Raw genomic sequence first — 72,089 nt, forward strand, 5'->3', positions numbered from 1 at the left:
GGATAGGAATCACAGAAAACAACAAATTCAGTTGTATATCAATTCCTGCTTTTATTTTTTTTTTTTTGTCTGTCCTTGTTATTACTCCTGTCGACAATCAATCATTCATAACAAACTAACAATTTCAGTGTTAACGAATTCCTTCGACTTTCTACCATCAGCTACAACATATACGTTCATCTATTTGTTTGAAATTGATCAAATTAAAAAGAAAGTATTGAAGGAAGCCGTCGGTTCCCCTGTACCATAACTTTTTTGTCAAATACTCGAATTCAAATCCAGTTGCAAAATGTTTAAATGCTGTTGTGATTGTAATCTCATATTCAAACTTTCTGCAAAAATTGATCTTTCAATTCCTCATAACGAATCCTAATTTTCGAGTCAAACTTTCAAACTCAAAAGTCAACCCTTTTGTTCATCACGAAATTCGAATTCCAGTTGATGTTTTAGATTTAATTAAGGATACAGATAGTTTCTAAAATTGTTTTACAACCTATTTCATGTTGAAATCTGAGTCTGAAAAGGTCTAGATTTTAAAAATGTGAATTGAATTCATGAAGTACAACAAAACGGGCCTGATGTAGCTTTTAAATTGTTTTCTGTTAACATGAATCGATTGCTCCACATTCAAATTCGTTTCTGTTAGTTTATGAATCTAAAACCTAACTCTTTTGGTTATGGTTATGGCTGTTATGATCTCTGGTCGATTATTTTAGAGGAAGAAGGAGAAACAGGAATACAGATAGATTAGAATAATAGATATAGAATACGATATATATCAGAAATGTAATGGACAGAGCACTGGTTAAGCTGTTAGTTGGGGAGCAGGAGGTTACGGGTTCGAGCCCGGTTCGCTGCGAATTCTTTTTGAAATAGCCTCTAATGGTATATACATTTATTATTATTTATCAATTATTATTATTATTATGTCTATTATTATTGTTGTTGTTATTATTGTAAATATTAATGTTATTGCTATTATTAGTATTATCCTATAATATTACGATTATTATTATTGTTAGTAAGAGAAGTATTAGTTATCAGTTATTATTATTAAGATTATTATTATAATTATTATTATCATGTTTATTAAAACGAATACATGTACCATATTATGATTATTAGTATTATCAATACTACAAATATTATTGTTATTATTATTATTATTATTATTATTATTATATTTATTATTATTATAACTAATATTGTTACCTATATTATTATTATTAAAAGTATTATAATTAGCATTGACAACAATAGATATACGTATTATAATGATAATTATCATTAGTATTAATATTATTATTATTATTAAATTTATTAGTAAATGTTGTTATTGTTAATATTATGTTAATATTAATAAAATGACTACTATCATTAACATTTTTAGTTATTACTAAGTAGTAACATTAAGTAATATTAATTTTATTATTACAATCATAATACAACTTGTTATATTTAACATTAAAATTAGTATCATTATCATATTCATAACTATTATTATCATCATTATTATTAATATTAGTACTATCATTAATGTTATCATTTCAAATAATATTTTGTAATATTAAAATACTGTTTTAACAAAGCAAATGATATATATATATATATATATATATATATATATATATATATATATATATATATATATATATATATATAAATATAATTATTACATATAACCTAACAAAATTTATATTTTTACATTACAAATTAATATAAGTTATTGATATAAAAACTATATCACCAATGATAATAATTAAATTTGTTAGATTATGAATATACGTTTTAATATATATACAAATGATATAGGTTCGTGAATCCGAGGTCAACCCTGCATTGTTCAATATCGTTATATGTATTTTTACTACAAAATACATTAGGTGAGTTTCATTTGATCCCTTTTACTCTTTACATTTTTGGGCTGAGAATACATGCAAATGCTTTACTAACTGGTTTACAATATTTATATGCGTGAGTTATAGTCCCACTTTTAAAATCTAATATTTTTGGGATGAGAATACATGCAGGTTTTATAAATGATTTACAAAATAGACACAAGTACGTGAAACTACATTCTATGGCTGAATTATCGAAATCGAATATGCCCCTTTTTATTAAGTCTGGTAATCTAAGAATTAGGGAACAAACATCCTAATTGACGCGAACTCTAAAGATAGATCTATCGGGCCCAACAAGCCCCATCCAAAGTACCGGATGCTTTAGTACTTCGAAATTTATATCATGTCCGAAGGAGGATCCCGGAATGATGGGGATATTCTTATATGCATATTGTTAATGTCGGTTACCAGGTGTTCAATCCATATGAATGATATTTTCGTCTCTATGCATGGGACGTATGTTTATGAGAAATGGAAATATGAAATTTTGTGGTCCATTAAAATTATGAAATGATTATTTATGATAAATTAATGAACTCACCAACCTTTTAGTTGACACTTGAAAGTATGTTTATTCTCAGGTACGAAAGAAATCTTCCGCTGTGAAATTGCTCATTTTAGAGATATTACTTGGAGTCATTCATGACATATTTCAAAAGACGTTGCATTCGAGTCGTTGAGTTCATCAAGATTATTATTAAGTCAAATTTAGTTGGATGTATTATGAAATGGTATGCATAATGTCAACTTTCGATGAAAAGAAAGTTTGTCTTTTAAAAACGAATGCAATGTTTGTAAAATGTATCATATAGAGGTCAAATACCTCGCGATGTAATCAACTATTGTGAATCATTTATAATCGATATGGACTTCGTCCGGATGGATTAGGACGGGTCGCTTCAGTTAATTTAAAAAGGTTGAACATAACTTACAATGATTAATAATAGCGTAGCTTTACACGGACAGAATTTCGACTTACACACTTACAATATTCGCTAACATAACCTTATTATTATTAATCTTAAATTAAAATTAAAATTATAAAATATATATATATATATATATATATATATATATATATATATATATATATATATATATATATATATATATATATATATATATATATATATATATATATATATATATATATATATATATATATATCGTGAGAGAGAGATTGAAAAAGGAGTAATAAATTCGGCCATGCGATCGCATGGGTTTAAAGCTTCCAGGCCATGCGATCGCATGGCCCTCTGATCCAGCTCACATAACTTTGTTTTCTTGTTGCCGACGGTTTTATTAAATATATATAATATATATATAATTTTAAGAATTATTTATATATTATATTATATTTATGTGCATAGTTGACTTGTAATTTTCGCTCCGTTGCGTCGCGCTTTGAAAGTTGGTTCATGTCCCGATTCCAGATTTTCGAACGTCCTTTCGTACTATTTAATATCTTGTACTTTGCATTTTGCGGCTCGTACTCTTGTAATTTTTAGACGTTTCTCATCAATAATTTGAACCACTTTGATTGTACTTTGTACTTTTTAGCTTTTTGGTCGTTTGCGTCTTCAAATCGTCGAATCTGTCTTTTGTCTTCACCTTTTATTATTTAAACGAATATCACATGTAAATAGAACAATTGCAACCAAAAGCTTGTCTTTCTTGAAGGATAATGCTATGAAATATATATTCGTTTTTAGCATTATCAAATATTCCCACACTTGAGCGTTGCTTGTCCTCAAGCAATATAGAACTTGAATATAAACATACTTGAATCACTTCTTTATTCTTCACACTTTGTACATCAGTGATTTCGATTTGGCGGTATGAACAATGATAGTAACGTTGTGGTTTACAGTCCCACATGACTATGAAAATTTAGATCCTTTAGGAAATTGGATCTTTATGAAAACATTTGATCTTTTGAAAATTCAATCTATCTTGTACCCTAGATAAGTTTTCCAGAATAACCCTTCACCGGTGTTTGCAAATTGTTTTTGTGGGTTTTGTGGGTTTCAGATTTGAAAATTTTAGCTCAAAACTTGCGGTTTTGTGTCACCCACTTGCTAACCTTGTATTGGGAAAGCAACACGTCCAGTTTACTTACTCCGTATATTACCTTTTGGTAAACTACCGTCTGGTTGTAAAGGAAAGCGTTGAACAAGCGACTGTTAAGGCAATGTCCCGTGACATGCTTTTGATTATGGTCTATATCGTGTCGGATGCAATTACTATCCTTTGTAGGAGCAATAGTAAAGATCACCCTATAGTTTTTTGGTCTGGCACAAGGTCCTGTCTTCGACCATGCTATGCAACCACCGTTCTTACGGTTGACACCTGATTTGGTTCAGGTGACCTAATGAATTCCAGGTGAATTCCTAGGATTTTACGTTCAATGGTAATGAACGCATTGAAAATAGGTTTTCAGAAAATAAATCGGTTTTAATTTGATCAAAATATTTTCTCGTTCAAGCTCGAGTTTAGATATCATCGAATTCCATGAGTTCGTAATTCTCAATCTTTGAAGTCAATCTCAAGGATTGAGTAATATCAGGCTTAAATGCTGATTTTTAATCTTTAAGGAGATTATCCTTTCTGGGGGTCTGATTCATTAGCCTTATCAAGCTAATTTTCACGGCACCCTCCCCATGTTACGAGACAGATCCTCTCATGATTAGGATAAGTCTGACCACTTGGCGATCCTGTTTGATGCTGAGGTCCGTGGATTTCCAGCTGATTTTCGAGAAAACTTTTCAAGGATTTTCGTAGACTCTACAACTGGTCTGGACGACAACTTCCTAACCTAAATCAAGAAGCGCGTGTCTTTTTCGGAAGACTTTACTTCCTTTTAATGATGGAATTGATTCATTGTGTAGATCCATCTTTCTTTCAAATATATTACAATTTACCGGGTAAAACAGTTAATTTTGTCCAAAACAAAAGCATCTTCAATTATTTGTACAAGAATATGTGATTTATGTTCTAAATAACTTGGTAAATTTTTCCCACACTTGGCTTTTATTTTCCTTTCTTTGCCTTTTTATTTTCCTCTATTCCATTTTAAATGAATTCTAACATTTTAGGTTGTTTCTCAATTTATGTCCTTTACGAGGTAACAATAATTTCGGTGTTAACACCTAGTTTTATCGTTCATAAATATGTATAAACATGATTTTGAGTTCATTTAGTTGAAAATTTTGAAAATTTTTACTAGAATTGGGTAGTCAGTATATAAGACTAGGGTTGTTCTTTATTATCAGAGAGCACTAGATTCTAATACAACTACTGCGTTACTAGTATTTTTAATGGTAACCAAGTGTTTAAATTAAAATTTTAAAAATCTGAAAGAATTTAACCCCTTCCCATACTTAAGATCTTGCAATACCCTCATTTGCAAGAAATCAGTAATAATTTAAATTATTGAGGGTGATTAGCGTAGAAAAAATGATTAAATTTTACCAAAGTTTCCAAACATATTGGCGTTTGTTTGTTGAATGATAAATGGTGCACATCATTTATTCATTCCGTCTTGTTGTACATCACATTTGTTTTTCGTTTTGTCGTCAAAATTAGTAGCTTTTGCTGAACTTAATGCCAGTCTTTGAAAATGCGTTGTTTTACCCTGTTGTGTACAATTGACAATATACATAAATATAAATAATAACATGCATGGTAATTTGAAATGGAACTTAACATCCGACTTTCAAATCAAATATGAAATATTAGTACAACATAATAAAAATATTAAAATTTACATAAAAGTATCACAATGTTATATGTTTTAAACATAAGTAAATAAAAATAAAAGATAAAAATCATAGAAATCATCAACGAAACTATATCAATCTGGATAGGGGTTCCAGTTCATGTCGTCGGTCGGGTTCCACGGTTGGTTATGGGTGTACTGATAGGCCTGGTTAGGGTCGATAGAGAGTAAATGGTGGTCGCATATTGGGCTGGTGTGGCGGATATTAAGCAGGTCAGGTCGGTACGTAGTTATTTGGTACCCGAGGTGATAGCTGGCTCATGATTTGATGCTGATGATAGTGCCATCTATCATGCTGTCGTTGCCTGGAATGCTCGTATATATTCTCGGCGTGCCACTGCTCGTACTGACTATGTCTAGCCTCGTTTGTCATTTCTACTTCATTTATACGCTGGTAAACGTCAGTAACAGCCTCCCTAATGACATCCTTAATGTCATCCAGTTCCTCCATTTCCTCATCTGAACCTCTCTCTACCTGTGGATGAGGGCCCTGATATGGTACTGCATGATTGCGTCTGCTCTTTAATACCTTTGCACCCTGATAGACCCGCAATCCTAAAGTCTCAACCTGTTCCCTACACACCATCAGTGGACCCCCTTGATCCCTATCTACGCCTAAATACTCTCCAATGAGAGTAACAAAAATACCTCCTCCTATTATTCCCCCGTCCTGTATTCCTTCCACCATTTTAGACAGATAAAAACCAACACAGTAGGGGATATTAACAAAGCTTCTAGTGTTTCGAATACACTTAAGGTAAAATAAATCGTGTTGAGTCATTTTCTCCTTGTTGTTACCTCTTTGTGTAATCGAATTAGCTAAAAATCTATGTATAATACGAAGCTCTGCTTTGTTAATATCTAAATAGGAGTGTGTTCCTCCCCGCGTAAAAACATTATAATTTGACATACCCCTCCAGACGGCGTCCGCGTCAAAATTCCTATCTACCCTTTCACCATGATAAATCAAATTTGTACAATCAGGTAGTAGTAATTAAGAAGGAGTGTAAATCTGTAAAGCCCTGGCCATCTCCAGCATGGACATCCTATACATCCTACGACCAAGTAAAAATCTAAGAAAATTCTTATCGTCTAACCTAACTACATCCGTATCAAGTGATATAGTACGCATAAGCTCAACACACCACTCTTTATATACAGGCCTACGAATGGTGAATAAACGTTCCCAATCGAGAAAAGAAGAGTTCACATACCTTTGGATCAGATGCTGCCTAACTGAGTTAGCTAGTTGGACCCTTTCCAAAGGCTCCTAATCAATTACCCTCGGTACTTCAACATTTTTCGTTACCAGTTTAATTTTGTTACTTTGGTACGTCGGGTAATCTCTCCAGCTTCGATCAAATCTCAAATTGGGATGCAACAGCTCTTCATGAATCGTTGGGTGTTCTATTATTGGATGAATCAGAAATTGTACGTAGGCATTAACATATTCTTGTTGCGGATCATAATATGGTATGTGTTGATCATTATGATATTGTTGTTCTTGTTGTTGTTCCTGTTCATGTTCTGGTTCATATTGTGGCTCATATTGCATTTCTGGCTATGGTTCGTTTTCAGGTTGTCTGGATGATGATGATGCACCGCCAGATTCGGTATATTTCTGCAAAACACATTAAACACAAAATTTGTGCATCCAAATATGCATTATTGTTAGCAAAATAACAACTTGAAACAATTACAATGACATGTTTAATTCATATTAAACTCATGCTCATTTTCATATTTTTATCAATTCTACACTTTTTCAAACAAGCATATATGAAAATGTTTACAAAGTTCATAAGCATTCAACTCAAATAATATGTCAAAATAATCATTACTAACAATTGAACAAGTTTCAAATGGCATTTATATCAAATTAATCAAGTTCATGAATTTTAGATTTGAAAAGTCCACTTTAATTCTCAAAAATCATGTTTAGGATCAATGTTTGGATCATTTAGCTACCTAAACATGTTACACTACTTAATTTAGCAATAATTTATGACAAAAATCGGCCATAACCTGTTTATATCAAAAAGCCCCAAATTGCTCAAAACACAAACCCTAGATTTCTAAAAATTTTGAAGTTTTTGGCTTCAAATCATGTTAAATAGCATCAATCTAGGTTATACATGCATAATATACTAACAATTTAACTCTAATTACACTAGAAATTAACAAAATCAAATTAGGAAAAAATTAGCTCAAGAACACTAAAACTGAAAAATTTAAGAGTTTAGGGGTGAAATTTTTACCTTCTTGCTTCCCCATCTGAAGAAAGACATGATTGTAGCAAAAAATTTGGTTGATTTTGATGAAAAATTGGGGATTTTAGGGGTGATTTGGGAGAGTTTTCGTGTTTAAGTGTGTGTGATAGTGAGGATACAGAGCAGCTCGCTGGGATTATGTAATTTGTCCAGTTTTTTTACCTTCATGCGATCGCATGAGTTTAATGAGGAAACCCCATGCGATCGCATGGGGTCAGGTATTTTTTTTTTATTTTTTATAAACCCTTATACTTTTAAAACAAATAATTAATTAAAAATTAAAAATTTTGTTTCTTTTTAGGATGAGGGCGTTTCGGATCGTTGTCCTAGTTCGTCTCTCGACAAAATTTTAAAATATGTCATTTTTAAGCGTTGTTTTAAAAGCAAAGATTTTTGGGTTTTTTTAATGTTTTTGGCATACTTTAATTCAATAAGATTAAAAAAATAATGATAATAAAATTTTTCGTCCCGCCCTCGGGCAAAGCAATTTCGATTCAACGACCTAGTCTTCAACTCATGACTAATTTTAAATATGAAATTTTTAACTTAATGAAATAAAGTAAATTTTTGTTTTTAAATTTACACCAAACTTAAATTTAAAATGCATAAAATTAAAAATTCATATTAATATTATTAATATTTTTATACATTAATTTTACAAACTTATATTAAAAATATTAATTTTTTAAATTATTTAAAAACTTAAAAATATTGGTTTTAGAAATTTACAATAATAATTTAATATTAATTTAAAAACAAGGTAAAAATTAAAAATCTTTTTCGTCTTTTATCCCACTTTAATCAATCAAATATTATCAAAAATATACGCCCCTCTTTTGGGTAAAGTAATTTCGGCTATATTACCTAGTTTTACTCCTGACGAATTTCTGAAATATTTTAGATTGATTGATTAAAGATATTTATACCTTAAGAATAAACGGTAAATTTCGCAGTGATGTAATACATTTTTGTATGATATCAATAATTTTGGTTTCGCATACCTAATTTTATTGAATACCAATTTAATACTTTATAGTGAACGATTCAGCGTTTATTATCAAAAGGTTAAAATCAATAAAATAAAAACTGTACATACTTACCTATGAGATAGAATTCTCAGAGACCTGCTTTAGCCGACTCATAGGAGAGTCGTATGATTTGGTTTTCCATAGCTACATAAGCGTAACCTCGATTCTTCAATAACTTTTCTTCTAAACATATGAATGGTCCTTCTCTGCATAGAGTAACAAATTCGGTATTTGAATATGTTTGATTGTTCGAACATTTACCTTCATGTGACCATTTTCCGCATTTATGAAATCTTTCAAGGTGTCGTGCTCTTCTTTTTGTTGCGGATTTTGATTTTTCTTTACCAAAATGTGTCTTATGATGATCTTTCCTGAGTTCTTTCCTCACTTCGTCCATTTTGCTTCTTATGAATGATACCAGTTCACTCAAAAAAATATTATTATTACGTTTAGTAATCATAGCGTGTAGTAGTAGACCATGGTTCAGATCAAAGGAATTCTTCATCTCGTAAAACCTAAAAAAATAAAAATTCAGAATGGAGGGAGAAGACTAGTTCTTTAGGGTCTGCTAGGGAAAGACCATTCGGATTCCATTTTCGAGAACTACACGAAAACAGAATATCTAACTATAACAGAAATACATATTACCCTTGAAAGATTCGAACCTTCCCACACTTAGTTAGCTGTGGTGTCGAAATTGTGATTAACTTCGTTTTCAACTTCCATTGGACCATGTATGTAATGTTTAACTCTGTGACCATTAACTTTAAATTCAATCCCATTTGAATTTATTAATTCTACTGTTCCGTACAGAAAAACTCTTTTGATTATGAATGGCCCAGACCATCTTGATTTCAATTTTCCAGGAAATAGCTTGAATCGTGAATTAAAAAGAAGAACTCGGTCTCCTTCTTTAAATTCTTTTGAACTTCTGATTCTTTTATCATGCCATTTCTTCGTTCTTTCTTTATAGATTAACGAATTTTCGTATGCTTCATGTCTTAATTCTTCTAATTCGTTTAGTTGACTTAATCGTAGACTTCCAGCTTTATACAAATCAAGATTACATGTCTTCAAAGCCCAAAATGCTTTGTGCTCAATTTCTACTGGAAGGTGACATGCGTTTCGGTAAACAAGTTTAAAAGATGTGGTTCCAATTGGAGTTTTGTAGGCTGTTCTAAAAGCCCAGAGTGAATCCTCCAATTTCATGGACCATTCCTTCAGATTTGATCCTACGGTTTTCTCTAGAATACTTTTTAATGCTCGGTTGGTATTTTCAACTTGTCCACTTGTTTGTGGATGGTAAGCGGTTGAGATTTTATGAGTTACTCCATATCTTTTGAGAACTTTCTCAAGTTGATTATTACAAAAATGAGTACCCCGATCACTTACTAAAGCTTTCGGTGTTCCGAACCTAGCAAAAAGACGTTTTAAGAAGTTGACTACAACTCGTGCATCATTAGTTGGGAGAGCTTGTGCTTCCGCCCATTTAGATACATAATCAATAGCAACGAGAATGTAGAGATTATTATTAGATTTTGGAAATGGACCCATAAAGTCAATACCCCAAACGTCAAATACTTCACATACTTGAATTACATTTTGTGGCATTTCATCACGTTGACTTATTTTTCCGTCCCTTTGACAAGCATCACAGGATTTATAAAGAAGGTGTGCGTCTTTGAAAATTGTAGGCAAATAGAATCCAGCGTCATAGACTTTTCTTGCTATGAGTTGAGGCCCATAATGCCCTCCTGTTGGTCCTGTGTGACAATGGTTTAAGATTTGACTGGCTTCATCCCCGAATACACATCGGCGTATTATTCCATCGGGACAACTTTTAAACAAATGTGGATCTTCCCAGAAATAGTGTTTTATATCACTAAAGAATTTCTTTCGTTTTTGGTACGACAACCCTTTTTCAAGGAATCCACATACTAAGTAGTTTACATAGTCTGCAAACCATGGAATTTCATTATAATCTATCTTCAATAGATATTCATCAGGAAAGTTATCTTGTATGGCCGATTCATTTAGAACTTATAATTCAGGATTTTCAAGAAGAGAAAGATGATCAGCGGCGAGATTTTCTGCTCCCTTTTTGTCTCGGATTTCAATATCGAACTCTTGCAAGAGTAAGATCCAACGGATTAATCTTGGTTTAGCATCTTGTTTTGAAAATAGATATCTAAGAGCGGAATGGTCAGTATAGACCACCGTTTCAGCTAAAACGAGATATGAACGAAATTTGTCAAAAGCAAAGACAATAGCAAGGAGTTCTTTTTCAGTAGTTGTGTAATTCGTTTGTACTCCTTGTAACGTCTTACTAGCGTAATAAATAGGTTAAAATCGTTTTTCAATCCTTTTTCCTAAAACGGCTCCCATTGCAAAATCACTTGCATCGCACATGAGTTCAAATGGTAGATTCCAATTTGGAGTTATCATGATCGGCACATTAGTGAGTTTTTCTTTAAGAATATTAAAAGATTTGATGCATTCATCCAAATGGTTTGGAAGTGGCTTTAATTCTAATGTCGGTGGTTCTTCTATCGATGATTTGTATCGATATCTGTCTTCCTCTTTTAGCATTTGAAGTTCTTCTGTTGTTGGTTCATATTCATTAGCCATAAGTGCGGCTAATATTTCAGCTTCATCAATTGGTTCAGTTCCTTCTCCTAAAGAACATTCTCATGTTCCTTGTAATTCTGGAAATTCTTCTAACAATTCTGCATGTGAATCTATAGTTTGAATATAATAACATGTATCATCTGCAGATTACGGTTATTGCATGGCTCTATCAACAGAAAAGGTAACATTCTCGTCCTCTATACTTAGGGTTAGTTTCTTACCGAACACGTCTATTATTGCTTTAGCCGTGTTTAAGAATGGTCTTCCTAATATGAGAGGAACTCGAGAATCTTCTTCCATGTCCAGAATAACAAAATCTACTGGAAATACTAAAGTACCAACTTTAACTAGCATGTTCTCCATTATCCCTCTAGGATATTTTACTGATCGATCGGCTAGTTGTATGCTTATTCGTGTTGGTTTTAATTCTCCAAGGTCTAGTTTAGCGTATAGTGAATACGACATTAAATTTATACTAGCACCTAAGTTTGCCAATGCTTCTATTGAACTAAGACTACCCAGAAAACATGGAATTGTGAAAGTTCCTGGATCTGATAATTTTTCTGGTATCTTATTCAACAGCACTGCAGAACAATTTGCATTCATAGTAACAGCCGAGAGTTCTTCCATTTTCTTTCTATTTGTGATTAGATCTTTCAGGAATTTAGCATACCTTGGCATTCCTGATATCACATCAATGAAAGGAAGATTTACATTTATTTGTTTAAACATATCTAAGAATTTGGATTGCTCGGCTTCAAGTCTTTCTTTTCTCATTTTACTCGGGTAAGGAAGCGGTGGTTGGTATGGTTTAACATAAGGTTTTGCCTTAACTGTATTATCTTCATTAACCTTTTCAACTACCGGTTCTTTTTCCTTAACTTGTTCAGGTTGTGGTGCCTGTGTAGTAGGAATAGAGTCATAAAAAATTACAGGTATTTCAGGTGGTTTAAGTGTAATACCACTTCTTGTGGTAATGGCTTTAGCTGTTTCATTCCGGGGGTTAGCATTTGTGTCGCTAGGTAGATTTCCCGGTTTTCTTTCACCTATCAACCTTGCTAGGTTGCTTACTTCTTGTTCCAGATTTTGAATAGAAGCTTGTTGATTTCTAAATGCTTGAGCATTTTGTTCATTGGTTTGTTTCTGAGATGTGAAAAATTGAGTTTGAGATTCAACTAGCTTTGACATCATGTCTTCTAAATTTGGCTTTTTATCATCGGTTTGTGGTGGTTTATTTGGAAAATAGGTCTTTGCTGATTGTAAGTATTATTAGATACTTATTGATTGCTAGGACCTTGTTGGTTGTTGTATGGAACATTTCGGTTATAATTCTGATTTTGATTGTAGATTGGTCTTGGTGGTTGATAATTATTCTGATAATTATTTCCAGGCCTTTGGTTCATGTATGAAACATTCTCTCTTTGTTCCATTGTTTGTTCAATACTGAGACAATCTTTTGTCAAATGTGGTCCTCCACACTGCTCACAACTAATTCGTATAGCATGAATATCTTTAGTCATCTTTTCCATTCGTCTCTCGACAACATCTATCTTTGCGGAAATGGAATCAAAGTCATAGCTAGAATCGACTCTAGTTGCTTTAGATGATCTAACGATATCTTTTTCTTGATGCCACTCATGTGAGTGGGAAGCAGTGTTATCAATAATTTTGTAAGCTTCAGTTGCAGTTTTCTTCATAATGGAACCACCAGCTGCTATGTCGATGTCTTTTCGTGTAGTGATGTCGCATCCTTGGTAGAATATTTGTACCATTTGATAAGTGTCTAAACCATGTTGCGGACATCCTCTCAACAACTTTCCAAATCTTGTCCACACCTCATATAGAGTTTCATTTGGCTTCTGCGTGAACGTAACAATTTCTCCTTGAAGTCTCACGGCTTTAGATACCAGAAAATAAGCGTCGAAAAATAAGAAAATAAGCGTCGAAACTTAAAAGTCTAAAAACTAAAAATTAAAACTTACGTCTAAAGATATTAAAGCTTAAAAGGAATTCTATATCCAAAACGGCAATAACTTAAAAAGTACTAAAATCTTAAAACGGCGTCGCAAAATTCTAAAGCATTTAAGTCTTAGTCTAAAGAAAAAGCACTTAAGGGATTTTACGGCAACGCCTAAAAATCTAGAAATATAAAGTTACTACGGCAAAATACTAAGTTACAAACTAGTTACGAACGATAAAAATACAAATATTACGAATAAAAAGATATAAAATATAAAAATAAAACTTAAAGTTATAAAAATACAATTTTTATAAAAATATTATTTTTATATTATTATTTTATAAAAATATTAATTTATTATATTAATAAAACTAATTATAACTTAAAAATACAAAATAAATAAAACTAAAACTAATTAATATAATAATTAACCCTAATTAGGGTTTAATAATAATAATAATTAAATTATACTAACCCTAATCCGTACCAGCAAGGTTTCAGGAGTGTCAGACAGAGCCATGCGGTCACATGGATTTGAAGCTTCCGTTTCATGCGATCGCATGGGCCAGAATTTCGGATCACAAATTGGGCTGCTACAGTACCAGGCCCGATTCTTTTTACTTATTTATTTTTTTTATTTTTCTATTTTTAATTTATTTATATAAAATAAATAAAAACTTAATTTTTAAAAACTAAAATAGAAATAGAAAAACTTTATATTTTAAACAAACTCTTAAAAATATATATATATTTCGTTTTTCTTTTTATATTTTTGTATTTTTAATATTTAAAACGTATTTTTACAAAAAGAAATTAAAACTTAATAAAAATCTTTTTTTTATAGCGTTTCGCTTTCGGCGTTGTTGAATTCCCCGGCAGCGGTACAAAAAATACGTGATGTTAAAGCAGAAGGGTACGAAATAGTTATATTTTTGTTATGAAATACTATTAAATACGATACAATTTTACACAATTTATTTATTTATTTATAGAGTGGATATACCTAAACCTTGCTACAACACTTATAGGCAGTGTACCTAATCGTACAGTAGTGTAGTTTTTAGTAAGTCCGGTTCGTCCACAGGGAACTAGCCAAGTTTAACGCTATATTTTTAAAACTATATTTGTATATATATATATATATATATATATATATATATATATATATATATATATATATATATATATATATATAAAAGTAGTATTATTATTATAAAAGGGGGTTTTTACCGTTTAATGACCTTTTAAAACTTTAGTCGCAGTTAAAACCTAATGTAAAATATTAAAAATAAAAATAACTTAATTTAAAGCGTAAAGTAAATGATGATAATAAAATTGCGATAAAAGTGCGATAAATAAAATGACGATAAATAAAATTGCGATAATTAAAAAGTACGATAATTAAAAGTGCGATAAATAAAAATGCAATAAATAAAATGACAGTAAATAAAAGTGCGATGAAATATGAAATAAAGGAATTATGCTTATTTAAACTTCCGTAATCATGATGTTTGACGTGTTGATTTTAATTTATTACCATGGGTTAATTGTTCTTTGTCCTGGATTATTCGATATGTCCATACGGTTTTGTCCATAATAGTCCATCAGTCATAAATATAAAGTGCGAGTGTCCTCATCAAATTATCCTTATATCCGAAGTCAAATATTCTAACTAATTGGGGACTTAAACTGTAATAAGGTTTAATACATTGTTAATGATCACACCAGGTTATCGACTGTGTGCAATCCAAGGTTTTAATACTTTATTATCAATTACACCAAGTGTCCTTGTATGTAATCCACCCCTGTTTTAATGAGTCCATAACCATTAATCCATTCCCGTATCCGGTCAAATGAACAATAATTTGTATTTATAGATATTGAAATGTCCCGTTCATATTGATTATAAACGTTCCATATTAATTGATTTCGTTGCGAGGTTTTGACCTCTATATGAGACGTTTTTCAAAGACTGCATTCATTTTTAAAACAACCATAACCTTTATTTTATCAATAAAGGTTTTAAAAACATTACGTAGATTATCAAATAATGATAATCTAAAATATACTGTTTACACACGACCATTACATAATGGTTTACAATAGAAATATATTACATCGACATATGTTTCTTGAATGCAGTTTTTACACAATATCATACAAACATGGACTCCAAATCTTGTCCTTATTTTAGTATGCAACAGTGGAAGCTCTTAGTATTCACCTGAGAATAAACATGCTTTAAACGTCAACAAAAATGTTGGAGAGTTATAGGTTTAACCTATATATATCAAATCGTAACAATAGACCACAATATTTCATATTTCAATACACATCCCATACATAGAGATAAAAATCATTCATATGGTGAACACCTGGTAACCGACATTAACAAGATGCATATATAAGAATATCCCCATCATTCCAGGACACCCTTCGGATATGATATAAATTTCGAAGTACTAAAGCATTCGGTACTTTGGATGGGGTTTGTTAGGCCCAATAGATCTATCTTTAGGATTCGCGTCAATTAGGGTGTCTGTTCCCTAATTCTTAGATTACCAGACTTAATAAAAAGGGGCATATTCGATTTCGATAATTCAACCATAGAATGTAGTTTCACATACTTGTGTCTATTTTGTAAATCATTTATAAAACCTGCATGTATTCTCATCCCAAAAATATTAGATTTTAAAAGTGGGAATATAACTCACTTTCACAGATATTTCCTTCCTCGGAAATAAGACTTGGCCACGGATCGATTCACGAACCTATACAAATATGTACATATATATCAAAGCATGATCAAAATATATTTACAATATTTTTAATACGTTTTTATGTTTTAAATTTATTAAGTCAGCTGTCCTCGTTAGTAACCTACAACTAGTTGTCCACAATTAGATGTACAGAAATAAATCAATATATATTATCTTGAATCAATCCACGACCCAGTGTATACACGTCTCAGCCTAAATCACAACTCAAAGTATATATATTTTTGGAATCAACCTCAACCCTGTATAGCTAACTCCAACATTACTGCATATAGAGTGTCTATGGTTGTTCCAAATAATATATATACATGGGTCGATATGATATGTCAAAACATTTGCATACGTGTCTATGGTATCCCAAGATTACATAATATATTAGAATACATGTATAATATAATATAAGTTAGCTAGGATATGATTTGTATAGATTTGTTAAACATTTCCCGTAGCTAAAAAGATCAAAAATATCCAATCTTGTTTTACCCATAACTTCTTCATTTTAAATCCGTTTTGAGTGAATCAAATTGCTATGGTTTCATATTGAACTCTAATTTAAGAATCCAAACAGAAAAAGTATAGGTTTATTGTTGGAAATTTAAGTTACATGTCAATTACTAACGAGGTAGTCATTTCCGTCGAAAGAACTACATTTTGATGACCATTTTGAAAAATATACTTTCACTTTGAGTTTAACCAGATTTTTGGATATAGTTTCATGTTCATATGAAAAATCATTTTCCCAGAAGAAAAACTTTTAAATCAAAGTTTATCATAGTTTTTAATTATCCAAACCAAAACAGCCCTCGGTTTCACTACGATGGCGTATATCCGATTTTATGGTGTTCATCGTGTTTCCAGGTTTTAAATCATTAAGTTAGTATATCATATAGATATAGAACATGTGTTTAGTTGATTTTAAAAGTCAAGTTAGAAGGATTAACTTTTGTTTGCGAACAAGTTTAGAATTAACTAAACTATGTTCTAGTGATTACAAGTTTAAACCTTCGAATAAGATAGCTTTATATGTATGAATCAAATGATGTTATGAAAATCATTACTACCTCAAGTTCTCTGGATAAAACTACTGGAAATGAGAAAAATGGATCTAGCTTCAAAGGATCCTTGGATGGCTTGAAAGTTCTTAAAGCAGAATCATGACACGAAAACAGTTCAAGTAAGATTTTCACTCGAAATAAGATTGTTATAGTTGTAGAAATTGAATCAAAGTTTGAATATGAATATTACCTTGAATTAGAAAGATAACCTACTGTAAATAACAAAGGTTCCTTGATCTTATATGATTACTTGGAATGGATTAGAAAGCTTGGAAGTAGACTTGCAAACTTGGAAGTATTCTTGATTTTTATGAAACTATACTTATGGAATTTATGAAGAACACTTAGAACTTGAAGATAGAACTTGAGAGAGATCAATTAGATGAAGAAAATTGAAGAATGAAAGTATTTGTAGGTGTTTTTGGTCGTTGGTATATGGATTAGATATAAAGGATGTGTAATTTTGTTTACATGTAAATAAGTCATGAATGATTACTAATATTTTTGTAATTTTATGAGATATTTCATGCTAGTTGCCAAATGATGGTTCCCACAAGTGTTAGGTGACTCACATGGGCTACTAAGAGCTGATAATTGGAGTGTATATACCAATAGTACATACATCTAAAAGCTGTATATTGTACGAGTACGAATATAGGTGCATACGAGTAGAATTGTTGATGAAACTGAACGAGGATGTAATTGTAAGAATTTTTGTTAAGTAGAAGTACTTTGATATGTGTTTTGAAGTCTTTCAAAAGTGTAAGAATACATATCAAAACACAACATGTATATACATTCTAATGGAGTCGTTAAGTCTTCGTTAGTCGTTACATGTAAGTGTTGTTTTGAAACCTTTAAGTTAACGATCTCAATTAATGTTGTTAACCCAATGTTTATTATATCAAATGAGATGTTAAATTATTATATTATCATGATATTATTATGTATGAATATCTCTTAATATGATATATACATTAAAATATCGTTACAACGATAATCGTTACATATAAGTCTCATTTCGTAATTCTTGAGTTAGTAGTCTTGTTTTTACATATGTAGTTCATTGTTAACACACTTAATGATATATTTAAATATCATTTTATCATGTTAAATATATTGTATCAATATCTTAATATGATACATATATATTTAGTAGACGTTGTCATAACGATAATCGTTATATATATCATTTCGAGTTTCTTAACTTAGTAATCTCATTTCTTATGTATATCACACATTGTTAATATACTTAGTGAGATACTTACTCATCATAATCTCATGTCAACCATATATATATATGTCTATATATATACCACAACATGTAGTTTTTACAATTTTGTAACGTTCGTGAATCGCTGGTCAACTTGGGTGATCAATTGTCTATATGAAACTTATTTCATTTAATCAAGTCTTAATAAGTTTGATTGCTTAACATTTTGGAAACACTTAATCATGTAAATAATCAAATCATTTAATATATATAAACATGGAAAAGTTCGGGTCACTACAGTACCTACCCGTTAAATAAATTTCGTCCCGAAATTTTAAGCAGTTGGATGTGTTGACGTATCTTCTGGAAATAGGTGCGGGTATTTCTTCTTCATCTGATCTTCACACTCCCACGTGAACTTAGGTCCTCTATGAGCATTCCATCGAACCTTAACAATCGATATCTTGTTTTGCTTAAGTCTCTTAACCTCACGATCCATTATTTCGACGGGTTCTTCAATGAATTGAAGTTTTTCGTTGATTTGGATTTCGTATAACGGAATAGTGAGATCTTATTTAGCAAAACATTTCTTCAAATTCAAGACGTGGAAAGTATTATGTACAGCCGCGAGTTATTGAGGTAGCTCCAGTTGGTAAGCTACTGGTCCGACACGATCTATAATCTTGAATGGTCCAATGTACCTTGGATTTAGTTTCCCCCGTTTACCAAATCGAACAACGCCTTTCCAAGGTGAAACCTTAAGCATGACCATTTCTCCAATTTCAAACTCTATATCTTTTCTTTTACTGTCCGAGCAGCTCTTTTGTCGACTCTGGGCGGTTTTCAATCGTTGTTGAATTTGGATGATTTTCTCGGTAGTTTCTTGTATTATCTCCGGACCCGTAATTTGTCTATCCCCCACTTCATTCCAACAAATCGGAGACCTGCACTTTCTACCATAAAGTGCCTCAAATGGCGCCATCTCAATACTAGAATGATAACTGTTGTTGTAGGAAAATTCTGCTAACGGTAGGTGTCGATCCCAACTGTTTCTGAAATTAATAACACATACTCGTAGCATGTCTTCAAGAGTTTGTATCATCCTTTCGCTCTGCCCATCAGTTTGTGGATGATAGGCAGTACTCATGTCTAGACGAGTCCCCAATGCTTGTTGCAACATCTTCCAGAACCTTGAAACAAATCTACCATCCCTATCAGAGATAATAGAGACGGGTATTCCATGTCTGGAGACAACCTCCTTCAAATACAATCGCGCCAACTTCTCTATTTTGTCATATTCTCTCATTGGCAGGAAGTGTGCTGACTTGGTGAGATGATCAACTATTACCCAAATAGTATCATAACCACTTGCAGTCCTTGGCAATTTAGTAATGAAATCCATGGTAATGTTTTCCCATTTCCATTCAGGGATTTCAGGTTGTTGTAGTAGACTTGATGGTTTCTGATGTTCAGCTTTGACCTTAAAACACGTCAAACATTCTCCTATATATTTAGCAATATCGGCTTTCTTACATGGCCACCAAAAGTGTTTCTTGAGATCTTTATACATCTTCCCCGCTCCGGGATGTATTGAATATCTGGTTTTATGTGCTTCTTTAAGTACCATTTCTCTCACATCTCCAAACCTTGGTACCCAAATTCTATCAGCCCTATATCGGGTTCCGTCTTCCCAAATATTAAGATGTTTCTCTGATCCTTTGGGTATCTCATTCTTCAACTTTCCTTCTTTTACAACCCCCTGTTGCGCCTCCTTTATTTGAGTAGTAAGGTTAGTACGAATAATTATATTTATAGCTTTTACCCGTATAGGTTCTCTATCCTTTCTACTCAAAGCGTCGGCTACCACATTCGCCTTCCCCGGGTGGTATCGAATCTCAAAATCATAATCATTCAACAGTTCAATCCACCTGTTTTGTCTCATATTCAGTTGCTTCTGATTAAATATATGTTGGAGACTTTTGTGGTCGGTATATATAATACTTTTGACACCATATAAATAATGCCTCCAAGTCTTTAATGCAAAAACAACAGCACCCAATTCCAAATCGTGAGTTGAATAATTTTGCCCGTGAATCTTCAATTGTCTAGACGCATAAGCAATCACCTTCGTTCGTTGCATTAATACACAACCGATACCTTGCTTTGATGCGTCACAATAAATCACAAAATCATCATTCCCTTCAGGCAATAACAATATTGGTGTCGTAGTTAGCTTTTTCTTCAATAACTGAAACGCCTTCTCTTGTTCATTCTTCCATTCAAATTTCTTCCTTTTATGCGTTAATGCAGTCAAGGGTTTTGCTATTTTGGAGAAATCTTGGATGAATCTTCTGTAGTAACCATCCAATCCTAAAAATTGACGTATATGCTTCGGAGTTTTTGGGGTTTCTCACTTTTATGTTCCAGAAAACTTGGTTAAACTCACGATTCACAGAAATAACACTGATAAGAAAAACCTTACCAGTATTATTATTCGGGCAGTGCACTTTTAAACAAATGAAACAAGTTAATCATACAGAATATTAAGAGTAGTCAATAGTATCTCGTAGCATAATATTAACTCATTTATAAAAGCTTTTTCTTCATATTAGTGTTTTATAAGTTTAAATTCGGGTACTACCTACCCGTTAAGTTCATACTTAGTAGCTAATATACAATTCAACTACTACAATTCCATATGAAAAACTGATTATAATAATATATCACATACGAATATTCTTCAAACTTACAACTTCACTATATTACATATAACATGAAATATATTACACTATGATATAGGACAGTTTTGAAGATAAATCTAGTTAATACGCAAGTTGTTCAGCAAAGGAAATAAAGACACGTAATTCATAAGTCCAGAAACAAGTCATGCATTATGGTTTTACTAAGACGACTTCCCATCCTTGGTCTTGTGAAAAATAACCGTTATGACCATTGGCTAGGCAGTATGTTGTAATGTCGTCAAAAGGACGAGGGTTTCGTAATGTCCAACAGCCCCGTAATAATCTAAAAACCTTGTTTCTCACCCCAACTACTGAATCCGTCACTTGTGGGAAGGTTTTATTTAAAAGTTGCAATCCGATATTCTTTTTTTCACTTTGGTAAGAAGCGAACATCACTAACCCGTAAGCATAACATGCTTCTTTATGTTGCATGTTAGAAGCGCTTTCTAATTCACGAAATCCTATGTTGGGATATGTTGAGTCAAAATAGGTTCTTAACTCGTAGCGTAAAATTGCATTTCGGTTCCCCGCATTTAATGCTTTAAAGAAAACACTGCGTAACTTACGGTCTCCCCAATGTGATATACCCCACCTATCAAAGGAAAGCCTTTTATAAACTAAGGCATTTCTGAAAAGTCTTTCAAATATTTGACAAGTTAATTTCGCCATAACTAAATGTGCTGATGAATTCTGACCGACTCTAGACAAGATTTCCTCAATCATATCCTCTGGTAGGTCTTCTAAAATATTCGGTTGTCTACCCTTAACGTCCATTTTGTTTTTATGCTGTAAAATAGACATGGATTAGATTCGTAATAACAAAAAATACAAGCAATTTTTACATAGAACATAAAAGTACAAGCACACTACAATACATTTATTACACAACATGCTCACACCCCTCTAATCTGAATCACTGGTTTCTTCTTCTTCAGACTTGGTTCTTTTTTCCTAATCTACTAGGGATATATGATGTTCCTCTAATACGAGTCGTCATTTTCCACATTGGTTTAGAAAAACCTGGTGGTTTAGAGGTTCCCGGGTTATTGTCACGATATTGAAAATACGGGTGTTGACGGTACATATAAAGTTCATCGGGGTCGGAATCAGATTTATCTATTTTGATGCCTTTTCCCTTATTATTTTCTTTTACCTCATTAAATTAGGTCGGGGTAATTTCTATAACATCATCGGAATCCGCATCAGGATCCGATTTATCGGAAAATTGGTAATTTTCTCAATATTTTGCTTCCTTAGCGGAAACACCATTGACCATTATTAACTTTGGTGCATTGGTTGAGGATTTTATTTTATTTGATCGGTTTTCTGTGGTTCTTACTATTCCCCCCTCCGAAACCTCTTCTTCTTCTTCCAGTTCCTCTTCTTCTGGTTCCTCTTCTTTCGGTTCCGTTTCCTCTTCTTTCGGTTCTTCGGGAACTTGTGAATCTTGCCAATATATATTCGACTCTTCGTTATTATTAGGTGAGTCAATGGGATTTGTGCTAGAGGTAGACATCTATCACACAATATCAAACATGTTAAGAGATTAATATATCACATAATATTTACATGTTAATAATATATAGTTTCCAACAAAAATGTTTAGCAATCATTTTTAAGGAAAACACGGTCAAAGTCCAGACTCACTAATGCATCCTAACAAACTCAATAAGACACACTAATGCAAATTTTCTGGTTCTCTAAGACCACCGCTCGGATACCAACTGAAATACATATAAAAATAAATATATATCAAAATGATATATACATTTGGGTATGTATATTTCATATCTAGTATGTTTATTCTGATATGAATGATAAGCAGGTAATATATGTATGACTGTTTCAGAAATGATTGTGGTATCAGAGCTGTGGTCTTAGGGAACCAGGTCTACATTAGTGTGTCTAACTGATAAGTTGTTAGGATGTATTAGTAAGTCTGGACTTCGACCGTGTCTGCATGTCAAAAGTTTTGCTTATCATTTTGTGTCAAAAATTACCTGCTTATCATTCTTAGGGAATCACTTGCTTATCATTCTTAGTCTAGACACATCTTACTGCATTCATTGCATGAATAGTGTGTAGACAAAATTCATATCTTAGCGTATCTGCTAATTAATATCTTAGCGTATCTGCTAATTCATATCTTAGCGTATCTGCTACTGTAGACTTTACCTGACAGCTCCCGTAGATTCCTCCGAAACTTATGGGATTTTTGTATTATATATGCATATGTAAATTATGTATTGCAGGGTACTAATCTACATCCTATAATCTATTTCTTATCGAAAATCCTTCATCTGCTCGTACGAGATGAATCCCTCAACCAGTTCAAGTTCCTCGAATTCCGACAGCTATTCTGATATAGAAACACACTTGAGCTTCGAAAGCAGTATAACCGGAATGGATCAACAAATCAATCCTCACCAATTCTGGATGAATTGGCGATGGGTTCGTAGTCAACCTAATCAATGTAGACGAGAAGAAGGTGATCTCTTCCATCCACCACATTCCCCTCTTGGTAAAGAACCTGGAGCACTTACCGGCGAACCTATCTGAAACACCATTTTCAACCTCATTTCCAGGGTAGCTCGTCACAATTGTATTATATCCACAATTCTAAACCTTATTCATCTGCTCGTTCCGACCAACAATCATCCCGGAATAATAGAAGAAGTCAACGAACTTCGCGCTCGAGTAATCAATTTGGAGAATATGGTGCAAAATTCACCAGCTTCAATAACATCACGTGCACCAACAGTACCATCAATAACAGCACCAGTACCACCAACAACCCAAGTTTTAACATCACACACCTCAACATCGCAATCTATACCCCGAGCATAATCTTCGTTCTACATGGCGATTATGTAATCACTAATGAGTTTAATATTATATTAACTCATTAAATCCATGATTACATCTGAAAAAAATATATATGTATATATGTTTTCATAAAGATAGTAATTAAAAATTCTTTTGTACAAACTGTTAATGGTGAAAATATTTTAACGGGTAGGTAATACCCGAGGAGTATTTAGATTTCACATTAATAAGTTACACTGTACATTCTTCGAATCTGATTCAACGGTCATTTACTATCCTACTTACATCCACAGATATACGTACCCGTTCACCGCAGAATAACCATTTTCATTCAATTTCATATTTGGATTTTGACCTATCAGAATCCAACAAGTGGCATAATGAAGAAAACATTGGACAAAATAAAATTTGTTAGAAACAAACAAATTAACTATGAGAAATTTTGTTAAGAATCCACGCTAACTGTTCCTAGCTAACTGTTCCTAGCTAACTGATTACATTTTATTTATCACAATTTAATTATCGCAATTTTAATTATCGCAATTTTATTTATCGTCATTTAATTTCTGTTATTTATTTTACGCAATTTATTTATCGTCATTTAAATTCAGTTATTTACGCATTTAAATATCGGGACACGTATACAAGGTTTTGACATATCATATCGAAGCATCTATATATATTATTTGGAATAACCATAGACACTCTTGTGATGACCCGTCCTAATCCACTTGGATGAAGTCATCAACATTTGGTCCCATTGCGAGGCGTTGACTTAAATATGCCATGAATGACTCCAAGTAATATCTCTAAAATGAGTAAATGCACAGCGGAAGGTTTCTTTCATACCTGAGAATAAACATGCTTAAAAGTGTCAACCAAAAGGTTGGTGAGTTCATAGGTTTATCATAACAATCATTTCAATATCTTAATAGGCCACAAGATTTCATATACACAAACGTTTTAATAAAAATATTCTAAGTGATTGAGCACTTGGTAACCATACTTAACATTTAATCAACGTCGCATATTCCCTTTATTATGAAATCTCACTACACTGTACCAAGAGTAGTCACCGAAACGAAGTACTGTGCAACCGTTGAATACTGGTCGTCCAGTCCGGTTGGGGTTGTCAGGCCCGATAGATCTATCAACAGGATTCGCGTTTACCATACCACATGTAAATAGTAGTTACCAAGCTATTAGGGAAGATATGCAGGGTGGTACAACTCAACGTAGAATATATTTTAAGTACTTGTGTCTATCTAGTAAACATTTATAAAAGCAGCGCATGTATTCTCAGCCCAAAAATATATATTGCAAAAGTAATTAAAAAGGGAGCAAATGAAACTCACCATACTGTATTTTGTAGTAAAAATACATATGACGCCATTGAACAAGTATAGGGTTGGCCTCAGATTCACGAACCTATATTATATATATATATATATATATATATATATATATATATATATATATATATATATATATATATATATATATATATATATATTAATACACATAATTGTAATCGAACAAATATATATATAAATTTTATTAGTTATATCATTATTATATTGATAACATATTTATTTAATTTGTGTATACATTCCCAATGATTAATATTTATATAGTTATATTAATATATATCTCTGATTAGTATTATATTAAGATATCTAAATTGTTATATACAAATATACAAATTGTTAAGATAGTTAATACATACATATAATCTTAATAATAGTATTTTTAAAACTTTCATTTTTATAATTATAATACTTTGAGTAATGATATTGATATTACTAATAATAATAATACTAATAATTTTAATGATAAAAATTGATAGTAATGATAATAAATTTTAATAATAAGGGTAATTTTAATAATACTATTTTTTTTAAAAATGATAATTTTATTAATAATGAATAAAACAATAATATTGATGATTTTAATCATAATAATACTATTAATAATAACCTTAATGGTAATACTTGATAATAATAATAATAATAATAATAATAATAATAATAATAATAATAATAATAATAATAATAATAATAATAATAATAATAATAAAATAAATAAATAAATAAATAAATAAAATAACAACCTTGAATGAAAAAGGCTTAATAAAATAAATTGCCCCGGCCCGAGATCAAACCCGTGACTTCCCGCTCAACGAAGACACTCCTAACCATCAAACATGTCCCCTTTTTCTGACTTAATTCACGAATTAAAAATATATAACCCATTTATTTAACTGTTCTTCTTCTTCTCCTTACAACATAAAATCATAGCCTTATTCTACAAAATTCATAACACCATTTCATCGACTTCATTATCATTATTATTAATTCATTTATCATCATCACCATAACATCATCATCATCATGTCATCGAATCCATCATCATCTTAACATAAATCAAAAAAATCACGATCGTCATTTACTTCATTATCACAGTATAATCATTTCAGAATCATCTCGCCATCAAGATTATTCGCGTTTTAATACTAATAGAAATATGATTTGTGATTTCCTTATGATAATTGATATAGACCCGGTCAATTAAGCACATACACAGCAGTCCAAGATCAACACAATCAAGCCCAACAAGATCGTCCAAAATAAAAAATAACATCGGCCCAATATTTATCTGGCCCAACAGACAGTTTGGATCTCGGTTCAATAGGGATCAACAATTTTAGTGTATGTACAAACAGAAAGAAACAAGTTTGTAGCTTTGCAAGTGGGTGGGGTTTGGGTTTAAAGTTTTTGTCTGCCATAAATAAAATTTTGCAAAAGCAGATAGCTTAATCCAATTAGAAACAGGAACAAAGGCTGCTACAGCAGCTGTCATCATGGATTAACAATAATATAATAAGTGTGCAGCAAAACAGAAGGATTGAGTAGATGTTTTCTTGTAGGGTTTGGTGATTTGATCGATATTAGGAACCAATGGGTTATTGGGTTGCAGTAGTACGTTCGGATTATGAATGACATCAGCTATAATAGTTGAAAGGTTTGTTGTTGATTATGGTTAATGATTTTGACGATGGTTTAACAGAATAATTAGCATTAGTAGTAATATCATCACGATGAGGGTGATTGTGGTGTTCAAAAAGAAGTAGAAAACAAAAGCTGTACCTGCAGAAGATGATTGAATGGTTGTTGGGTTGGCTCAAAGATGATGATTTCGAATTGAAAATGAGCTGTTGGGTTGATCGATTAAAATAATAGGGTATAGCAGTTAAGTTGATCGTAGTAGTAGCGATGATTATTATGGTTGAAAGTGGTGACTAGGGTGGTTGTTGATGTCGGTTGGAATGATTGCAGTGATGATGGTTCACGAGAGATAGAGAAAGAAAGTGGCGGTTGTAGTGGATTTTGGGGTCGACTAAAGTCGATGATGGTGGTGGTTCACCGGAGATGATGGTGGTTTGATGAATGTGGTGGTGTCAAGTGGCTCAAAGTGTGGTTGTCGTGTTTTAGAAGATGAAGCAGCTTAGGTGTATCAAACTCTATCATTCTCTCGGTTTACATAAGTATTTATATATATAAATCAAATAATTATAATATTAATAATAATTATAATAATATATAATAGTATATAATATAACAACTAATCAAAATTTCAAGATTCGTACAGTAACATATATATTTAAGTTGGAATTGCATCGGATACCATTATCAAATGAGACAAGTGGGGTTTACGAAAAAGAGAAAAGGAGGTATCACTTTATATATATCTGTGTGTCCATATGCTATATAGATGGAAACTTAAAGATGTAGTAGACATAGAATGTTGGAGTATCAATCATATAACAATCAATCAAGAATAGTGATACTTTCAATTCCATATTCAAATCACGAATAATACTGTGCTTATGTTAATGGATGAGAGATTGACAAATTATGATAGTGGTTATGTCTGTATATGTGTAGATATATAAATAACTATAAAGTTAGATTAATATTATATAATAATAATAATATGAATGGACATGAAACTGAAGTATAAAAATGTCCAACATGAAGTAGTTAGCAGCCGGGCACCTGTCATTTAATTAATTCACAGAGTATTATATCGTGCCCCGTTGTAAATCGACGACGGATAAAAGTTCTCAGAAAAATCCCAAATTTTCATAGTAGCTATATTTATTTATTTTGGTCATTATGCTATAAAAATTCAGTCACTAACTATTAAATAAAAATTATATTAATTATTCACTCCCAACCCTAATTAAAATATAAAAAGTTTTAAAATTTAATAAACAGCTCTTAAATACATTTTTAATAAGCCTGTAATTTATAGAACTCATTTTTGGATCACCGTTTATTTTAAAATCACATAAGTTTAATTTTAACTTACAAAATAAATTCAAAACTATATATATATATTCAATATACTTCATTTATATGGTTTAAATAATAATCATATAGTATTTTATTTTTACATTGATATTTCTTAATAATTACTTTTTTTAATATTTCAATTTATGTTTCAAATTAATACATATATATATATATTTAAACTTATATAACATCTATTTACAAATAGTTGTTCGTGAATTGTCAGAAACAGTCGAATGTCACTTGAATATCTAAAACAGTTCAAAACTTTTAAGACTCGGTTTAATAGACTTTTCTTATCGTGTCGAAACCATTTAAGATTTAAGTTTAAATTTGGTTAAAATTTTCCGGGTTGTCACAACTCTATATGCAGTAATGCTGGAGTTAGCTATACAGGTTTGAGGTTGATTCTACAATAATATATATAGTTTGAGTTGTGATCGAGTCTGAGACATGTACACGGGTCACGATACGTATTAATTAATTCAAATATTATATATTAAATTATATATGAATTATTGGACTGTTAACTGTGGACTATCGACTGTGGACTAATGACATTGGACAATTAAAATGAATTAAAATATTGATTATAACATATGAAACTAAACATTTCTTCAAGTTTGCCACTTGATTTCATCTTAAACCTCATTTGTATCTCGACGATTACAACCTGCGTTCAAACCTTTCATGATTCTTGAAAACACCTCAATCGAGAAGATGAATCAACCGCACTTCATCTACGGAAGAAAAGATTGATGTATATAGATGTGCACCTAAAAACACGCGGAACATAAGTAAAACGTTTAACACGTATCTGTGCTAGCTCCTTTGGCATTGTTATTACAGAAAATAACATTGCAATTCTTTTTCACAATAGTCAGTTTTGTCACAGCTCCAGCAAGTCAACTTCGCCTTTCCGTTCGAAACAACCTTATTATAATCTTGATAAATCTGCGTGCTCATTTATTGTTACCAGAGAACCTTTCATATTCCACCATATTACCATCAGCGTTTAATCATCTAAAAACACAATTCTCTTGAAACCACCTCGGATTGATAACCGATTATTCGGATATTGTAGCATTAAATGCAGAGGAAACAGAAAAATTGTAGATGGTCTAAACGGCCAAAAGTTTGATCATAAAGAAGGGAGTGTTAGGAACGCTCGATAGAAAATTTGGTAATGAAAAACATATTGAGCAAACCATGAAGGAGAACAAGGCCAAATACAAGGACCATACCATATATTCAAAGAATTCAGGTAATTCTGGATCCGATGAAACCTTCAACGATTATTTTGCTCCGTACTCATGTTAAAATCCTGCAGAAAATATTTCTTCATCAACCATCGAACTTTGAAATTCCAAAATATCATCATAAATATCTTCGATATTTCTGAAGATATTTTCATAAATATTCTCGTACGAAATTATTTATCTCTTCGTGCTATCTATATTACATCATAAAGGAAACTAATTTAGTTTCTAAATTTCTTTAAAATTCGAGTTTGAATTATGAATGATTTTGAAGTAGTGTTGGAAATTGATGCATGAGTTAGTATAATATAATGACACTTGATCAACATGATTATATTACAGCAAGTCATGCTGAGTTTCTAATGAAACATGATGATTCACAGACCCTAACGTCATCATGTGCCATGTCACACGACTCTTATATTCTACCTAATCTCTAAACATATCAAGAACATATTTTTATTAATATTTCTATCTTTTTCAGTTACTTCTGATAATTTGACAAATGTTTTAGAAATATGAATTGAAGTATAAAAGATAAGAGTTGTGGAAATAATGGAACGAAAGAGGTTCATTTATAGTGGAAATATCCGACAGAACAATCAAAACAGATTATCGAATTTAACCAAAGAAGATCCTAATTTCCTTATTCGCCGAAGAATCAAATCTTTTAGATTTCGAAAATTTTCTTTAAATCCCTTGAATTCCGAATTCAACCAAGAAAACGTCAAAAGTTAAGACGCACCTTATTTTCAAAATTCAACTGTAACATCCTCCCAATAGGGTCTGGAAGGAACGTCACTATTATCAAAACATACCAACATATTATAATAAACGAGAACAATACTAAATGATGAATTTAACTTTAATGAGTACGCAGTGGAAAATGAAATGTCGTTACAATGACAGGAATAACAATATCGTAAATGTTCACATGCAGAAGTAATAAATGCGATAACTCTTGATCCTATGTCCAAGTAGCGTCACATAAGCAGTAAGTATAAGAGCTCGAATCAAACAGCACCTGAGACAAAATATGCTAAAGTGTCAACCAAAAAGGTTGAGTGAAGTTCATAGGTTTAACAAAAAGTTTGTCGTTGTTTTAGACCACAAGATTTAGTTTGTAAAGTTGATCTCCCGCAGGATCAAAAAGTTATGCCAATGCGTGATATTTAGACTAAACGTTCAAGTTTGCCCCATGACAAGTTGTGTCTGTCCTTGTCGGTTTAATTTCATTATTAAGTAATACAATGACTTGGTCAAATGTATCGGGGACGTTACTCCCGATAGGCCTACCCCCAATAATTAAGCATGCCGCAGCAATTAAAAATATCACTGTAGGGACTTAGTCGGACATAGCCGGGTATAGCATAGTTTAGCAGTTTGGTACTTGTGTCTAAAGTGTAAAAAGTAAAAACAGCATGTGTCTCACCCCAAGTAAAAGTAAGTAAGTTTGCTAGCAATTAAAGAGGGGCTATGAATTCACCTTAGTAAGTAGAGAGAGAGTTATTCCTCGGAATAAAGAGTTGAACGAGTGAGCAGGAAAGTCAACCTATTGACATTTAAGAGTAGTTAAGTGTTTTGCCCATGTTTAAGTTTAAGTATGTGTTTAAGTATAGTTTGTTTTACTAAGTTTCTATTCCTAGTAAGTTACTATTTTTATAAAGTTTCTATATTTAGAAAGTTTCTTATTTTACTAAGTTTCTATGACTAGAGAGTTTCTACTTTTATCAGTGTTTTCCATTTTAGGATACTTGCCGTATTAGATATGCTTCCAATCACCCCTTTCCCTTCGAATGGCTAATTTAGATCTAGGGGCTTGAGCCATAGGACCCTTTAAATCGGAAATCCAAACCCTCTGCCTAGAATCTCATAGAAACCATTCGTCAAGAAAGTTCGAAGATCTATACATCTCTAATACATATCCCAAAATGTTTTTATGTTACAATATAAGTAGTAGGTTATAGGTGCTAGCAATAGTAATAGTGTATACATGTTATTTCTTTTATTTTTAATTGCATATAATTTATAACATTATTTACATATTTCGATAAAAATAATAACCGAAGTAAAAAGTAAAAAGTAAAAAGTAAAAAAAATAAAAAGTAAGAAAAGAATACTTACTAGTAGTAATTCTTCAAAGAGAGAATGAGAGAAATTTTGGTGTGAGTTTGAATGAGAAATGAGAGGTATTTATACTTGAAAAAATTAGGTAAAAAGAATAAAATAATTAAAAGAAAAAGAAATATTTAATTCTTAATGGGATTTTAAAATTAAAAAGTATTAAATGTTAGGTCATGGGATAATGCACAAAATAAAATAATAAAAGTAGTTTTTTCATTACAATTTTTAATTAAAAAGTAATTTATTTATTTATTTATTTTTTTATTTATTTTAAGGATTTTTTTTTATGTAAATAAAAAAATTTATTTAATGTTTTTCCAAGAATATTTGTCAATAATATTTTATTTTATTATTTTTATTTTTTTATTTAATTAATAAATACAAATTTTGCATAAAAATAATAAATAATTCGGTATTTTGTATTTTTAATAATAATTATGATTTTAATTATTAAACTATAGCTTTATTAAGTTTGTAAATATTATTACATTTATATATAATTGGATTTATTATATAGTTAAATATATAATACATTAACTAAATAATAAAAGTGATACAAAGTTTATATACTTAGTTAAATTATGTCAAATTATATAAATTAATAATATATTATTTATTTAAGCGTACATTGTTGACTAAAAATTACTATTCGGTCAATATTTAATTGTATATAACAACCCTTAATACATATAGTCAGACATATAACCCTAGGGTTAATTCAGAAATTTAGAAGTCGAAAAGTGAGGGTTGTTACAGTACCTCCCCGTTAATAAAAACTTCGTCCCGAAGTTTTAGGTAGACTTCTTGGATGCATCAGCGGTTGAGAAGAGATGGGGATATTTCTGTTTCATTTGGTCTTCACGTTCTCAGGTATACTCGGGGCCACATCGTGAATTCCAACGGATCTTAACAATATTTATGGTGCTTTGTTTTAAGCGTTTAGCAGATCGGTCCATGACTTCTACGGGTTCCTCTATGAAGTGCATTTTATCATCAATGCGAATGTCATATAAAGGAATAACGAGAGTGTCATCAGCGAGACACTTTTTAAGATTCGAGACATGAAATACGTCGTGTACGCTGCTAAGTTCAGCGGGTAATTCTAGTCGATAAGCCACGGGTCCGATCCTTTCAGTAATTTTGAAGGGTCCAACAAAACGCGGACTTAGTTTGCTTCGTTTACCAAAACAAACGACGCCTTTCCAAGGGGATACTTTCAACATGACTTTGTCACCAACTTGGAATTCCAAATCTTTCCAACCTTTATTAGCATAGCTCTTCTGTCGACTGCGGGCAGTTTCTATTCGTTTCTTAATCTGAACTATCTTTTCGGTTTTCTAGTGTATGATTTTAGGACCAGTTAACTGTCTGTCCTCTAATTCATCCCAGCACAGTGGGGATCTACATTTTCGTCCGTATAAGGCCTCAAAAGGTGCAGCCTTAATACTTGAGTGGTAACTATTATTGTAAAAGAATTCAACTAAAGGAAAATGTCTATCCCAACCTTTGCCTAAGTCGATAACACAAGCGCGAAGCATATCTTCCAATGTTTGAATGGTTCGTTCACTTTGACCATCGGTTTGAGGATGATAAGCAGTACTCATGTCGAGTTGAGTTCCAAGAGCAGATTTTAAGGATTTCCAGAATCTGGAAGTGAATCTACTGTCGCGATCGGATATGATTGATATAGGAACACCATGACGAGAGACAATTTCTTTGATATACAGTTGTGACAATCTCTCCATCTTATCGGTCTCCTTGATCGGTAAAAAATGAGCAGATTTAGTAAGACGATCTACTATGACCCATATAGTATCATTGCCACTAGAAGTCTTTGGCAATTTAGTAATATAGTCCATAGCGATACATTCCCACTTCCACTACGGAATATCGGGTTGTGTCAACAGACCAGAAGGCTTTTGATGTTCAGCCTTGACTTTCAAACAAGTGAGACACTTACTAACATAAGTAGCAATGTCGGCTTTCATATTAGGCCACCAGTAGAATTCCTTCACATCGTGGTACATCTTACTGGAACCCGGATGAATAGAATACCTAGTCTTATGTGCTTCATCCAAGACTAGTTCACGGAGATTACCGAAGCGAGGAACCCAAATTCTATTGCCAAAGTACCGTGTACCATTAGCTTTCACTTGGAGTTGGTTCTCGAAACCGATAGGTCCTTCACCTTCGATAAGTGTTGGTTTAATAGCTTCCAGTTGAGCTTCGCAGATTCGTGATATAAGATTTGATTTGATTTTCAGGTTTAAGGCACGAACACGTTTAACATCGTCTTTTCGACTGAGGGCATCAGCAACTACATTTGCCTTGCCAGAATGATATTCCATCTTACAGTCATAATTGTTCAATAACTCGAGCCATCGGCTTTGCCTCATATTCAGCTGTTTTTGATCAAAGATGTGTCGAAGACTTTTATGGTCAGTGTACACCGTAAACTGGGTACCATATAGATAATGTCTCCATATCTTTAATGCAAATACCACGACACCTAACTCAAGGTCGTGTGTGGTATAGTTCTCCTCGTGTTTCTTCAACTGTCTAGATGCGTAGGCAATAACCTTTTCACGTTGCATTAAAACACAACCAAAGCCTTGCTTTGAGGCATCGCAGTAAACAACAAAATCGTCAGTACCTTCAGGTAAAGATAGAATCGGGGCTGTGGTCAACTTCTCTTTCAGAATCTTGAAAGCGGATTCCTGTTCTTCGGACCACTCAAACTTCTTCCCTTTTTGAGTTAGCTTCGTAAGAGGTTTGGCAAGAAGGGAAAAATCCTTTATGAATCTCCGATAATAACCGGAAAGTCCCAAAAATTGACGAATATGCTTCGCAGTCTTTGGTATCTCCCAGTTCTGGATAGTGGTAATCTTAGCTGGATCGACATGTATTCCATTACTATCAACAACGTGTCCGAGGAATTGTACGGTTTTGAGCCAAAACTCGCACTTAGAAAACTTAGCGTAGAGTTGTTCTTTTTGTAAGAGTTCAAGAATCACGCGCAGATGTTGCTCATGTTCCTTCTCACTCTTGGAGTAGATCAAAATGTCATCAATGAAAACAATGACAAATTTATCGAGATAAGGTTTGCAGACACGGTTCATGAGATCCTTGAAAATGGCAGGTGCATTGGTCAAACCAAAAGGCATGACACAGAATTCATAGTGCCCATAACGAGTGCGAAAAGCAGTCTTAGGAATATCAGATTCCTTGACTCTAAGTTGGTGATATCCGGACCTCAAATCAATCTTTGAATAAACAATTGACCCTTGAAGTTGGTCGAATAGATCATCAATACATGGCAACGGATAACGGTTCTTGATAGTAAGCTTGTTAAGTTCGCGGTAATCAATGCACATCCTTAACGTACCATCCTTCTTTTTAACAAATAGAATAGGAGCTCCCCATGGGGACGAGCTTGGACGAATGAAACCTTTATCCAATAGTTCTTGGAGCTGGTTGGAAAGTTCCTTCATTTCGGAAGGTACTAAATGGTATGGTGCTTTAGCAATAGGAGCAGCACCGGGAGCTAAATCAGTTTGAAATTCAACTTGTCAAGGAGGTGGAAGACCTGGAAGATCTTCGGGAAACACCTCGGGAAAGTCTTTAACCACTGATACATCTTCAATACACTTCTCTTTCGATTCGATCATCTTAACGTGGGCTAGAATAGCTGGATAACCTTTCATAAGATGTTTGCGGGTTTTAATACAGGAGATAATATTGAGATTGGAACCACTCTTTTCACCTTGGATGATAAGAGTCTCTCCATTTCCCAATGGAACATGAATGGTTTTATCGTAACACATGATGGCAGCTCTCAATGGACGTAACCAGCCCATTCCAACTACGACGTCAAAACTTCCGAGCTCGACCGGCAAAAGGTCTATCTTAAATTCTTTATCGGCTAAGATTATGTTGCAGTTTTAATAGACTTTATCGACTTGCATGACCTTTCCATTGGCTATTTCTACTAATCTTTTAGTTTCTAAGGGTTGAGGCTTTTCTGCAAATAGGGTACGTAACTTCTGTCGGCACCAGTATCAAATAAAATAGTTGCATAGAAATTATTGACAAGATACGTACCCGTGATAACTTCATCTTCATCTCGGGCTTCAGCAGCAGTAATAACAAACGCACGACCCTTCGCAGCAGTAGCATTAGCTCCAGTAGCGGGATTATCTTTCTTCTTAGGACAATTCGGACTAATGTGTCCCTTCTCTCCACAAGTATAGCATGTAGGAGGAGCTTTGGCCAGAACAATAGCCTTATCCTTCGGAGGAGTCTTACACGTCTTAGCAACGTGTCCCACTTTATTACACAACGCACAAACCGCAGTACACTTCCCCAGGTGATGCCTCTCACAACGAATACAGAAAGGATAAGTACCCTTATAATTCGACCTTGAACCATCCGCAGGCTTCTTATTATCATTCTGAACCGAAACTTGAGATGGCTCAAACTTCCTCTTACCATCATTACCCTTGGTTTCAACTTGCTTATTGGTCGACGCCCTTCTTCTCTTGGCCAACATGAGATTTTGTGCCATGAGAATCACAGCATCCAAAGTAACCTTCTCAGTAGCAATAACATTCCCTTGAACATCCTCGGGAAGACCTTCAATATACCGCTCAATTCTTCTAGCTTCAGTAGGAAACATTTCAGGACATAGAGTAGATAGCTCCAGATAACGATTGGTATAGTTCTCAATGTCAGTACCCTTGACCTTGACTTCGAGGACAGAATTTATTGACCATCATGCTTTTGAGTTCATCCTATGGAATTGCATTAGCATTATCAATTCCTACGGACTTGGCATGAGCAGTCCACCAAGTTAAAGCATTGCCACCCAATGAGCTAGTGGCATACTTTACTCGATCGTTATCACCACAGTTGCAAATACGAAAAATAGATTGCATCTTCTCGAACCAACGGACTAGTTCGACAGCTTCATCAGTCCCCTTAAATGCAGGAGGATGACAGTTTGAAAAATCCTTGTAGGAACAAGGTTTCGGTTGAGTATTAGCATGATTAGCTTGGGCGTTGCCTTGGGCGGCAGCGAGTAACTGTTGGAATTGTTCAGTAGTTAACACAACGTTGTTAACGGTAGGTGCAGCTGAACGAACCATGATGTCACTACATAAAAGTGAACATATGTTTGATAAGTTTAACAAGTTATAAGTTTGAGCAATCACAAGTATGAATAAAATAAAGTATTGATATCGCAAGATATTAATAAAACACTTTATATTATTAGAATGAGGCATTAAATAAGCCTTTATTACATGATTCGGAAATAGAAATAGTTTAAGGCATAGCCTTTACATAGACAAGGAATTGGAAAAATAATCTAGGAAATATTAAGATTGAAGTAATCTTCATATTTCTTCTTCTCATCCTCCACCTTCTTCATAAACTCATCAACTTTCTCGTTCCTCGCCTTTTGTTTCTCATGCAGGAACTCGAGATTATCATAAAGGTTAGAAACTTCATTGTTGATTACATGGTACTTGTGGTCCCTTATAAAAAGTTGATTATTCATGCGATTTTCCTCCATCTTCAATCTAAGGTCAACATCTTCTCTTAGGCAAGAGAGAGATTGCTTCCCCCATCGGGTATTTCTATCACCTTCATACTTCACCAACTTTATCTCTTTCTTTAGTTCAGCATTTTCCTCCATGAGCTTCTTGATCACTAGGTCTTTTTCCTTCATTTGAAAATCGATCCTTGCAATATGGCAAATTAGGTCATCGGTAGTTTTTCGCAGATTCATGAGCTCGTACTTGGCATCAACTTCATCGTAGAAAGGAGATCGGGATCTTTTCTTTGACGGCCCAGTTTCTTCAAAACATTTCCTCTTGTCTTTATTCCTCGGGGTTGGATAGTATTCAGGAGACCCATGTAAGTTTAGAGTAGTATTTGGGCTATAATTTGGTGAGGGAGGACCACCAAAGCCATAAGGTGGACTTTGGACTGGTCTTTCTGTGGAAGACCTTTCAGTATCTTTTTTGGTTGGCTTGAAAAGATTCATTTTGGTCGTTTGATGATAATTAGACATCCTAACATTAGGAAGGATATTTTGATTAGAATCTTTAAGTCAAGTTTATTAAAGCATAATCGTTAAGATTATGGGGCAATCCTAAGTGCTTTAATTCTAAGGCAGGAAAGGTTATAGTTTCCTGGATTGCTAAGGCACCCTAGCTAACAAGTAAGGCACACATAAAAATGCAATCCTGGTTCTCTATAACAGCCTGGTTATGCTCTGATACCAATCTGTAACATCCTCCCAATAGGGTCTGGAAGGAACGTCACTATTATCAAAACATACCAACATATTATAATAAACGAGAACAATACTAAATGATGAATTTAACTTTAATGAGTACGCAGCGGAAAATGAAATGTCGTTACAATGACAGGAATAACAATATCGTAAATGTTCACATGCAGAAGTAATAAATGCGATAACTCTTGATCCTATGTCCAAGTAGCATCACATAAGCAGTAAGTATAAGAGCTCGAATCAAACAGCACCTGAGACAAAACATGCTAAAGTGTCAACCAAAAAGGTTGAGTGAAGTTCATAGGTTTAACAAAAAGTTTGTCGTTGTTTTAGACCACAAGATTTAGTTTGTAAAGTTGATCTCCCGCAGGATCAAAAAGTTATGCCAATGCGTAATATTTAGACTAAACGTTCAAGTTTGCCCCATTAAAAGTTGTGTCTGTCCTTGTCGGTTTAATTTCATTATTAAGTAATACAATGACTTGGTCAAATGTATCGGGGACGTTACTCCCGATAGGCCTACCCCCAATAATTAAGCATGCCGCAGCAATTAAAAATATCACTGTAGGGACTTAGTCGGACATAGCCGGGTATAGCATAGTTTAGCAGTTTGGTACTTGTGTCTAAAGTGTAAAAAGTAAAAACAGCATGTGTCTCACCCCAAGTAAAAGTAAGTAAGTTTGCTAGCAATTAAAGAGGGGCTATGAATTCACCTTAGTAAGTAGAGAGAGAGTTATTCCTCGAAATAAAGAGTTGAACGAGTGAGCAGGAAAGTCAACCTATTGACATTTAAGAGTAGTTAAGTGTTTTGCCCATGTTTAAGTTTAAGTATGTGTTTAAGTATAGTTTGTTTTACTAAGTTTCTATTCCTAGTAAGTTACTATTTTTATAAAGTTTCCATTTTTAGAAAGTTTCTTATTTTGCTAAGTTTCTATGACTAGAGAGTTTCTACTTTTATCAGTGTTTTCCATTTTAGGATACTTGCCGTATTAGATAAGCTTCCAATCACCCCTTTCCCTTCGAATGGCTAATTTAGATCTAGGGGCTTGAGCCATAGGACCCTTTAAATCGGAAATCCAAACCCTCTGCCTAGAATCTCATAGAAATCATTCGTCAAGAAAGTTCGAAGATCTATACATCTCTAATACATATCCCAAAATGTTTTTATGTTACAATATAAGTAGTAGGTTATAGGTGCTAGCAAAAGTAATAGTCTATACATGTTATTTATTTTATTTTTAATTGCATATAATTTATAACATTATTTACATATTTCGGTAAAAATAATAACCGAAGTAAAAAGTAAAAAGTAAAAAGTAAAAAGTAAAAAAATTAAAAAGTAAGAAAAGAATACTTACTAGTAGTAATTCTTCAAAGAGAGAATGAGAGAAATTTTGGTGTGAGTTTGAATGAGAAATGAGGGGTATTTATACTTGAAAAAATTAGGTAAAAAGAATAAAATAATTAAAAGAAAAAGAAATATTTAATTCTTAATGGGATTTTAAAATTAAAAAGTATTAAATATTAGGTCATGGGATAATGCACAAAATAAAATAATAAAAGTAGTTTTTTCATTACAATTTTTAATTAAAAAGTAATTTATTTATTTATTTATTTATTTTTTATTTATTTTAAGGATTTTTTTTATGTAAATAAACAAATTTATTTAATGTTTTTCCAAGAATATTTGTCAATAATATTTTATTTTATTTTTTTTATTTAATTAATAAATACAAATTTTGCATAAAAATAATAAATAATTCGGTATTTTGTATTTTTAATAATAATTATGATTTTAATTATTAAACTATAGCTTTAGTAAGTTTGTAAATATTATTACATTTATATATAATTGGATTTATTATATAGTTAAATATATAATACATTAACTAAATAATAAAAGTGATACAAAGTTTATATACTTAGTTAAATTATGTCAAATTATATAAATTAATAATATATTATTTATTTAAGCGTACATTGTTGACTAAAAATTACTATTCGGTCAATATTTAATTGTATATAACAACCCTTAATACATATAGTCAGACATATAACCCTAGGGTTAATTCAGAAATTTAAAAGTCGAAAAGTGAGGGTTGTTACATCAACCATGACTAGTCAAAAGTTATGATGAAACTTGTCTTTCTCATTCCACTATTTAGTGATGGCTTCATTCGTACTCTTCGAGTAATCGAATTATTTTATCAATATAACTCAATGTTGATAAAAACCTATTTATCAACTCACATTCGTCATGAAAACATTTTTACTATTAGCCATGACGACCACAATCAAATTTCGGGACGAAATTTCTTTAACGGGTAGGTACTGTGACGACCGGGAAAATTTCGACTAATTTTAAACCAAACTTTTGAGATGATTTAATATCTTTGACACGATAAGCAAAGTCTGTAATGTTGAGTCTTAAAAATTTTGAACTGTTTCATACATTCAATTGACCTTCGATCATTCCCGATGATTCACGAACAACTAATTGTAAATAGATACTTATGTATATTAATTTGAAATATAATTGGAAGTAATATATGTTTTGAATATTAGAAGTAAATATGTAAAATAACAAACGATATAATAAGGTCATTATTTAAAATGAATCCATATGTATATATATAAAAATATATATAGAGTATATTAAAAATAAATATTTAAATGATTCTAATACTCGTTTGATGTTCTGATTTATATTGAGCAACTTAATTATGAACTTATATGATTTTAAAATAAACGGTGATCTGAAAATGAGTTCTATAAATTATAGACTTATTAAAAAATGTATTTAAGAACCATTTGCTGAATTTTAAGACTTTTTATATTTTTACTTGGGGTTGGGAGTGAATAATTAATGTAAATTTTATTTAATAGTTAATGACCGAATTTTATACCATAAAGACTGAAATAATTAAAGATAATTAATCTTAAAATTTGGGATTTTTCTGAACACTTTTATCCGCCACTGACTAACAAACGAAGCACGAAATAATACCCATATAAACTGTCGGTGGAAATAGTTGAATTAGGTGGCTGTCACACGATATTTTTATTGTTTATATTATAATTATAATCATAATTATTATTATATTATTATCATTAATTATTAGATTCAAGTCACAGTTAATTTCGGGTAATGAATACTTTTGATAATTTGCAAGTGGGAGTCTTAGTCTAAACTTTGTTCTCTTATATATCTTCATACACATTCATATGCAGAGCAATATATACACAAGCACATACATATGATTTCAACCACACACCACCCTATTCTAAACCCATCAATTAAACTACATCCATTATTTGATAACCACCTTAAAAACACTTCTTCTCAAGCATCACCCTCATCACCAATCAAACCCACTCCATCGCCATCTTAACCATTAACCATCACCACGACAATCCATCCTTGCACTACCATCGAATCATCATCCTCTTCTCATTATGCAACCATGAACCAACACCAATCACCTTAGTTACCACTTAACCGCTACCATTTTTAATTTATCATCACAAACATCTATTGCTACTTGTGGTTCGGTTTAAGCACCAACCATTTAACCACCATGCTCATAACTATCATCATCATCATCAAACAACACCACAACTACCAACCGTCACCAACCTTTCCATACATCACCACTACCACTTTTGTTATCATCACTGCCGTCACCTTTTCTTCTTCATTTAATCGACACCCTACACCATCTGTTTTCTGTTTCTCGGATTGTTGAACACCAACTAACAACAAACCGTAAACAATCACCCTTTAAACTGTTCGAGCTCTACTGCTGTTATGCTTTTGTTCTAGCCATAATCACACCATCAAAACCATCATTTGAAACTTTAATGTATGCTTCCATTTCTGGGTCTGTCTTTGTCGAACACCAAACAAAACAACCATCACAACCGAACCACCACCTTTCATTTTTTTTTCTTTCTTTCCTGTTTAGCTACTATTCTCTGCTGTCATGATACGCGTCTGCAGCAACCATTTTTTTTGTTCCTTTTATTATAACGATGGTAATGATAATCGACTACTATTGCTTTCTGTTTTGCTACTTCTCTTGAAGTCAAAAATGCAAAGAAGATGATTATATACATCCACGTATTTGTCATTTTCACATGTTGGGGTAGTTTCTTTTTTTAAGTTTACTTATTTTAAAACAACTTGTCCTTTAAAAGTTGTTGTGATAAGACCTCACTAGCCAAAATTCTAATTAATGATATTATCATTAATTAATTATGATGAAAAGAAATATAGAAATACAACTTTAAGTTTGTGGTCATGATTTACGTGGAATAATAATTAAAAGGTGATGATAGTTTTAAGATGATGTTGAGGAAGATGGTGATAACGATTATGGTGAGCCTGTGATAATACATAAACGATCGAATATGATGATAATCGTGACTTTATGTGATAAAGAGAAGGGATGGTAAAGATTAAAATGATAATGATAATCTTGATGTTAAAACAGAAAAGGATAACATGATGATGATGATGTTAGTTGATGAAGATATAGATGATAATTTTGATGTTGATGAAGAGTTCTTTGGGTTTTGATTTAGAAGAAGAATAAACAGAATATTATAGGATCGTATTAAAGCATTTAAGCAATGACAGAAGGATGGTTTGGGGTGTTGTTAAGTTAGCGAGAGGTCTTGAGTTTGAGCCCGGTTTGGGGCAATTCTTTTTGGAAAACCTTTTGAAGGTAGTATTACTTATTAGATTATTATTTTTATTATTATTTTTATTATTATTATTATTATTATTATTATTATTATTATTATTATTATTATTATTATTATTATTATTATTATTATTATTATTATTATTATTATTATTATTATTATTATTATTATCATTAGTATTAGTATTAGTATTAGTAGTATTATTATCGTTATAGTTATTAATATAAATATTAGTATCATTATTATTATTAGTAAAATCATTATTTTTATAGTTATTATTATTAGTATTCATTATTATTAAAATTAACATTTTTATTAAAAAGTATCATTTTTATTAAAGTTATCATTTTATCATTTATAATAAAAGTATCATTTTTAACCCTATTATCATTATTATTATTTTTATCATTACTAATATTATTTTAGTATTATTATAATTTTAACAAACAAATGTTATATATATATATATATATATATATATATATATATATATATATATATATATATATATATATATATATATATATATATATAACATAACAAGATTTATATATATACATATATAAATATATAAACAATATAACATAACAAGATTTAATATTTTTGAATATAAGTTATTAATATAAATAATTATATCATTAATAATAATATATAGATTTATTCGATTACAAGTATATGTATTAATACATATATGAATGATATAGGTTCGTGAATCCAAGGCCAACCCTGCATTGTTCAATATAGTCATATGTATTTTTACTACAAAATACAATAGGTGAGTTCATTTGATTCCCTTTTACTCTTTACATTTTTGGAACTAAGATTACATGCGCTACTTTTACAACTGCTTTATTAAATGCTTTTGAAATACATTTTGAATTTCGAATACATGAAATGCTTTTATAAATGTTTGACGAGATAGACACAAGCAAAACATTCCTCGAATGAATTATGTGGACGTGATAATTGCCACCATTGAATTATGTGGACGTGATAATTGCCACAATTGATATGAATATTTTTCCCCTGATTATTATTGCTTGGTAACCTAAGAATTAGGGAACATCACTAATTTTGAGAATTAGTGCACGCCTAATTAACGCGAATCCTAAAGGTAGCTACCGATTTTAACACCTCCACCCAGAATGTTCACTAGACGGAAGGGCTAGTGGGTGTGGTGTTTAGTACTTCGAAGTTTATATGATTATTATACAGATGAGATGTTTTGTTTTGGGGATATTATTATGCGCATTATATGTTAAGGTCGGTTACCAAGCCAAGTTATGAAAGCAATGAAAAGTGAATGTTATGTATCGAGAGAATGATTTTATACATAAGTTATGTGTATGTTATTTTTGTGCACGAGATATGTGTACGGTTACTAAGATTTATGAAAAAAGGATTTCGTATACGAGAAATGTGTACTGTATTTAAAAGATATCGCATGTACATTACAAGTGGGTATAGGATTCGGGCCCATTTGTACCATGCAGCATTTAAATCTTGTGGTCTATCAAAATGATGAATTTTATTATTTTATTATAAACTTATGAACTCACCAACCTTTTGGTTGACACTTTAAAGCATGTTTATTCTCAGGTATGAAAGAAACCTTCCGCTGTGCATTTGCTCATTTTAAAGACATTATTTGGAGTCGATCATCGCAAAGGGACCAGATGTTGGTGACTTCATCCAGATGGATTAGGACGGGGTATGACATGTGAACTCAATGACTCGAATGCAACGTCTTTTGAAATATGTCATGAATGACTTCAAATAATATCTCTAAGATGAGCAAATGCACAGCGGAAGATTTCTTTCGTACCTGAGAATAAACATGCTTTAAAGTGTCAACCAAAAGGTTGGTGAGTTCATTAGTTTAACATAAATAATCATTTCATAATTTTAATAGACCACAAGATTTCATATTTCCATTTCTCATAAACATACGTCCCATGCATAGAGACAAAAATATCATTCATATGGATTGCACACCTAGTAACCGACATTCACAATATGCATATAAGAATATCCCCATCATTCCGGGATCCTCCTTTGGACATGATATAAATTTCGAGGTACTAAAGCATCCGGTACTTTGGATGAGGCTTGTTGGGCCCGATAGATCTATCTTTAGGATTCGCGTCAATTAGTAGATCGGTTTACTAATTATTAGGTTACCAAGCAAAAGGGGCATATTCGGCTTCGATCATTCACCCATATAATGTAGTTTCAATTACTTGTGTCTATTTCGTAAAACATTTATAAAAATTGCGCATGTATTCTCAGCCTAAAAATATAAAGGGTAAAAACGCAAATGAAACTCACCTAATGTATTTTGTAGTAAAAATACATATTACTATATTGAACAACTGAACAATGCAGGGTTTGGCCTCGGATTCACGAACCTATATCAATTGTATATTTATTAATACATATAATCGTAATCGAGCAAGTTTATATATATATATATATATATATATATATATATATATATATATATATATATATATATATATATATATATATTAGTAATAATATACTTTGTTATATTATATGTTATATAGATATAGATAGTTTAATATATTTAATTTATATATCTTATATCTTATATAACTATTATTTAGCATTCTTTAATATGTTAATAATAAAAATCTATATTAGGGTTTATATAAGATATTAATGTATTAATTGGTACATTTTATATACATATATATATATATATAATTTAGTTAATATCATTTTAATAATAAAAATACAGTGATATGTAATATTAGTATTATTACAGTGTATCCGAGGCCATTTATCATTAACATAAGTATCATTATCAACAATATAATTATTATTAGTATTAGTATTATCATTATTAATAAAGTTACTATTATTATTATTAGTAACTTATTATTATAAAAACTATCATTTTAATAAATAGATATTAGTTTCAAAAAAAAGATATTTATTACAATCACTATTAGTAAGATAATATTCCATATAACTATATATCAAATAGGCTAACATTTAAAATACTTATACAATATCGATTTTTAAATATAATACTAAACACATTTGTATATAAATATATATATATAGGTATCAAGATAACTAAAAGTATAGTTATTAATTATTGTAATGATAAATATAAAATAAACATATATAACATATAAGTTAAGATATGATTTATATAAATAAAGAATATGTTTTTAATGAAATTTAGAAGAATAAATCTTAAATAACTACAAGATATATAAAAGGATATAACAAATAAAATTAGATATATATATAAACTTATTCGATTACAATTATGTATAATAATAAGTACACAAATGATATAGGTTCGTGAATCCGAGGTCAACCCTGCATTATTCAATATTGTCATATGTATTTTTACTACAAAATACATTAGGTGAGTTTCATTACTCCCTTTTTATATATATATTTTTGGGACTGAGAATACATGCGCTGTTTACACAAGTAATCGAAACTACATTCTATGGTTGAATTATCCAAGTCGAATATGCCCCTTTTTATTAAGTCTGGTAATCTAAGAATTAGGGAACAGACACCCTAATTGACGCGAGTCCTAAAGATAGATCTATCGGGCCCAACAAACCCCATCCAAAGTACCGGATGCTTTAGTACTTCGAAATTTATATCATGTCCGAAGGATGTCCCGGAATGATGGGGATATTCTTATATATGCATCTTGTTAATGTCGGTTACCAGGTGTTCACCATATGAATGATATTTATCTCTATGTATGGGATGTGTATTGAAATATGAAATCTTGTGGTCTATTGTTACGATTTGATATATATAGGTTAAACGTATAACTCACCAACATTTTTGTTGACGTTTAAAGCATGTTTATTCTCAGGTGAATACTAAGAGCTTCCGCTGTTGCATACTAAAATAAGGACAAGATTTGGAGTCCATGTTTGTATGATATTGTGTAAAACTGCATTCAAGAAACATATGTCGATGTAATATATTTCTATTGTAAACCATTATGTAATGGTCGTGTGTAAACAGTATATTTTAGATTATCATTATTTGATAATCTACGTAATGTTTTTAAAACCTTTATTGATAAAATAAAGGTTAAGGTTGTTTTAAAAATGAATACAGTCTTTGAAAAACATCTCATATAGAGGTCAAAACCTCGCAACGAAATCAATTAATTTGGAACGTTTATAATCAATATGAACGGGACATTTCATTTGGTATCCGAGCATTGGTCTTAGAGAACCAGAAAATTTGCATTAGTGTGTCTTATTGAGTTTGTTAGGATGCATTAGTGAGTCTGGACTTTGACCGTGTTTTCCTTAAAAATGATTGCTTAACATTTTTGTTGGAAACTATATATTATTAACATGTAAATATTATGTGATATATTAATCTCTTAACATGTTTGATATTGTGTGATAGATGTCTACCTCTAGCACAAATCCCATTGACTCACCTAATAATAACGAAGAGTCGAATATATATTGGCAAGATTCACAAGTTCTCGAAGAACCGGAAGAAGAGGAAACGGAACCGGAAGAAGAGGAACCAGAAGAAGAGGAACCGGAAGAAGAACAAGAGGTTCCGGAGGGGGGAATAGTAGGAACCACAGAAAACCGGTCAAATAAAAGAAAATCCTCAACCAATGGACCAAAGTTAATAATGGTCAATGGTGTTTCCGCTAAGGAAGCAAAATATTGAGAAAATTACCAATTTTTCGATGAATCGGATCCTGATGAGGATTCTGATGATGTTATAGAAATTACCCCGACCCAATTTAATGAGGCAAAAGAAAATAATAAGGGAAAAGGCAACAAAATAGAGAAATCTGATTCCGACCCCGATGAACTTTATATGTACCGTCAACACCCATATTTTCAATATCGTGACAATAACCCGGGAACCTCTAAACCACCAGGTTTTTCTAAACCAATGTGGAAAACGACGACTCGTATTAGAGGAACATCATATATCCCTAGAAGATTAGGAAAAAGAACCAAGTCCGAAGAAGAAGAAACCAGTGCTTCAGATTAGAGGGGTGTGAGCATGTTGTGTAATAAATGTATTGTAGTGTGCTTGTACTTTTATATTCTATATAAAAATTGCTTGTATTGTTTGTTATTACGAATCTAATCCTTGTCTATTTTACAGTATAAAAACAAAATGGACGTTAAGGGTAGACAACCGAATATTTTATAAGACCTACCAGAGGATATGATTGAGGAAATCTTGTCTAGAGTCGGTTAGAATTCATCAGCACATTTAGTTATGGTGAAATTAACTTGTCAAATATTTGAAAGTCTTTCCAGAAATGCCTTAGTTTATAAAAGGCTTTCCTTTGATAGGTGGGGTATATCACATTGGGGAGACCGTAAGTTACGTCGTGTTTTCTTTAAAGCATTAAATGCGGAGAACCCAAATGCAATTTTACGCTACGGGTTAAGAACCTATTTTGACTCAACATATAACAACCCTCATTTTTCCCTTCTAAATTTACTAATTTACCCTTAGGATTTCGTTTTCTTATTTTGTGCCTCATCATTAGGGTTGTTATCAAGACATATTAAATGCTTTATAAATAATGCTCGTAATTAAACCTGAAACCCTAAACCTAATAGTAATTAATAATCTAAACTCTAACCCTAAAGGTTTATTAATATTATAAGTCCTAACCCTAATATTAAATTAATAATATAAACCTTAAACCTAGTGTTAATTAAATTATATGAATTGTTAACATTATGAACATATATGTAAGTTATATTACTTTTGTTAATAGTTAACCTTATAACAAATACAATTATATAAATTAAAACTAATTAGAAGTAAATTTAAAAAATTTTAAAGATAGGGACAAATAATGTAAATTAAATAAATACAACTTATTTAAATAAATGTAACTTTATTAATAATATGGGTATTTGTATGGTCTTGCAAGTTTAAGATAGGAACAAGTAATAAATTTGAATACCGAGTTAAAAACACGTTCACAAAATACGTGACAATCTCAATCCATCTCTATCGTGAGTTTGGCAGTGGCGATAATAATTGGAAAACGAAGTAGCGAAACAAACCAAGTGTTGGATGCAGACCCCTTACGTACAACTCAAATATAAATATAGATCAAACTAAATTAAAAGAAATATATATGAGTATACTGATGGCAGAGAAAAGGAGTTAAAACTCTGTCACAACTCTTTATTCACACCACAAAGTAACAGATATATAACCTAAAATAGCCTACATGAAAACCAAGGTAACAGAATAGCTAACTAACTACCGATGTACTCCACATATTTGACTCATGACTAACTAATCATTCTTCTCCTAATAATCAGTCAAACGCCAATTCAAACTAAATACATATTAAATTATTACTTCATAATTATAACAAGACCATAACAATTAAAAATACTAAACCCAAACTTATGATATAAATTGATTGACCCAACACCAAGTACTCCGTAATCATCGTAACTCAACTAATACTAATAGGATAAGCACGTTCATAAAAATTTATTATCATGAATGACTCAAATAACAATCCCAAACTTATCGATCCTTTAAACTTATCGTTTTTGAACTCTTCCTACGTTGGTATTTATCAACTAAACTTTACACTATATATATATATATATATATATATATATATATATATATATATATATATATATATATATATATATATATATATATATATATATATATATATATATATATATATATATATATATATAGGCATACGGGCTTGACATCTTATTCACTCATCATTAACAAACTGCAATTCACAAACCATTCACAAATAATTCACCACTTGCTCTCTTGAAAACCCACGTCCTCAAAACCCCTTCTCTGGTTTCTGCCTGCTGCAATAAAACCCACCCAAAACATCCTTGAAAACTGCTATTGTTCAGTTCTTTTCGCTGGCCGAAAACACCACCCTTCGGCTGAAATTTGCAGCCGAGAATCACCCAAACAATCACCACTTGATCACACCTATTTTTGCTACTATACGAGCTCGTTTGCTGCTGGAAAACCTTACAAAAAACTGCATCTGTTTGCTGCGTTTTTGAAGCCGAGAAACACCACCATCACCGCCTATTTTGCTGTTGATTTTGCAGTCGTGAAACACCACACCACCGCCACTTTGTTCAGCCCTTTTTGCTGCTATTATCCACTATTTCTGCGCACCCAAAACATCCCCAGAACCCGCCCATTAAACTACTCTGTTGCTGCGTTTTTCTGCAGCTAAACCGCCCCATTACTGCAGCTTTTTGCTGCTGTTATTCGACCCGAACGGGCTGTCTTTTTGCAGCTGAAACTCGCCACCAACACAGCCCTCTAACCCTCCTGTTTCTGCTGTTTTTCGCCACCCTAAAACAGCCACAAGTCGCCATCGTTGATGCGTATTCTCTGCTGTTTCTGCGGTGTTTCCTTGCTCAACAAAACAGCCCAAAAACCTCCTGTGTGCTGCTGCATTTTCTGTTTTTGTTTCAGTTCAACATCATCATCATTGATCTTGTTTTTTGGTTGACAAATTCACTTAAGGTATCCCTAAAGTGTATAACTAATCATACTTTTAAATTGTTTTAATTATTATCTAATTAGTTATTGATTATGAATATGATCAACAAATATGATATTGAAGTGATGAGGATGAGTGGATTTATAAAGATAATCGAGAAAGTTGAATGATAATTAAAAGTTATGGACTAGTAATATATATTCAAGTATGGATATAATTATGATGTTAAAAATAAGTTAGGGTTATGATCATTATTATGAAGTTGATTATTAAAAAGATATTAGGCATATATATGTGATGAACATGATAATAATAAAAGATTATGGTTAGGGTGGAAAGATGATAATTATAATAAGTATACAAGTATGATAAAAAGTTATGAATATGAATTGATTAAAAAGAGTAGGGTTGATAAATGTGATTAAGTAATATGAATTATGAATTGATCATGAAGTATTTAGGTTATGTTATAAGTGTTATGAGGGTTAATAAAGATGATTATTGAATAAGTATTAAGTATGATCAAGAGGTAGGTGGTTAGTTAATGTGTAAAAAGAATGATCATAAGAACAAGCATTATGTTTAATAAGAATGGTTATAATAAATTAAATGTAATGGGTTAAGTTGAACTAGTTAATAAATATCATGTATGGATTATAATTATGGAGTAATAAGATAAAAAAAAATGATGATTAGTAATAAAGATAAAAGGTGAATGACTATGATTTTATGAAAGTGAAAGTAAACAAGTATGAATATGTGTAAAGTTAATCAGAAGATTATGATATTGTGATGGGTAATGTTAAGGAAAAAAGATTATGATTTTATGTGAAAAGTAATAAGGTTAAGTAGGGTTAATAATAGTTGATTAGTAAATAATAATGATTATGATATAGATTATGAAAAAGAATTGTTTATGTATTAAAGATTAGGGTTATACGTTTGGATACTACATATGGATAATAAGGATTAGAGTTATGAATATGATTAATTATTATGTTAAAAAGTTGTGATTTTAAGTATTGATTAGGTTAAGATTATGATAAAAGTTATGATTATGGATTAGTAACATAGTTATGAACATGGTGTACGTGCATGCATGCATGCATGCATACGTACGTATGTACATGTATACATTGTAGGTATATTGTGTGTATATATGCAAGTATATACATACGTGTATATGTATGTGTATATATGTATGTATATGCACGTGTGTGTATATGTATGAATGTGTATTATGTAAGTTATGTTAAGTTAGTAAATATAATAATGAAAAGTAATAAGTGTATATATATATGTATGTATCATCTTACACTTATATATATATAACACCTACACCTAATATATATATATATATATATATATATATATATATATATATGTATATATATATATATATGTATATATATATATATATGTAACATATAATGAGCAAGTATACATAATAGCTGATTAATTAGATACTAATACTATTATAACTTACACACCTAATTATATAGTAACACTAAAGTACACTAAGTATATTATCACTTATATAAATATAACTTTCTCGAAAACAGTCACTGTTAATATAGTTTGCTATATTAATAAACAAACTTTATGTCTAATACTATTAACTAATCGAACATAATATCTCTAGGTTGAGATCTCCGTGTTCAACACTCCGATCATATAACTTGCGTGGAATATCTATCTGCTATTGAGGTGAACTTCATAGCCCCATTTTTTTTTTTACTTTCTCTATTACTTATTTTAAACTTTGGGGTGAGACACATGCTTGCTTTTAAACTGTTTTACGTTTAGACACAAGTACCTGAAAACTGTTTAACTGTGCTGACATGCTTTGATTCATGCTAAATCCCTACCATGATATCGTTAATTACTGGAATTTTGGTAAGCTTAGTTATTGTGAATAGCGCTATTGAGAGTGACGTCTCTAACCATTTGACCGTTGGTCTTTGGTTACATAATAATGATTAAACAACACTGATAGTTCAAGGTGTCCAGGGGTAACTTTGTTTATGTCTCGATATCATAACTTCAGCATTTACTTTTGATAACTAAATCTTGTGGTCTAAAACTATATATATTAAACCTATGTTGTTCACTCAACCTTTTTAGTTGACACTTTAAGCATGTTTTGTCTCAGGTGAAGATTGCTAAAGATTATTTGCTATTTGGACTTTGCTGCTTTTGGAGTCCGCATATCATCATTCATATTATTTCATTAGAACATTTTAGATTACATTTAAATTTTAAGGAGTCATTTGTAATGACTTAATACTTTCTGCTGCTCATTATATATTAGTTTTTAATTAAAACGTCTCATATAGAGTCGCTCTCATTTATACATACTTGTGTTGTGATATTGTGAAGTCATACTTCCCCGGCCCTATTTGGGGGTATGACACAACATATCCCAACATAGGATTTCGTGAATTAGAAAGAGCTTCTAACATGCAACATAAAGAAGCATGTTATGCTTACGGGTTAGTGATGTTTGCTTCTTACCAAAGTGAGAAAAAGAACATGGGATTGCAGCTTTTAAATAAAACTTTCCCACAAGTGACGGATTCAGTAGTTGGGGTAAGAAACAAGGTTTTTAGATTATTACGGGGCTGTTGGACATTACGAAACCCTCGTCCTTTTGACGACATTACAACATTCTGCCTAGCTAATGGTCATAACGGTTATTTTCCACAAGACCAAGGATGGGAAGTCGTCTTAGTAAAACCAGAATGCATGACTTGTTTCTGGACTTATGAATTACGTGTCTTTATTTCCTTTGGTGAACAACTTGCGTATTAACTAGATTTATCTTCAAAACTGTCCTGTATCATAGTGTACTATATTTCATGTTATATGTAATATAGCGAAGTTGTAAGTTTGAAGAATATTTGTATGTGATATATTATTATAATCAGTTTTTCATATGGAATTGTAGTAGTTGAATTGTATATTAGCTACTAAGTATGAACTTAACGGGTAGGTAGTACCCGAATTTAAACTTATAAAATGCTAATATGAAGAAAAAGCTTTTATAAATGAGTTCATATTATTCTACGAGATACTATTGACTACTCTTAATATTCTGTATGATTAACTTGTTTCATTTGACTATTTTGAAGGAAATGGCACCGACTACTCGACACACCTTGAATATGAGTGAAGAGGAATTTCGTGCCTTTCTTGCTTCAAACATAGCCGCAGTACATGCCGCGCTACATACCAACAATAACTCTGAATCTAGCAATACAGCTAACGGCGCAAGAAATCGTGTAGGATGCTCCTACAAGGAATTCACTGCCTGCAAACCTTCAGAATTTGATGGGACCGAAGGACCAATCGGATTGAAACGGTGGACCGAGAAAGTTGAATCGGTGTTTGCCATAAGTAAGTGTGCTGAAGGAAACAAAGTGAAGTACGCTACGCATACCTTCACAGGTATTGCGTTAACATGGTGGAATACCTATCTAGAGTAAGTGGGACAAGATGTTGCTTACGCGCTACCGTGGTCAGCATTCAAGCACTTGATGAACGAGAAGTACCGTCCAGAACTGAAATGTCCCGTTCATATTGATTATAAAAGTTCCATATTAATTGATTTCGTTGCGAGGTTTTGACCTCTATATGAGATGTTTTTCAAAGAGTGCATTCATTTTTAAAACAACCATAACCTTTATTTTATCAATAAAGGTTTTCAAAACATTACGTAGATTATCAAATAATGATAATCTAAAATATACTGTTTACACATGACAATTACATAATGGTTTACAATAGAAATATATTACATCGACATATGTTTCTTGAATGCAGTTTTTACACAATATCATACAAACATGGACTCCAAATCTTGTCCTTATTTTAGTATTCAACAGCGGAAGCTCTTAGTATTCACCTGAGAATAAACATGCTTTAAACGTCAACAAAAATATTGGTGAGTTATAGGTTTAACCTATATATATCAAATCGTAACAATAGACCACAAGATTTCATATTTCAATACACATCCCATACATAGAGATAAATATCATTCATATGGTGAACACCTGGTAACCGACATTAATAAGATGCATATATAAGAATATCCCCATCATTCCGGGACACCTTTCGGACATGATATAAATTTTGAAGTACTAAAGCATCTGGTACTTTGGATGGGGTTTGTTGGGCCCGATAGATCTATCTTTAGGATTCGCGTCAATTAGGGTGTCTGTTCCCTAATTCTTAGATTACCAGACTTAATAAAAAGGGGCATATTCGATTTCGATAATTCAACCATAGAATATAGTTTCACGTACTTGTGTCTATTTTGTAAATCATTTATAAAACCTGCATTTATTCTCATCCCAAAAATATTAGATTTTAAAAGTGGGACTATAACTCACTTTCACAGATATTTCCTTCCTCGGAAAAAAGATTTGGCCACAAATCGATTCACGAACCTATACAAATATGTACATATATATCAAAGTATGATCAAAATATAATTACAACCATTTTTATTATGTTTTAAAGATTTGAGTGTATTAAGTCAGCTGTCCTCGTTAGTAACCTACAACTAGTTGTCCACAGTTAGATGTACAGAAATAAATCGATATATATTATCTTGAATCAATCCATGACCCAGTGTATACACGTCTCAGGCTAGATCACAACTCAATGTATATATATTTTTGGAATCAACCTCAACCCTGTATAGCTAACTCCAACATTACTGCATATAGAGTGTCTATGGTTGTTCCAAATAATATATATACATGGGTCGATATGATATGTCAAAACATTTACATACGTGTCTATAGTATCCCAAGATTACATAATATATTAGAATACATGTATAATACAATATAAGTTAGCTAGGATATGATTTGTATAGATTTGTTAAACATTTTCTGTAGCTAAAAAGATCAAAATTATCAAATCTTGTTTTACCCATAACTTCTTCATTTTAAATCCGTTTTGAGTGAATCAAATTGCTATGGTTTCATATTGAACTCTAATTTAAGAATCCAAATAGAAAAAGTATAGGTTTATAGTCGGAAATTTAAGTTACATGTCAATTACTAAAGAGGTAGTCATTTCCGTCGAAAGAACGACATCTTGATGACCATTTTGAAAAACATACTTTCACTTTGAGTTTAACCAAGATTTTTGGATATAGTTTCATGTTCATATGAAAAATCATTTTCCCAGAAGAACAACTTTTAAATCAAAGTTTATCATAGTTTTTAATTATCCAAACCAAAACAGCCCCCGGTTTCACTACAACGGCGTATATCCGTTTTTATGGTGTTCATCGTGTTTTCAGGTTAGCATATCATATAGATATATAACATGTGTTTGATTGATTTTAAAAGTCAAGTTAGAAGGATTAACTTTTGTTTGCGAACAAGTTTAGAATTAACTAAATTATGTTCTAGTGATTACAAGTTTAAACCTTCGAATAAGATAGCTTTATATGTATGAATCGAATGATGTTATGAACATCATTACTACCTCAAGTTTTCTGGATAAAACAACTAGAAATGAGAAAAATGGATCTAGCTTCAAAGGATCCTTGGATGGCTTGAAAGTTCTTGAAGCAGAATCATGACACGAAAACAGTTCAAGTAAGATTTTCACTCGAAATAAGATTGTTATAGTTGTAGAAATTGAATCAAAGTTTGAATATGAATATTACCTTGAATTAGAAAGATAAAATACTGTAAATAACAAAAGTTTCTTGATCTTAGATGATTACTTGGAATGGATTAGAAAGCTTGGAAGTAAACTTGCAAACTTGGTAGTATTCTTGATTTTTATGAAACTATACTTATGGAATTTATGAAGAACCCTTAGAACTTGAAGATGGAACTTGAGAGAGATTAATTAGATGAATAAAATTGAAGAATTAAAGTGTTTGTAGGTGTTTTTGGTCGTTGGTATATGGATTAGATATAAAGGATATATAATTTCGTTTTCATGTAAATAAGTCATGAATGATTACTAATATTTTTGTAATTTTATGAGATATTTCATGCTAGTTGCCAAATGATGGTTCCCACATGTGTTAGGTGACTCACATGGGCTGCTAAGAGCTGATCATTGGAGTGTATATACCAATAGTACATACATCTAAAAGCTGTGTATTGTACGAGTACGAGTACGGGTGCATACGAGTAGAATTGTTGATGAAACTGAACGAGGATGTAATTGTAAGCATTTTTGTTAAGTAGAAGTACTTTGATATGTGTCTTTAAGTCTTTCAAAAGTGTAAGAATACATATCAAAACACAACATGTATATACATTCTAATGGAGTCGTTAAGTCTTCGTTAGTCGTTACATGTAAGTGTTGTTTTGAAACCTTTAAGTTAACGATCTCAATTAATGTTGTTAACCCAATGTTTATTATATCAAATGAGATGTTAAATTATTATATTATCATGATATTATGATGTATGAATATCTCTTAATATGATATATACATTAAAATATCGTTACAACGATAATCGTTACATATAAGTCTCGTTTCGTAAATTTTGAGTTAGTAGTCTTGTTTTTACATATGTAGTTCATTGTTAACACACTTAATGATATATTTAAATATCATTTTATCATGTTAAATATAGTGTATCAATATCTTAATATGATACATATGTATTTAGTAGAGGTTATCATAACGATAATCGTTATATATATCATTTCGAGTTTCTTAACTTAGTAATCTCATTTCTTTTGTATATCACACATTGTTTATATATTTAGTGAGATACTTACTCATCATAATCTTATGTCAACCATATATATATGTCTATATATACCACAACATGTAGTTTTTACAATTTTGTAACGTTCGTGAATCGCCGGTCAACTTGGGTGATCAATTGTCTATATGAAACTTATTTCATTTAATCAAGTCTTAACAAGTTTGATTGCTTAACACGTTGGAAACATTTAGTCATATAAATATCCATCTCAATTAATATATATAAACATGGAAAAGTTCGGGTCACTACAGTACCTACCCGTTAAATAAATTTCGTCCCGAAATTTTAAGCTGTTGAAGGTGTTGACGAATCTTCTGGAAATAGATACGGGTATTTCTTCTTCATCTAATCTTCACGCTCCCAGGTGAACTCGGGTCCTCTACAAGAATTCCATCGAACCTTAACAATCGGTATCTTGTTTTGCTTAAGTCTCTTAACCTCACGATCCATTATTTCGACGGGTTCTTCAATGAATTGAAGTTTTTAATTGATTTGGATTTCGTCCAACGGAATAGTGAGATCTTCTTTAGTAAAACATTTCTTCAAATTTGAGACGTGGAAAGTGTTATGTAAAGCCTTGAGTTATTGAGGTAGCTCCAGTTGGTAAGCTACTGGTCCGACACGATCTATAATCTTGAATGGTCCAATGTACCTTGGATTTAGTTTCCCCCGTTTACCAAATCGAACAATGCCTTTCCAAGGTGAAACCTTAAGCATGACCATTTCTCCAATTTCAAACTCTATATCTTTTCTTTTACTGTCCGCGTAGCTCTTTTGTCGACTCTGGGCGGTTTTCAATCGTTGTTGAATTTGGATGATTTTCTTGGTAGTTTCTTGTATTATCTCTGGACCCGTAATCTGTCTATCCCCCACTTCATTCCAACAAATCGGAGACCTGCACTTTCTACCATAAAGTGTCTCAAACGGCGCCATCTCAATACTAGAATGATAACTTTTGTTGTAGGAAAATTCTGCTAACGGTAGGTGACGATCCCAACTGTTTCCAAAAATTAAAACCAAACAATTGGAGAAATAAATTACAGTATATATACAAATGAAATAAGGTTTTAAAACTTTTGACATGCTATATGAGTAGAAATTTTTATGCTAAATTAAGTTGTCCATTGACGCCGTTGGATAGTAAATTTTTACTCGAATTAGCAAACGGTAAATTAATTTCAGCAGATTATATATGCCGAAATCGAGAAATTAAACTGGGTAGAGAAATATTTAAGATTGATTTGATGCCAGTCGAGTTAGGGAGTTTTGATGTAATAGTTGGCATGGACTGGCTGAAGGAGATGAAAGCAGAGATCGTATGTTACAAAAATGCAATTCGCATTGTACGAGAAGAAGGAGAACCCTTAATGGTGTACGGAGAAAAGGGCAACACGAAGCTACATCTTATTAGTAATTTGAAGGCAAAAAAACTAATAAGAAAAGGTTGCTATGCTGTTCTAGCACACGACGAGAAAGTACAAACTGAAGAAAAGAGCATCAATGATGTTCCCGTCACAAAAGAATTTCCCGATGTATTTCCGAAAGAATTACCGGGACTACCTCCACATCGATCTGTTGAATTTCAAATAGATCTTGTACCAGGAGCTGCACCAATAGCTCGTGCTCCTTACAGACTCGCACACAGCGAGATGAAAGAACTGCAAAGCCAACTGCAAGAACTATTAGAATGTGGTTTCATTCGACCAAGCACATCACCATGGGGAGCTCCTGTTTTGTTTGTCAAGAAGAAGGATGGTACATTTAGGTTGTGTATTGACTACAGAGAGTTAAATAAACTTACCATCAAAAACTGTTATCCACTGCCGAGAAATGACGACTTATTTGATCAACTACAAGGCTCGTCGGTTTATTCAAAAATCAATTTACGTTCTGGATATCATCAAATGCGAGTAAAGGAGGATGATATTCCAAAAACTGCTTTTAGGACGCATTATGGTCATTACGAGTTTATGGTTTTGCCGTTTGGATTGACTAACGCACCAACTGTGTTCATGGACCTTATGAACCGAGTGTGTGGACCATACCTTGACAAGTTTGTCATTGTTTTCATTGATGACATACTTATTTACTCAAAGAATGATTAAGAGCACGAAGAACATTTGAGAAAAGTGCTAGAAGTATTGAAATAAGTGTGGACATACTTATTTCAAAGTGTGCATTTTGGTTGGAAGAAGTTCAATTCCTCGGTCACATAGTGAACAAAGAAGGTATCCAGTTGGACCCGGCAAAGATCGAAACCGTTGAAAAGTGGGAAACCCCAAAAACTCCGAAGCATATACGTCAATTTTTAGGATTGGCTGGTTACTACAGAAGATTCATCCAAGATTTCTCCAAAATAGCAAAACCCTTGACTGCATTAACGCATAAAGGGAAGAAATTTGAATGGAAGGATGAACAAGAGAAGGCGTTTCAGTTATTGAAGAAAAAGCTAACTACGGCTCTTATATTGTCATTGCCTGAAGGGAATGATGATTTTGTGATTTATTGTGACGCATCAAAGCAAGGTCTCGGTTGTATATTAATGCCACGAACGAAGGTGATTGCTTATGCGTCTAGACAATTGAAGATTCACGAGCAAAATTATACAACTCATGATTTAGAATTGGGTGCTGTTGTTTTTGCATTAAAGACTTGGAGGCATTATTTATATGGGGTCAAAAGTATTATATATACCGACCACAAAAGTCTCCAACATATATTTAATCAGAAGCAACTGAATATGAGACAACGCAGGTGGATTGAACTGTTGAATGATTATGATTTTGAGATTCGATACCACCCGGGGAAGGCGAATGTGGTAGCTGACGCTTTGAGTAGAAAGGACAGAGAACCTATACGGGTAAAAGCTATGAATATAATTATTCGTACTAATCTTACTACTCAAATAAAGGAGGCGCAACAGGGGGTTATAAAAGAAGGAAAGTTGAAGAATGAGATACCCAAAGGATCAGAGAAACCTCTTAATATTCAGGAAGACGGAACCCGATATAGGGCTGATAGAATTTGGGTACCAAGGTTTGGAGATGTGAGAGAAATGGTACTTAAAGAAGCACATAAAACCAGATATTCAATACATCCCGGAGCGGGGAAGATGTATAAAGATCTCAAGAAACACTTTTGGTGGCCGGGTATGAAAGCCGATATTGCTAAATATGTAGGAGAATGTTTGACGTGTTCTAAGGTCAAAGCTGAACATCAGAAACCATCAGGTCTACTAAAACAACCTGAAATCCCGGAATGAAAATGGGAAAACATTACCATGGATTTCATTACTATATTGCCAAGGACTGCAAGTGGTTATGATACTATTTGGGTAATAGTTGATCGTCTCACCAAGTCATCACACTTCCTGCCAATGAGAGAAGATGACAAAATGGAGAAGTTGGCGCGATTGTATTTGAAGGAGGTTGTCTCCAGACATGGAATACCCGTCTCTATTATCTCTGATAGGGATGGTAGATTTGTTTCAAGGTTCTGGCAGACGTTGCAACAAGCATTGGGGACTCGTCTAGACATGAGTACTGTATATCATCCACAAACTGATGGACAGAGTGAAAGGATGATACAAACGCTTGAATACATGCTATGAGCATGTGTTATTGATTTCGGAAACAGTTGAGATCGACACCTACCGTTAGCAGAATTTTCCTATAACAACAGTTATCATTCTAGTATTGAGATGGCACCGTTTGAGGCACTTTATGGTAGAAAGTGCAGGTCTCCGATTTATTGGAGTGAAGTGGGGGATAGACAAATTACGGGTCCGGAGATAATACAAGAAACTACCAAGAAGATCATCCAAATTCAACAACGGTTGAAAACCGCCCAAAGTCGAAAAAAGAGCTACGCCGACATTAAAAGAAAAGATATAGAATTTGAAATTGGAGAGATGGTGATACTTAAGGTTGCACCTTGGAAAGGCATTGTTTGATTTGGTAAACGAGGGAAATTAAATCAAAGGTATATTGGACCATTCAAGATTATTGATCGTGTCGGACCAGTAGCTTACCGACTTGAGTTACCTCAACAACTCGTGGCTGTACATAACACTTTCCACGTCTCGAATTTGAAGAAATGTTTTACTAAAGAAGATCTCACTATTCCGTTAGAATAAATCCAAATCAACGAAAAACTTCAATTCATCGAAGAACCCGTCGAAATAATGGATCGTGAGGTTAAAAGACTTAAACAAAACAATATACCAATTATTAAGGTTCGATGGAATGCTCATAGAGGACACGAGTTCACCTGGAAATGAGAAGATCAGATGAAGAAGAAATACCCGCACTTATTTCCAGAAGATACGTCAACACCTCCAACTGCTTAAAATTTCGGGACGAAATTTATTTAACGGGTAGGTACTGTAGTGACCCGAACTTTTCCATGTTTATATATATTAAATGAAATTAATATTTACATGATTAAGTGTTTCCAACGTGTTAAGCAATCAAACTTGTTAAGACTTGATTAAATGAAATAAGTTTCATATAGACAATTGATCACCCAAGTTGACCGGCGATTCACGAACGTTACAAAATTGTAAAAACTACATGTTGTGGTATATATATATATATGGTTGACAAAGATTATGATGAGTAAGTATCTCACTAAGTATATTAACAATGTGTGATATACATAAGAAATGAGATTACTAAGTTAAGAAACTCGAAATCATATATATAACGATTATCGTTATGATAACGTCTACTAAATACATATGTATCATATTAAGATATTGATACACTATATTTAACATGATAAAATGATATTTAAATATATCATTAAGTGTGTTAACAATGAACTACATATGTAAAAACAAGACTACTAACTCAAGAATTACGAAATGAGACTTATATGTAACGATTATCGTTGTAACGATATTTTAATGTATATATCATATTAAGAGATATTCATACATCATAATATCGTGATAATATAATAATTTAACATCTCATTTGATATAATAAACATTGGGTTAACAACATTAATTGAGATCGTTAACTTAAAGGTTTCAAAACAACACTTACATGTAACGACTAACGAAGACTTAACTACTCCATTAGAATGTATATACATGTTGTGTTTTGATATGTATTCTTACACTTTTGAAAGACTTCAAGACACATATCAAAGTACTTCTACTTAACAAAAATGCTTACAATTACATCCTCATTCATTTTCATCAACAATTCTACTCGTATGCACCCGTATTCGTACTCGTACAAGACACAGCTTTTAGATGTATGTACTATTGGTATATACACTCCAATGATCAGCTCTTAGAAGCCCATGTGAGTCACCTAACACATGTGGGAACCATCATTTGGCAACTAGCATGAAATATCTCATAAAATTACAAAAATATTAGTAATCATTCATGACTTATTTAAATGAAAACAAAATTACATATCCTTTATATCTAATCCATATACCAACGAATAAAAACACCTAAAAACACTTTCATTCTTCAATTTTCTTCATCTAATTGATCTCTCTCAAGTTCCATCTTTAAGTTCTAAGTGTTCTTCATAAATTCCATAAGTATAGTTTCATAAAAATCAAGAATACTTCCAAGTTTGCAAGTCTACTTCCAAGCTTTCTAATCCATTTCAAGTAATCATCTAAGATCAAAGAACCTTTGTTATTTACAGTAGGTTATCTTTCTAATTCAAGGTAATATTCATATTCAAACTTTGATTCAATTTCTACAACTATAATAATCTTATTTCGAGTGAAAATCTTACTTGAACTGTTTTCGTGTCATGATTCTGTTTCAAGAACTTTCAAGCCATCCAAGGATCCTTTGAAGCTAGATCCATTTTTCTCATTTCCAGTAGTTTTATCCAGAAAACTTGAGGTAGTAATGATGTTCATAACATCATTCGATTCATACATATAAAGTTATCTTATTCGAAGGTTTAAACTTGTAATCACTAGAACATAGTTTAGTTAATTCTAAACTTGTTCGCAAACAAAAGTTAATCCTTCTAACTTGACTTTTAAAATCAACTTAACACATGTTCTATATCTATATGATATGCTAACTTAATGATTTAAAACCTGGAAACATGATGAACACCATAAAATCGGATATACGCCGTCGCAGTGAAACGGGGGGCTGTTTTGGTTTGGATAATTAAAAACTATGATAAACTTTGATTTAAAAGCTGTTCTTCTGGGAAAATAATTTTTCATATGAACATGAAACTATATCTAAAAATCTTGGTTAAACTCAAAGTGAAAGTATGTTTTTCAAAACGGTCATCAAGATGTCGTTCTTTCTACGGAAATGACTACCTCTTTAGTAATTGACATGTAACTTAAATTTCTGACTGTAAACCTATACTTTTTCTGTTTGGATTCTTAAATTAGAGTTTAATATGAAACCATAGCAATTTGATTCACTCAAAACGGATTTAAAATGAAGAAATTATGGGTAAAACAAGATTGGATATTTTTGATCTTTTTAGCTAAGGGAAATGTTTAACAAATCTATACAAATCATATCCTAGCTAACTTATATTGTATTATACATGTATTTTAATATATTATGTAATCTTGGGATATCGTAGACACGTATGCAAATTTTTTGACATATCATATCGACCCATGTATATATATTATTTGGAACAACCATAGACACTCTATATGCAGTAATGTTGGAGTTAGCTATACAGGGTTGAAGTTGATTCCAAAAATATATATACTTTGAGTTGTGATCTACCCTGAGACCTGTATACACTGGGTCATGGATTGATTCAAGATAATATATATTGATTTATTTTTTGTACATCTAACTGTGGACAACTCGTTGTAGGTTACTAACGAGGACAGCTGACTTAATACATTCAAATCTTTAAAACATAATAAAAAATGGTTGTAATTATATTTTGATCATACTTTGATATATATGTACATATTTGTATAGGTTCGTGAATCGATCCGTGGCCAAGTCTTATTTCCGAGGAAGGAAATATCTTTGAAAGTGAGTTATAGTCCCACTTTTAAAATCTAATATTTTTGGGATGAGAATACATGCAGGTTTTATAAATGATTTACAAAATAGACACAAGTACGTGAAACTACATTCTATGGTTGAATTATCGAAATCGAATATGCCCCTTTTTATTAAGTCTGGTAATCTAAGAATTAGGGAACAGACACCCTAATTGACGCAAATCCTAAAGATAGATCTATTGGGCCTAACAAACCCCATCCAAAGTACCGGATGCTTTAGTACTTCGAAATTTATATCATATTCGAAGGGTGTCCCGGAATGATGGGGATATTCTTATATATGCATTTTGTTAATGTCGGTTACCAGGTGTTCACCATATGAATGATTTTTATCTCTATGTATGGGATGTGTATTGAAATATTAAATCTTGTGGTCTATTGTTACGATTTGATATATATATAGGTTAAACCTATAACTCACCAATATTTTTATTGACGTTTAAAGCATGTTTATTCTCAGGTGAATACTAAGAGCTTCCGATGTTGCATACTAAAATAAGGACAAGATTTGGAGTTCATGTTTGTATGATATTGTGTAAAAACTGCATTCAAGAAACATATGTCGATGTAATATATTTCTATTGTAAACCATTATGTAATGGTCGTGTGTAAACAGTATATTTTAGATTATCATTATTTGATAATCTACGTAATGTTTTTTTTAAAACCTTTATTCATAAAATAAAGGTTATGGTTGTTTTAAAAATGAATGCAGTCTTTGAAAAACGTCTCATATAGAGGTCAAAACCTCGTAACGAAATCAATTAATATGGAACGTTTATAATCAATATGAACGGGACATTTCAGTTGCTCTGATACCAACTGAAATGACCCGTCCTAATCCATCTGGACGAAGTCTTCAACAGCTGGTCCCATTGCGAGGTTCTGACCTCTATATGCTCTGAATGACTCCATGTAATATGAGCAAATGCACAGCCTAAGGTTTCTTTCATATCTGAGAATAAACATGCTTTAAAGTGTCAACCAAAAGGTTGGTGAGTTCATAGGTTTATCATAAAACAAAAAAATTCATCATTTTGATAGACCAAAAGATTTAAATGATGCATGGTACAAATGGGCCCGAATCATATACCCACCTGTAATGTACATGCGATATCTTTTAAATACAGTACACCTTTCTCGTGTACGCAACCATTTTTCATAAATCTTAGTAACCCTACACATATCTCGTGCACAAAAACTAATACACATACCCTGTGTATAAAAATCATTCTCTCGATACATAACATTCACATCAATTGGTGACAATTATCATGTCCACATAATTCAATGATGGCAATTATCATGTCCACATAAGACAATGGTGGCAATTATCATGTCCATATAATTCAATGGTGGCAATTATCATGTCCACATAATTCAATAATAATCCGCAGAATTTCTGTCTGCATAATAATTCATTCGAGGAATGATTTGCTTGTGTCTATCTAGTCAAACATTTATAAAATCATTTCATGTATTCGCAGTTCAAAATATATTTCTAAAGCATTTAATAAAGCAGTTGTAAAAACAGCGCATGTATTCTCAGTCCCAAAAATGTAAAGAGTAAAAGGGAGCAAAAGAAACTCACAATACTGTATTTTGTAATAAAAATACATATGACGACATTGAACAATTGTAGTGTTGGTCTCAGATTCACGAACCTATATCAGTTTTATATATATTAAAACATATAATGAACATACAATGGTAATCAAACCAGTTTGTGTATATTAATTATATGTTACTTAAAGTAATTTATTTGTTATTTCAATTACTATATATGTCGATATATATATATATATATATATATATATATATATATATATATATATATATATATATATATATATATATATATATATATATATATATATATATATATAATTTTAAAATAGTAGATTAATTATATTTATACGATATCTTTTAAATAATTAAGCAATGTTTATTTTAAAAATATAAATATAGTTATATTATAGATTTTGAATATATTTCTATATATCTAGTATTTATTTGGTAAAATAATATTAATATTCATAAATAAAAATTTGTATCTTTTTATGATAATATTAATAATAACCTAAATGAAATTTTAAATAAAGATTTTAACTTTAATAATAATGTTAATTCCAATACTAGTGTTAGTAATAATAATAATAATAATAATAATAATAATAATAATGATAATGATAATAATAATAAGATAATGATAATCATAAATAATTAAGTAAATAACTACCTCAACGAAGTAGCTCTAAAAAAAATATCCAAGTCCGGGTTTGAACCCGTGACATCCCGCTAACCCGAAAAACAATCCTAACCATTACGACATCTGCGTTTTTCTGAAATAATCACCATAGAACAATTGTGCATCATATAAATCGTACATCATTATCATCATTCTTCTTCATCTAATCATCATCGTATGATCACGTCATTACCATCATCATCATTTAAAACATTCACGCATCAACTTCATGGTTATCCTAATTATGCTTATGAACGCCATCATCATCAATATCATGTATCACCTTTATTTATAATCATCAATGTTTATCATTTATCATAATCATAATCAAAACCATCTTGATCATCATCTTATCAACTTCATACGCCATCATCATCATCAACAACTTCATATAGTCATCGCTATCATCATCATCTTCCAACATCATTCATCTCATTATGATCATCATTATAATCGTTATCATTGTTCATCATCAACAACCATTTGGCCCAACAAGAAAACAAGATTTCAGCCCAACAAAAGATCAATTATACGGCCCAACACAGAAGCCCCAAACAAGTAGTCCATTAAACATCTTAATTGGCCCAAGAATTTGTTTACAAGCCCGATTCAGTTGTGATATTCATGGTTATATCATTCGTGAGTTATAAAAAAAATTAACAGATGGATGTTAGGCTTTGTGGGGTTAGGTCATCATGAAAGAAAACAGAAAAAGATTATAAAACGCAGGCTGGCAATATCATTACCAATTCACGTCCCACTTGAAAATTTATGGTCCCATTCGAAAGATTCAAGAAGGTAATTGGATTCGTTGGCTTTTAGGCTAAGTTAATTGCAACTTTCTATATCTCTATCCCAATATTTAATTTATTAAAGAGTACTCCCCTTGTCTGCCACAAACATGTCACCCACTACTTTGATTTAAATAAGGGATTCGTTGGATTTAATATTAGTACTAAATCTTTTCGTTATCATCATCATAACTTCATCATAAATTTATTGTCATCTTCATTTAACTTCGCGTTTTGTATCACACAGTAACAGCAACAATAGAGAGAGAGAAAGAAAAGAAAATGGCGGTTGGTGATGATTTGCTGTTGGGGTGACGGTGGTAATAGTGGTTATGGGTTTGATTGTGGCGGGTTTCAAATATTAACAAGCTCGTAGCACTCGATTGTCATAGTGATGATTTGCGATAGTGTATGGTTGTGGGGTGATGATTATGGTTGTTCATGTAAGTGTAAGTGTAATTTATATATTCTACTTGTATGATGTGTAATGTATATATATGATAGAAATAGAGATTTGTTAGATAGATAGTGGGTGTTAATCGGTTTAACAGAATATACAGAAAGAAAATAGCATTAACGAGTACTTGATGGTGGTGTTCTTGGTGATGTCTTTGATCAGATGTTAGAAAGAAAAGAGTGATGCGGTTTGTTCTTGGTTATGATCAAAAATATATTTAACGAGGGGTGGTGATCCTTGGTTTGAATGTAAACAGCTAAACAGTTATAGTAGCAACCAAACCGTTGCAGGAGGTGATGGGTTTCGGGTTTGTTCTCTAAACATAAATAAGACACAAAAAAGATAATGAAAGTGTGATTTAGAGGGTGACGGTTCTTGAAGATTGTGAAAGTGGAACCTTGGTGATGTATGTGGTGACCATGATGAAGAGAGGGTGGCGATTATGATGTTTTCAAGGTGTGAAGTGGTTTGATCTTGGGTGTTTGGTTTAGTTGTTCATGGTTTTATGAAAGAGAGGGAGAATGGAATGGGTGTTCGGTTGATGAATCTATCTTCCTATATGCATATTACATATAGATATTTATGTACACATTATTACGTTTACATTTCATATATAATAATTAATACATATTAATTAATAATAATATTTAATAATACTCGTGTTATAAGTTGGAAAGTGATATGAAACATGATTCAATCAAGCACTTCAATCAAGCACAGTATTAGAAAAAGAATTTAAATGATTTAACAGTGATTCTAATTTAATAATTCAATTCCTTACATATATATTATTCTGCCGACACTTATATTACGTTGATTATATCGTACTCCGTTGTAAATGAATGGCGAAAAAAAGTTCTCAGAAAAATCCTAAATTCTTAAATTAACTATATTTATTTATTTTAGCCATTATGGTATAAAATTTGTTCATAAATTATTAAACAAGAATTAACTCACTGTCCACTCCCGATCCTGGGGAAAATATAAAAAGCGCTGAAATTTAATAACTAGATCTTAAATACATTTTTTGTAAGCCTAAATTTTATAGAACTCATTTTCGGATCACCATTTATTTTAAAATCATATAAGTTCGAATTAAACTTGTTTAATATCAATCGGAACATCAAACGAGTATTTCAATCATTTAATATCTATTTTTAATATACTTTATATATATATATATATATATATATATATATATATATATATATATATATATATATATATATATATATATATATATATATATATATATATATATATATATATGTATTTATTTTAGTAATAATTTATATTTTATTTTTATTTTACATAGTTAACTAAAGCACATAGTATTTTAAATTTAGACTTCAAATATATACAATATCTATATATATTGAAATATATATTTATCTATTTACAAATAGTTGTTCGTGAATCATCGAAACTGGTCGAAGGTCAATTGAATATATTAAACAGTTCAAAAATTTTGTGACTCAACATTACAGACTTTGCTTATCGTGTCAAAAAAAATATATAAAGATTAAGTTTAAATTTGGTCAGAAATTTTCGGGTCGTCACAGTACCTACCCGTTAAAGAAATTTCGTCCCGAAATTTGAGTGAGGTGGTCATGGCTAACCATAAAAATATTTTCATGACGAATATGAATTGATAATTAGAGTTTTATCACCGTTGAGTAATATGAATAAGCAATTCGATTATTCGAAGCGTACGAGTGAAGCTATCACAAAAGAGTGAAAATTTTCGTCTTAACTTTTGACGTATTCACGATTTAATTCCAGAATTCAAGGGATTTAAAGAAAATATTCGTGATCTGATTTAGATTTTATTCTTCGGTGATTAAAGAAGTTAGAATCTCTTTAATTAAATGCGATCATCTACCTCGATTGCTCTGTAGGATTTTTCCATTATAAATTTACCTCTTCCGTTTTATTTTCTCACCATCCCTATACTTTCTTCCTTAATTCATACTTCTAAAGCTTGTAAAAATGCTTAATCCAGTTCTGATCATTATTCTTATTCTGTAACAACCCGACTTCATAAACCCAAAAACGCGTACCAAAAAAAAAAAAATTTATGGCAGTGCATCTGGACGGCGTCCAGCTCAGAAGGGTGGGACGGCGTCCAAAGTTTGGGACGGCGTCCAGCTCAAACAACTGGGACGGCGTCCAAGCAATTGGGACGGCGTCCCAATGGTCTTCCAGCTACTGATCACGGGTCCAACTTACACGAGCGGAAAACCCGCTTCCCGACACTTTCAAACGAAAACCTTTTTACCACAAGTCAATATAAGTGAAACTAAGAGATTTTCATCATCAAATCAAGTTTTACATCAACGGGTCCACATCGCCCATTTTACGAGTTTCGTTCTAAAATAAAAGTTTCGACCAAATATAAGTTTAAGTTCCAAACGACTCTAGAGCATGGTGTTTGGGGTTAAACTACCCAATCTCGGTCGAACTCCAAAAGCTAACACCCAAAAGCATCCCCTAACAAAGCAAGCGGGAGATCACTAATCCAATTGAACGCTCTTACCCTTGTCAACGCCCGAGCCTATAAAAAAGGTAAACAACGAGAGGGTAAGCAAAGCTTAGTGAATGCAATAATTATACGAATACATATATAATTATACCTACTTGCATACACTTACACAACCGCAAACATGCTAGCAAACAACATTAGCTTATCGTCGCAATAACAAGCTATAATTCACCAATACCCCCAAGCTAGCATAACATCCGCATATAAATATAACTCGAATAATATAATATGCTTACAACACAAATAACAATGGTTAACCAATAGTACAAGGGAACGGCGCTCGCGAAAACGCCATCGGTGTTCATAACATCCGTTAGGGCACTTAACACCTCGCACCACTAACCCCTAGGGTGGCACCTTAACACCTCGGCACATAACCCCGAGTGGCATCTTAACACCTCGATGCAACACTCATTATTTTACGGAGTGGTGTCTTAACACCTCGACACTACACTCCTAGGTGGCATCTTAACACCTCGATGCTACACCCGAGTGTCATCTTAACACCTCGATGCTACACTCTTCACGTGAAACGTGGTGTCTTAACACCTCGACACTACACCTTTCACGCTACAACAAATAGATACATTATATACATACGCATATAATTATTCCACTCACCTCAAAGTCTTCGTGTACGATAACCGAACTTGCAACGTCAATGTAACGTACCACAATAATCAAAACGAAGCTAACGAGGAGATGAACAACTTTAATGCTCGAGCTAAAACCCGAAACAAGCTTCTTCTTCTCCGATTTGAGCTTTCTCACACTTGAATCACACTCTCTCACTAGGATTTAAGTAGATGATGTTTGGTGGTTGTGAATGGAGTAATGAGACTCCCAAAACTGATCTAGGGCTTTAAAATTCTTCCAAGAAGTGAAATTACCAAAATACCCATCTAAAATAATTAATAGCAAAAAGACATGCCTGCCAGCCATCCTGGACGGCGTCCCAAAATGTTGGACGGCGTCCAGGTCTTCAATCTGGGACGGCGTCCCAATTATTTGGACGGCGTCCAAACCCAAAAAAAAAGAAAACAGGCTCTTACAACTCTCCCCCACTTGAACCGGATTGCGACCTCGCAATCCAAGCCGCATGACACGAGGGAAGATAAACTAACACGAACTCTTCGGGCTCCCAAGTGAACTCGGAACCTTTACTTCGCCGCCATTGAACCTTGAAAGTTCTCACCTCTTTATTCCTCAACATTTTCACCTTCTCGTCAAGGATAGCAATCGGTTCCTCGACATATTCTAACTTGTTGTTTAGCTCGATCTCGTCTAAAGGCATCCATGAGGAATCATCCGCGAGACACTTACGGAGGTGGGAAACATGAAATGTATTATGGATCCCCGCAAGCTCTTCGGGTAATTCCAATCGATATGCAACTTCACCAACACGAGCTGAAACTTTGAACGGCCCAATAAACCGAGGAGCTAACTTTCCCCGTTTTCGAAATCGAATAATACCCTTCCATGGAGAAACCTTAAGCATCACCATATCGCCTTCTTGGAACTCAATCAATCGCCTACGTCTATCGGCATACGCCTTTTGCCTATCTTGAGCCTTCTTCAAATGTTCCCGAATCAAATCGATCTTGCTATTTGTCTCTAAAACCAAATCAGTACTCCCGATCTCTCATTGACCCACTTCTCCCCAACAAACGGGAGTTCGACACCTACGCCCATAAAGCATTTCTTAAGGTGGCATCCCGATACTAGTATGATAACTATTATTGTACGAGAATTCCACCAAAGGCAAATGCTCTTCCCAACTACCACCAAAGTCAATGATGCACGCCCGTAAC

This window comes from Rutidosis leptorrhynchoides, chromosome 8 (genome assembly GCF_046630445.1).
Source record: "Rutidosis leptorrhynchoides isolate AG116_Rl617_1_P2 chromosome 8, CSIRO_AGI_Rlap_v1, whole genome shotgun sequence".
Classification (NCBI taxonomy): Eukaryota; Viridiplantae; Streptophyta; class Magnoliopsida; order Asterales; family Asteraceae; genus Rutidosis; species Rutidosis leptorrhynchoides.